Here is a 58,373-nt window from a genome sequence, read left to right as displayed (position 1 = left end):
CGCCTCACACGACGGAACAGGCAGCGGCACAGCTCCAGGCAGCGCAGCCACTCTGACGACCACACACTAGTCCCCAGAATGCACCCAAAAACTGCACCAAGTGAGGCTGACATGGAGTGTGTGACCACAGAGCTCCCACTGCCACTGGGCAAGACCCAGTGGCATTTTTCCAGGGGCTCCCCCCTTCCCTCAAGGCAGATGAGGGCCAGCTGAGGGGCCACCACCAGTCACGTTTGGTAATCCTTCCCACCACGCTCTTTGCCAAGCAGCTCTCATCCTCGCAGCCATCCCCGCCATCCACAGGATACATACAACCCACCGCTACGGGGCCGGTGGTAGGGCTGAGCTGCCGGAGGGCAGTGCCTGGGGATCCCTCCAGGATGGACAACACTGGCAACAGTTTTCGCTGGAACGTTTATTTTCCGAGTGGCCCAGGTCTGAGTCTACAGCACATGCTGTTCCACGCAGAGAGCGGGTAAGACACAGGTCCACTCCGTGCCTGTCTTGGCTGGTGGCACTCTATTTAAAAATGGGAAGAAAACAGTGCAGTAGGGTGAAGGAGCTCAATGCACAAGCAGTCCTCATTGTGGCTTAATCCCAGCCAGCAAGCGAGTACCATACAGGTGCTCAGTCACTTCCCTCCTCCTTATCAAACCAATTTCTGTACTCCCAGGTTTTCTGCAGGGATATTAACAGTCAAGTGGCCTCTACGGAAAAGCTTATGAGCCCCTTCCAACCCCAAAGTGAAGGGTAGCATCCACAGCAGGAGGGCTCCACTCCTCCCTGCTCGCTCCTCCAAGCCACAGAGCTTTGGGAGGCTGGGCAGCAGGGAGCAAAGCCCGTCTCCCAGGCACCACGGCCACCCACAGCCCACTGTCCTGCGTGCGACGCAGCAAGCAAACCACACGGACAGGTCAGGGCGATCGTTGCATAAGCTGCCGGTGACGCTGGGAGCATTAAAACGTTGCTGTGACTGTTAACACAGGAGTAACACGTTAGTAGCAGAATTCAAACAACCACTAAATGTTTGTGAAAAGTCCCTATTTCATCAAACCACGAAGGGAAGGGGAAGCCATTTTTTACCAACAGCACTCCAGAGGAAGCCTTTAAAGCCATGTTCTGCAAAAAAATAATTTGTAACCAGTTGGCAAAATAAATGCCAAGTTTAAACGTAAGTTTAAAACAATTGACTTGTAAGTTCTGAACCATAGTATATACTGAATGATACAAAGAATCCACCTCTGAATACACCTCTAACGCACTCTGCAGTATAAAACTCTTATTTTATTCTTTAGTCCTAATCCTTGAGATCTTCACATAGCAAACAACTTCTGTTTATAACCCTTTTACAAAGGTACAGATCAAATATTTATTTGGCTTTACATGTTTACTCAAGACAAAGTGACCTTCACCCAGCTAACGCAGAAGTGTTTATTTTTAATTTTGGAATGGTCTGTAATAGCATAATTTAGGCTATATTAAATGATGAATAACACCACCAGTACTGAGACATTGTAGTTCATAAAACAGTATCCCCTGCCAATATTGCACTGCAGCACTAATGCAATGAAGGACAGAGATTACAGGGAGCAAAACCAATTCATAGCAGTGAAAAATTATTAAAATACCATGAAGTTAAAATTAATCCCTTCTTCCCATTTCACTTGGTTGAAACAGGTATGAAATTCTGTAAAAAAAAAAAAACAACCAAAACCAACCAAACAAACTACAAAGACATCTCCAGTTCTTACACAATTTGTTACTTGCTAAATTTTAAAGATAAGCAAACATAAACTACAACATTTGAAATGGCACAACTAACCAGTAAACCCAAACGTTAATTGGATTCTGCACCTTCCCTGCTGTTACAGTAGTTATGCCTCTCTGAATCAGTGCGGGTATGAGTACGGACAGCAACACTGCCTTCACTGCACTGCTCCATCTCCACCTAGGAAAACATGGATCCCAGCTGCGCTTTAATTTGACCTACAAGCTGCAGAACAGAACCTTTTTTTTTTTTTTTCCAAAACTGGAGTTATATATGTATTCTGCACAGGTGGGCTCAAGCACCCATGCAGAACCCAACTGAAATCAATCAGGTTCAGTACAGCTGCAATATTTGATCCTCCCCAAACACTTTGCGAACCTGGTAGTCATCACTTCAAGCAACTCTGTATCAGTGAGTAAGTTAATATGGAAAAGATTTCTGCAGCCAACTTTCAGTCCATACCAACTTTGGCATGTTTTGTTTGTGTTTTTTTTTTTTTTTAATCATGTACACACCTGATGCAAAGTATTACAAACAAAGACAGCAAAAATCCCGACTGCATCAACTCACGCTGCAGCCCTGTTGATGAAGCTGAGGCACACCCTTTCGGCCCACGGTCATTGTATACAAAGAACTTAAACCCCTCCTTAAGGGGATTCTGAGTTTTTTCTTTTTCTTCTACGCTCTGGGATTTAAAGTATTTGCTGATCCTCGAGAGTAAGAGTGCAGGCAGGCACATGAGCAGCAGCAACGATGCATTCTTGGCTGTGCTGCAGGCTGGGAGACAACGACCGGTGGGTAAGGCATGGCCGTCTGCGCAGCCAGAGCAATGGGCTGTAACAGCAATTTTGATTCCCAAGAAGTAGCTCAGAAGCTGACACACCCCCAAGTTTAAAAGACATTTGTAAAAATGTACAGAGATTGTACCAGTGAATCCATCGTCTGCTTCCAAAAATCATCATCAGGCAGATGCATTTAAGAACTTGTTCACTTCATCACAAAAACCAAGAGAAAGCACATGTAGACCACCATCGATAAAAAAAAATAGAAAAGAAAGGGATAAGGCAGGGTTCTGTACCAAGCCCAGGGACAACATCCTCACCGAAGAGGACTCAGACAACTTATCCCGCTTGCAGAGGTACCTCTATGATTTTTACAGCTGCCTCATATATAAAAAACAATTACCATGAAAGAGACTCCGAGGTCGGCGAAATACTTAAGTGTCTACTTGATTTTAATCATGGGCTTAAACATTATTGCAGCCAACTGAAAACAAAATCAGCACCTGTAGTGGAAGGGCTGCTTTCATCTTTCTAAGTAGTTTCTAGGGTAAGGCACTCTACTTAGTGCCTTGAACCTAGCTTGGGGAGCGGGTAGAGGGCATCTCAGCAGGCGGCTCAGGCCCCGCCTGATCTTACTGCTTTCCCCATGCGCCAAACTGACAGAATAACAACTTGAGCGGTAAGAGCCACAGTGTGAAAGAGGAACATTCACAGCTGAACAGATACACCCCTTCACAGATTTGCTCAGATCCTTCAGTGTACATTTTCCACCCTCTATTTTACTTCACGCCAGTCTAATTTAGGCTCATTAGTTTCAGTATACTAGTTCACTTATGTGAAACAATAAAACTTCTCTTTCCTTGGCAAGTAAAATTCACTATTAAAAAATGAAATTTAAAAAAACCCAACACTTGCTTCTAGGCCAGCTTCACTTTTTGAACATTAAACCTTTTTTGCTTTGATAGTGCAGAAAAGAATGCAGCTTTTCCCTATGCAGGTAGTTACACACTACAACCCACTTGTCCCTCAGGTATAAATAAGGCGGCTGTATTCACCTCAAACTGCAGCGACCAATGGAGAGAGTGAGGGGTCACTGACTGTGATTAGAATTCCCCAGTTTAAACTATGAGGAAAAAACCACTAATTCTTTTGCATTTAATGCTCAAATATTTTATGTTACCATTCCACATTTTATATTTAGCAATTATATTTATGGGGTTTACATGTAATATTTAGACAACCCAAACCCTGACTAGTTGAATGATTACCTACCCCACCCCCAAAGCAATACGGCCCCAGCCAGGATTCGCCAAGACTCCCTTTTAAGCGATGGGCTGCAAAGGTTTGATCCTTACCGGAATGCTTCCTGGCTAGGTACATATGCTTTAGGACTTGTCTGTGTCACATTCACAAGGACAGAGTGGGCACAAGGTGAAGAAGTTCAAGGTTCAGCAAGACTCTGTCTTTTAGAACAAGCTGTGTTTGGATGAGATGGAGGTTTATGCTGTTATACACCTGTTATACACCAGGAAGTTCTGGGTGGTGATTAAAAGCTCCTGTTTCTAGCCTAACTTATTCAGGATAAATACAGATGCCAAACTCCTCAAACACTACTCAAAAGTGAGATTTGGAAAACCTATGTGCAAGTTACAGACAACAAAATGGAAACAGGATTTACGTAAAATAGAGTAGCTGCCCAAACTTGGACATCTATGAATTTGTTTTAGACTATATTTTGGCTTCACCACTCTTAGAAATGGATGAGAAAAAAAAAAAAAACCCTGCACAATAGCCTCTTAAATTAGAGATGCTTACATTTTGCACCCTTCCTTTTAGTACCACGCACGACTTCCAACAGCTTATTCAAAGTCTTGTGCAGTAGTAGCAGCTGATTTCCCCCTAAACACACTGATTCCCAATAATGCTGAAGTCTTCAGCAGCCAGGCGATGAGGCAAAGTGTGCAGCAATCTGCCTTCTGAAGTGCTCGTTCGCTCTCGGATGCTCCTTCTGAACTGCAGAAGCAGCTGGCGTGGACCGAAATTAAACCAGCTAGTCATAAACCAGAAATAGATAGCAAAGTGGACCATCCCTCTGTAGCAAGCTGTTCCCCTACTTGCCCCCCCGCCCTGGTTCTCCTCTATATTCACCGCCAGTTGCACAGGTGACATTTTCAATAAAGTTAATTTCAATAAATATTTATAAATCCGTGTTTGTGCAGCTGAAGAAATTCCAGAACTTTATGAATGTCCTGAGGACGTTGCTATGTAGTTAAGCCTCTATTTGACTTTTAGTAAAATTAGCAATCTTTTCTCAGCTGTTGTGTACTGTTTTCTTTCCTTTCTACAGGAAATTAAGAGATTCTGCTTTTATAACTACGTACCATAAAACAACAGGCAATGTACTGTCTCCAAGGACTTCCAGAACCTTTAGCAGGTCACAGGTAAGAGCTACCCCAGCCACACACATCAGGGTATCTCTAAACTCCATGGATTAACCTAGGTTAATGATGACTTCTCACCCTCACCCCCATGGTTTGCAGTGCCCAGGAACCCCTAAATCTCTTTAGCTGGGCAGACCACCTCTCCCCCTGGTTAGCATCCCTGTCCCTGGGGATTGCCCAGGCACTGGTGCCACACAGGGTGTCACCCCACACTTGCTTCGCTGCAGGGTGCTGGGGGCCTCACTTGCCTCTTGCCTCCCCGAGGACCGCAGGCAGCAGAAGCCACGCAACAACGTTCCCTTGGATCCAAGCATTCAGATGATGGAGTGAAATAGCTGGTCCCCATTTCACTACAGACTGGACAAATTTAAATCCCAAGGAAGAGAGTCCCCAGTCCTTGTTTAAAAATTCAGATGCAGAGCACAGGACAAAACAGAGTGAGAATTCAGTGCTTCTCACATAACTAACATGCAAAATGCTATAAATGGCTGTCTAGGATATATTTTGTAATTAATCCATTGCATCTCCTGAAAACTCAGTGGGTAACAAATCATCCACTACTGACTCTTGAAAATCTTCAGGAACTGAGAAAAAGGGATTCTGTCTGTAACATCAAATCTCTACTCTGTATCACAGTGCAGACTTCCTGCAGGTTGGCATGAAAGGTTAAGTACTTCTGATGGAACTTCACTGCCTAGAAATTATAAGGGTTTTTTTCATTATCTATTATAGTTACACTCTGTAGAAACAGAGGACAAGAATCCACAGCTACTCAATTCACACAATGACCAGAATTTAATCCCTATCTTGTCTCTTAGCTTTTATAGCCAAGGTTCTTTTCCAGAGTTTGCCCCAAGGCAGAGCTCTTTTCCCACAGTGCAGGAAAGAAACTAAACTGTCAGGAAAAAACGAGTCACCAGCAACCCAACAGATGCAGATTTTATGATGAAAATGACCAGTATCAGCTGTAATAACCTCTACGCCGTAAGAAGTTCAGAAGGTTCATCTCCAGCCTCTGAGCTTCCCTGTGCAAGAGTGTAGCGGTGGCTCTCACAGTACCTCGCAGCTGAAGACATCTGGCTAAATCATCCCTGAAACATCCAAGATATATCTTTTTAGAACAGCTAAAAATGGGAAAACTCTTTTCTACCTCCAGTGATGACTTTGGTGATAATTTTGATTGCTGGTAATGATCTTAGGAGTTGAATCCTGACCACAGGCTAATTCCCTGATCCATCTTCCACAAATCCAAATTGCATGCTTGAATTTCACCCTCTCCTTCCCATGCCAGCTTTTATATCCAGAACAGGCCGTAATGCAGAATTCGCCTATTCTGCTAGGTTAAGTCCTGCCATGAAAGATTTCTGAGGCCTATTACACAGACCTTACACTTACCCCTTCTCCACGCTCACCCTTCTACAGGCACATTTGTCATACACAAGTTCTAATGACAGGAGCCTCACACGTAGGTCCAGCCTCGGAAGCCCAAGAAGCGGAATCAGGAAACAGATTCCACGCTTGCTTGCAGGCAGTCTCTTAACAAGGTCTTGAAGAGTAAAACTGATGGTCTGTATTTAAGGCAGGCAGCTGCAGCAAGTTTTTGAGTTCACACAAGAGTAAAAATGAAAATAGAGCAAATAGGTCCAGGGATATCACAGCTGCCATGTTTCTTGACTGTGAGCTCTGAGTGAAGACTGTTAGCAACTGGGACTTGTAATCTCTCCCAAATGAATGCTCTGGGCACTAACAACACCAAGAGTTCATATTCCAGCCTTTCCCATCTTCCTGGGGCATCCGAGGTCTCTTTCCTCTGTTTGACCTTCCACAGATCTTGTAGAAACTAAATTATCTTGGGGGCGTTTGCGCCTCTCAGATTTGACTAGTGTGTTCGGGTGTCATTGGAGAAAAGGGGAGACAGAGAGAGGCGCAGCCAGCGATCACTGCTAAGAGATGGTCCTGGTTCTGCATTTCCTTCCTCCCATGCAGCTCAGCATATAAACCTGCCTACCCTATGCTCATCCTACCTTTCCACAAGGAAAGCGGTTAAACAAGCGCTGGAGCTGGTGGTAGAAAGTGAGTGGAGTATGTGAGCAGAGTGGAAGCAAGCGGATGCAAAGTGCAGCATCAATTCTGCTCATCTCATCAGAACAGGCCCCAAATGCAAACAGTTACCAAAACCAGGAACATCCTGCTCACAGTGTGCCTCTGCTGCCTGCACCGAGCCCATTCAACTCCCCAAGCCAGCAGTAAGTCAACCAAGTGAAAACACGCACGCACAAAAAGCGTTTTCCCTTAATGAACTGCACTGGCTACTCACAGGGCACAAAAGGCAACAGGAAGGACAGGGAAAGCAAGGGGACAGGAACAAGCTGCAACGTTGGCCCAGCCATAACACAACCTTGCACCAGGGAGTTTCCTTTGCCTGATCTTCCTGCAACCCTTTTAGGTACTGAAAGGCTGCTCATCATCTTAACATCTAAACAGCAGTTCCAAGTGGGCGGTTTTCTTTGTTCAACAAAGGATTATACAAGCAACTACACAGTGAGCAGCCCATGCCTCGTTAATGAGTCTCTGAGAAGCAGAGGTCACTGCTGACAGTGGAACAGCAGCAGCAATTACAGGTCGACAGCACAGGCAGAATTAGTGTCAACCAGCAGAAGAGCTGGTGAGGCCCAGAAACTGCCCTTAGGTAACGCACACGACCATCACACTTTTCCAGGTTAAAAATAAAACGATTCTGTATATCGGCAAGCTGACAATTTTATTGTCGGTACGTCATTTGGAAAATTTCCTGCATAAAATACAAACCCAAAAGCAAGTAAGACAAAAAAACCCAAATCATGTGAAACTACTATTTCCTCTTTAAATAACCACAAACAGAAAACTTTCCAGCTTATGACACAGTCACACAGTAAAACATCCCTGCACAAGATTAGAGCTCAGAAGTGACAAGTGGAACAGGCTTGCCTGGGAAATCTGTGTGTGCTGATGGGAGCAGGTGGAGGAAAACATTGGATGCAATTGTTTGAGATTTCTGCATCCTACATAGGAAAAATATACATGGACAAAATTAAGCCATCATTTCAGTTACAATTCTTACGAGAGTGGTTTACACACTGAGGAGCAGCAGTTACAGCAGCAGCATGAACCAGCAGTATGCTCAAAGTCTTGGAATAGCTCATGCAGCAATAAGGAAAAAAAAATATTCATATACTGCTATGAATGTGGGTTTGTGAACTCAACAGCCCTAATCAGAAAAGTAAGCTCTAAGATAGTTTTCAGGGTTAGACTGCTAATATCGGGTTTGTAATTTACTGAACCTCATGATACTGAACAGTTGACTTTAAAAGAACTGTGAAATTCTCATCTAGATTATTCCACTGCTGCTGTCTTCAGCTGTAGAGAATTCAATTCTCTTCCTGGACCTCCGTAACTGCCCCAAAATCTAGATTTTCAAACAAAGAAAATGAATAGAAAGTATACCAATCTTTACTAAAAAGGCAGCAATTTAAACATCCTTCAAAAGTACCTGTACCTTAATGCAGCCAGATATACGTGTCCTCATGCAAGTATTCAGTGTAGAGCCACAGCAGCTGAGAAACGTCCTGCTCTGATTTCCTCAAGCAGCTGTATGAACGTACAGCAAGCCAGCAATCCAAAACAGGACTCCAAGTTCAGACCTTAATACATCTGCAGAAGTGCAACGCTCCTCAGTTTTATTTGTTAAAAGCACCAATTCCACCAAAGGACTGTAAATGCCTGTGGAGGAAAAACCCACAAGCAAGCTGCCTAAAGTGATCAAAGGTGCTCAGAACAGATTTGTCATTTTTGGCCAGTCTTGCTTTTCTCATCACAAGATTCTGGTTTTTAAGTCACGCTCCATGAACCCCAAGATATCTTCCTCTTGCAGGCCCTGTTCGGAGACAGCACTATTTTCTTTTTAACACTCCAAGAATGCACCTCAAACACCAGTTGATCCCAAAGAACCCCCTTAAGGATAAAACCCAACTTCCCATTTCAGTGCCCTGTAACCTAGAGGGCTTAGGCAGTACTCATGCCACAGCGGGGGGTCTGATAAAATCCATAGTTTCAGCTGTAAAACCTGCCTCAGAAATTTATTAAATAACCCCAGCATGAATCGGAGAGCTTTCCCAACAGTGGGGATAATGGTCAGTTCAGAACTGTAAAAGCACAGTAGTTTCACATGCAGAGTAACACAAGGATCCAGCCACTTCCAAGGGCTCCCAAGCGCTGGGGCAGAGCTGCTGCGAGCACAGGGGACTTGCCTTGCAGAAAGCAGGAGTACGGTGGGTGTCGCTGGGGCCTACCAACTCACGCCAGCGATAGTTGCGATTCTAAATATACGCTTTGGAAAACAGAATTTGTTACCCTTGTTGGTCAGTGGTTTATTCTTGCACTCCAAAGGGGAGAACACATGCAGAGTGCCTCCTACCCAAATAATAACCTGACATTGACTTTCAGAAACCAACTCTTCCCCAAATAGTACTACAAAAGCAGCTGGTGTGCAGAGAAGCCAAAGGAAGTCACAGAGTTTAAAAGAGACAGCTCAAACATAAACACTTCCATAACACTGGTAAGGAAAGATTTTAATTGTCAGGAGATCATGCCAAGGCGCTTTCCTCTGCGGAGACAGTGCCCACGGCCAGACTCACCCCTGAGCAAGCCTCAGACATGCACAGCACGCGGGGCTGGCTCAGAAAACCCAGATGAACTTGGAGCACCACACCGAGAAGGCCTTCGCACGACGACGAGCGTCCTGTAGAGCACTGGGCAGGCTCCACCGAGGCGTACCAGCACAGCCTCGAGCACGCGCCTGGGAACACACCAGTGTGATCCCACACCAAGATGGGCCTCACCAGCTGCGATTTCAGGCTGCGGGGGCGTGCTCAGCCACACTTGAAACTGGCTGTAGCAAGCTACGCTCAATTTCTCGTCTTTGGATAAACCTCAGCTCTACAGCAGGAACATTTACCTCTGAGGCCATCCAGAAGGCAGGGCAGGAGAACAGAAAAGCCCCTTCGCCACTCAGGCCCCCTCCCAAGGCAAAGGGTCAGACAATCACCAAATCGGGCCTTTGAGGATAACGGGTGTCTCTTCCTATACAATCACAAAATCCATGTGGGAACACCAGACCTCAAGTCAGAGTTTTTTTGCCACAGACTCACCTCAATGCTTGCTCCTGAATGCTGGGATCAGTATTTAATTACCACTATCCTACATCAACCAGGTGATTTTTCACCATTTCAGTCCAAAAAGCTGCAGAAACATAACTTGCATGCCAATGGCACGTTGCAACTCTGCCTTGCCACTGCCACAGGACCCACACCAGAGTGGTTTCACACACTGCCTGGTTTTCAGTCCTCAATATTAATCCGCATCTTTTACAAAAGATTTGTTACCAGATGCTCTCTTACTCCTGCTTTTCTTCGTGGAAAAACCAAGCTATAAGCAAAACTACTTGTAAAAGAAGGGAAGAAAATGAAGAGTAAGCAGAATCAAAAGATGTTGTTTTCAACAGCAGAAAAAACAGGCATGCAGTTAAGGATACAGATTCTCAATTGCTCTCAAAAAACTGTTCGTACAAACCAGCTTTTCTAAGGCCCATGGATCTGGAGCAAAGAACACAAGGTACGAGAATGGTATTTAGAGAATAAAGATATTGAAAAAAGGTATTGCATAGTAAAGCTGTTTCAAAACAAAGCCTAATGGGTGTGCTCCTTCAGCTCTCTAGCTACTTGGCTTGAGCTTTTTGTAATCACTGATGAGAATTTTATAAAAGCTGAAATCAAAATTAATTACTGATAAGTATGGTTAACCTCTAATGCTAAGGGATTTTCCATCCTGAGGTTTTTTTTAGCTATTAAATGACATACACAGTTGATTCTGCAGATAGAATAGTCCAGTGGAAAGCTGTATTACGTCTCACTTTCCCTGGAACACCAACGTTTATCACTCCTCCTTTTATAAACAGCTACAATATAGAAGTAATAGTTTTAAAGAAGTTAATCGGATTGGAAACAATCTTCTTCCTACTATGAAGTTGGGATTCTCCCTGTCCCCAGCTGATTTTAGTACCTACTTTTTGCTCTACAAAACTTCATCTAGTCTGTGCCAGGTATGAATACATATTAAAAAAAAAGAAAAAAAACCAACTTAGTTTCTAATAGTTTAGATACCAAAATCTTTACATCTAAGCCCCTTACATTACAGGAGAAATAAAAATATAAAAGATAAACTCTGCTATTTCTAAACCAGATTCTTTATAATGCAATATAAGAATGTACAAGGTGTATTAATTTGATTATTAATGCATCCATTCAACACTCTAAGAAAGTCTTTACAGTACACATGCATTCTCTGTATTTTCAGCATTTCAGATAATCTCTCATTAGCAAAGACAATTCCCCACTTAATTCTCACATCTCTAATAATTTATAGAGTCTTTTAACAGTCTTCCATCGGAGGAAAAAAACCACTCTGATTTCCACCCCCTCCAATTAAATACACGTTTTTTCAAAAGACGTTTCCGAACCTGCTTCGGAAGTGCTGCCTCTCAGGCTATACAGACGTACGCCATGAGATTGGCCCGACACGCTTACAAAACCTACCAGTGTAAAACCTGCAGACCCACAAGCACGACAGCCGGCCATCAGTCGGCACTCTGCCTGTAGGTAAGTACAGCTTTTGCTTTTAGAAACAGTTCACAGGAGGCCACATCCTTTTTGATTTTATGTTTTTATTACAATCTCCCCACACCTCCAAGTATAAACATTGAACCCTCCTCGTTTCTCAACCCTCCCCACATCCCACCCAAAGAGAGGTCACATAAGAGACCAAGGTGAAGTGATCTAAAGCCACATCAATGCCTAACACACGGAACAGGTTTGGAGAAGGGAAAGCCTAACATAAAATTAATAAAATATGTAATAAAATATTTTTACCCCCATTTTGAGAGAATTTCCACAACAAGGGAACAAATTCAATAAAATAATGTAAAAGCTGTTCTTAAAATCAGTTTCAGAAAACAGTGTACTGTAGGTTGCAATTATTGTACCTATACTTAAGGAGGAAGTCATCCAGCTCAGGCTTGCTGTCCCTTCGCTGTTCCCCGTGCTTGCCACAAATACGGCTTGTTACCCATACATCATGTATGTATGATGCACGTGTCATATGTATGATGCATCTCTGCAGAGGCCCTTTGTTAAAAATGAACAAAAACAGTACTCTGTCACAGATACTCCCTGCAAACAGAATGGAGAGATACAAAGCAAAGATTTACTGGTAAAGCTTATCACAGTAGGTACCACTGTGCAACTGTTCTGACCGTAACTATCATGGCAGGAAAGAAAACCCATCCCCTGGATTCAAAAGGTGCTTTGATCTGGACAGTCAAACTAGCGGTAACAGGAACAGAGCTACCACTACACTGAAAGATTTAAGTACCATAGTATGTCTGAAATACACAGTACTTCCAAACAAACTATGACTTCCTCTAGAGATCTGTATCAGCAGTGGGGCAAGAAAACAACATCTTACTTTTCTGTTCAGATTTTATTTGAAATCTAATTCAATTTGTCAAAGCTACAAAAAGGGGGAACATTTATTTCTGCTATGTCACAACATTCTAAAACAAAATATCACTACTGCCAGCAGATCAGTTACACACATTTCTGATGAAACTTCTAAACACAAAAATGTTGCATTTGGGAAATAGCCAGAATGAAGGTATTTTGTACAATATAAAACAATGACAGGTCTACAGATGCTGATACTCATGAGTATACACATGCATTCACAAAAAAAAAAATCAGGAATGCTTTTTTGTTTTTTAACAGACTGTTCAGGCACAAAAACAAAACTGCATTTCCAGTGACAGCATCATAAAAAATATTAAACATTGTCAGTGTTTGCTTTTCTTTGATTTCTTGTGAGATCTGTGAGGAGAACGGGACTGAGACCGGGATTTTTTCCCTGACTTTTTAGGGGATCTGGATCGTGATCTTCTCGATCTTTTGGGTGTCCTGGAGCCAGATGGTGACCTGTAAAAAAGATAAAGTTCTTATTATAAACTAGTATTCGACATACAACTTCTTAGGTTTTTTACAGTTGTTTGGCACTCATTTACCGAGATAAACAAGGTAGAAAATATTTTTCTCTAGAAAGCAGAAGTAACAACGGTATCTTGCTTTTGAGAAAAAGCAAATTTTTGCATTATGAGGTTTTTAATATTTTGGGCTTAACTTCAGTGCTTAGAATCCACAAGAAAAATAACACGAACTCCTGTCCTCCTTAACCTGACATAAGGAATTCACAGCCTTCTGCATATGCCTCACCCACCTTGGCTCTTGTATTAATAGCAGCCTATACCCATATAGAAGAGAACAGAAATGAAAAGTTATATTGAATTGTGTTATGCCAAAATACTTTTGATTCTCAAACATATTCAGCTTGTGATGTAACCCCACAGAAAAAGGATGTACACTGTATAAACCTACTGTCATCTAACCCATATCTAATACATTAATCTGATATAATCTAAACTCAACAACCATCACATTAACTTTTAAAAAACTCAAATACTTTTCTATCTGAATTCCTAACTGATAGCACAAGAACCTCATTACTGTAAATATGTACTGCAATTCTCTCAACAGTGTCAAATGCATTGTCCTCAGCATGTCTGAGGAATCTTGTAAAATCAAAGACATTCTACACCTCTAAAAGAACTGGAAGCTGAACTTTTGAGTTCTGAGCTAGAAAAGCATCAATACAATAATAAAAATCTCACCCCAAAGTTAATATTAACTAGAGACAAATATTTGTGTCAGATTATGTATTAATTATTTTGGAAACAAAACCCCATAAGCAATATCTATCTATCTATAGTTCTAGAAGCTCTGTGGGCCTCAGAAGATTCGTCCTTTGAAAATAAAAAGCTGGTAAAAGCAGCAAGGTGCTTTGCTTTAAAGCAGTACTTCTCAAAATTATCAGTAAACAGATAAACAAGAACATAGAAGTGAACAGTCTTGAGCTATCAAGGCAGGAGGCTAGAAACACTGCAGACACCAAGCATCCAAAGATACTTACCAGGAACATGGAGGATATCCCATTATGAGAGCAAGTACTTGCGTACCAAAGACGCTCTGCTAAAAACCACACAAACAAAACCAAACTAAACACACCTATGTACTTAACTTTCCTGCAACCTGAAATGGAGGAGATACCAGCTTACCTTTTGCCTTTTTTACTGACATCTCTGGGAGAATCTTTATGTGATGACCGAGAACGTGAACTCTCTTTGTGGGACCGTTCAGAGCGCTCTGAGCGTTCTGATTTTGGTGACGGAGATTTTGCTCGTCTGCTGCCACTGCTGCGAGATGGGCTAGGTGAAGCACTGTGTCGCCTTTTCCTTTGCAAGGAAAGCAAAGAGTTATGTACGTACACACCCAGGGAAGTGAAAATGTGCATTAAGAAAACTGATCATTTTCTGTAGATATTTTCTTTTGCCAATGTAACGCAAGTTCCTTTTAAGTAACTATAAACTAGTAGGCTTTTTATTACTTTAAATAAACGCACCAAACAAGTTTAACATGTGCACCAGACTTCCTCTGTTGAAAAAAACCTAAGGCCTGTGACTCATCTTTGATTCTTGCAGTATAAAAACCTTGTCAGTTTCCTGAAAAGCAAGACATTCTACTGTACCTACACTGAATACCATGGAAGAGTTTGGCTATACTAGTATTAGAAGATCACAGTGTACAATCAACTATCTTAAAACTAGCTGTTTTGAAGAATTTTCACTACAAGATAAATAAAACTTAAACCGCTGAAAATAATTTGTGGTGTGACTTCAGTACAGTTTTTGGACTAATGCACTGCAGTCAATTTACTGCTAAGAGAGTGAAATACACCCTGTTTTCAACTGGTTGTTATTTTACCACGTTTCCTCAGGGCCTACATGAGCCAAAAGGGGAGCCTATTCAACATGGTACATCACTTAGAGCAGAATAAAAATGACAATTCCCTACAAACTTTGAAACATGTCAATATTCAAAGCATGCTTTTTGTTGCTGGATTTTCTTTTGTTTCTTTGGGTGGCTTTGTGTTTTTCTTTTTAAAAAAAGATGAACGATACAGCATAATTTCAAGACTGCCACTATATACAAAGATTCCAACGGTGAGGTTTTTCCTCCCATCCACATTACTCCAAGGATAGCCATACCTCTCTTTTCTTGTTGGTGTACACTCCTCCTTTTCCTTCTTATCTTTGGACCTGGATTCAGATTTTTCCTTGTCCTTTTTGTCTCTGTCCCGTTCTCTTTCCAACTCTTTCTCTTTTTCCTAAATTATTAGAAGCATTCGTTATTTCAGATGAGGTGTGACTAGTTATTAAGAAAAGACAATCAAGCTAAAGCACAAACTGCACTGGGTGCGGAAGGAACACAGCACATAACCTGGGAAGGAACTAATGGCCATACTACAGCCTCCCTCCAAATCTTTCTGCTTCGTACACAGCAGAAACATTTACTGTAACGCAAACACTGACAAAAAATGATGGAGGATGTCACCCTGTGTGACAAAGTGAGTATCTAATTGGAAATGAAGAGTCTTCAATTTTACAAAGTTCATCTGTAACAAATTTTTCTAAACTAGATTAAATGAAAGAACAGGAACCTCTTTCTACTTAAAACATACACGTTCATCTCGTTCATCTTTACTATCGCAGTTTTCAGTCTGGATTCATCTAGTAACTACAAGACATTTAAAGACAAAACAAAAATACAAACAAGATTCTACAATAATCTCTACTCTATCAAAAAACTCAACAAATATGGTCCATTTCTATAAACCAACAGGACCATTTTGAAAGAAAATATATACCCTGGGCACACCCTGTTTATCTGCCAAGTAGTTAGAAAATTAATTATACAAAAATAAACTTGAACCATCAGCACAGCTGAACCCACAGATCAAGCAATGCGCTTCTTTCAGTACTGGCATGAAAAAAACCCTTCCATGGCAAAACTTCAACAGATATTCCCTGCGTACCCCATGAAGACAACAAAGAAGGGGCGATTCAGCTAAATAAAAGAAAGGGAGGGATGGGGGGAGTGGGAGAGAACGGGGAGAGGGAGGAGAAGGAGGGTGGGAGATGGTAACACAAGTGCCAGAAATACCAGAACAGCTATACTAATCCAGTCTCACATGTTCTTTACATGGAAGACTTGCCAGTAAAATCTTTATAAGTGTCCCTTATCATTATACCTACCATTACAAACTACTGTTAGATTCCACTAAAATCAATGGCCTCTTAAGATGTGCCTAGGTTATTTGATAGCATAACTAATTATTTCATCTTGATCAATAGTAATAAGCAGTATTTTAAATAGCTCTGTGTTCCTATTCTCTTCACTATATTCAATACCACTAGAAAATTTACTCTTGGAAAGCTTATGCTGTAGTAAATTAGACAAAAAACGATGACCAACCACCAAGTTTGGGGGAAATGCAAATCAGAACCAGTATTGATTATTATGCAAACTAGCTTTATTATGGCATTAAAGCCATAGTTATTCCCTTAACGATGGGGTATTGTTTTAAAGAACACCTGTAATCATCATGATGAAATATTTAGCTAAATATTACCTTCATCATTGAAAGTGAAAATAGAAAAGATAATTATTAAAAATCTAAAGTACTGCAAACTGGTTGAACTAATTCATGGTTGAACTAATTCAACACAAAGAATCTAACAGAGTTACCAGGATTGTGGTTTCTGGGTTTTTGAGCTACTGTCTCACTAAACATTCGGTGCTTACTGTACAGATCACTTCTGTCTCCAACTGCAGAAGTGGGAAGTTTTAGGACAGAACTACATTTGAAAGGGAAGTTATTTATAAACATCGAAGTCTGAACTGCTAACATCAACCTCCAAACACATAAATCTCCTTCAGGGATCAGCTTTAATTTTTACGAGTCTCTTTCTTCAAGGTACTGTGCAAAATTACTTTAGTGAATTAGTCAGATATTGAACAGCAAATAACACAAAAAGCAAGTGACAGACAAACACCTAGTGAAAACTGATGATCTGATTTTGCTTCCAAGAAACTGCATGGGCACCTAATTTCATTATTGATCTGTCAGGCTGTGAAAACAGATTAGAGAAGCAACTGCCACTTACTCTCTCATACTAAACACACTCTCCAAACAGGTTATGTGCTCTCTTGTTACACTTCAAAGATGCAAGATCACATATATGATGCTAATTTTTAAAGTCACTCTGACTTCACAGTCCAGAGAGGACTACTAAAAATGGCAGTGGTACAGAATTAATCAGTTTTGGGTGACAGTATGCACTGGAATTATCCAGGGAATCTTGGACACTAGAGAATCAGAAGCACATACGCTGCTTAATACCATTCTTTCTCTTCCTTTGGAAGCCTTTAGCACAATGCATCAATTAATAAAAGCAAAATGTAAACACTGATGAACGTCTTCAATTGACAGCTCTGCCTCTCCTTTCTCACACCTAACAGTTTGCTTTATGTAGTAGATCCAGAAGTGACCTGTTTAGGGTTTCAATACATTCTAATGACACCCATCTGCACAGTGATAAATGCTACATTACTTTGATTAAAAAAAAGATTATATCTAGTCTGCAGAAAGCACTTGGATTTAGACATGCAGTTTGACATTACAGTAGAATTTTAACAAGAACCACATGTTGTCATACTTAATGCCACCTTACATTTGATAAACTCAATAAAAGCCTAACACAGAATCTGAGCCAAACATAAAGAACAGTTCTTACCCTCTGGAGCAGCTTGTCTCTATAGTGTTCAACCTGTTCCTGAAAACTCTGGCCTGGTTTCTTGGGTCTTTTCCCAGACTCTAACTCATCCTGAAACTTCATCACCTTAAGCTGTGAAAATAATACTGACCATTAGGTTATTTGGCTTATTATTATCAAGTTAGGCAGGTGGCTGAAAATGAAATTTCCATGATTTATCATCTCTGTTCTTCATCCTTTCTATACACGTTTGTACACAAAAAGATACTAACTTCATTTAAACTGTACCAAAGCAACACAACTGCATACTTATCTGCAGGCACCTGCAGCTGTTTGCACACATGTCAAGAACTAAAAATAAAGATATTTTTTCTGTTGTTCCACTAAATGTTGTTCCCATCATTAGAACACTGCACTCCTCTATTTTTTGGATCATTATCTGTTTTTTTCTTTCAAAATGAGATCATGTACTGCAGGTGTCTTAATACATTGTTTCAGCTTCTCTTATCTACTCCAAGTTTTCCTTCAGAAATTGCCTGTTTTCCATTTAACCCTAAACATTAAGATCAAATGACTGACATAATTAGGACATAAACCAAATGCATCTCCAATTCAGGGCTGTTTTTGCACACGGTGGCTGATTCAAAAGAAGTGTTTTTTACTACCATAATACTCTCTCATGCGCTGTCAACCTTAGCAACAAAACTCAGTTCACTAGTGCTGCTAAATGTGACACTGAATTTACTGCGATAATGGCCACAACGTTAAGCAGATGGCATAATTTTTCCATATGGATTTTTTTTTTTAATCTAGGGAAAACCTTTCTCCAGGTTCATTCACACCCTAAGTCTTCACTCATCTCTTATAATCTGTCAATTCTCTATTCTTACTGGCATAGCCTTTTACAAACAATCCTTTTTTTTTTTTTTTGGAAGAGGGAGTGTCTTTGGGGTGGGGGGGATCTCAGTAGTAAGTCATGTCATATTTGTCAGCCCTCTTCCAAATGTTTATGTTTATGCTTATGCTCTGAACATTCTGTATGTCCTGTTTCAATACAGACCTGCACAGTCGTACACGTAAGAGTACATTTTTCCACTGCTTTAGAGTTTCATTTTTAGCAAACACACAAAAAAAATTTCTATAGAAAAAATTAACTCTTCCACACTGAAAACACACAAAGGAAAAGAGTTTGCTACTATGACCGTTTCAATTATCTGAAAGGATTCTTATTCTCCAGGTCCTCAATTCTGCAACACAAAGCACACATCAAACCCTAAGGATTTTTTCTTCCCTCTCAACAGCAGCAGGCCAGACTGCATATGAAGTTACCATATACTCCTATCAGCCCTTCCAGTTACTGACTGAGCAGAAAGGAAAGGTAGTACAAAAACAAATTAACCACAAGAACAAATATGTCAAGAAACATAAAACTCATTACATCACGTTTATGTGGTGGGTTTTGGTAGCAGGGGGAATGCTACGGGGATGGCTCCTGTGGAAAAAGTGCTAGAAACTCCACAGGATCCAAGTTGGACCCACCTCTGGACACGGCCGAGCCCATCAGTGACAGTGGTAGCACCTCTGGGAGAACATATTTAAGAGGCATAAAAGAAAAAGAACAGCTGCAGAACTGGCAATGGAGAGAGGAGTGGGATGTGAGAGAGGCAACCAGGCAGACCGCCAGGCCAGTGCAGAAGGAGGGGAGGAGATGGCCAGAGCAGAGGTTCCCCTGCAGTCTGTGGTGAGGGGACAGGCTGTGCCCTGCAGCCATGGAGGGTCACGGGAGAGCAGAAAAAAGGAATTGCTAACTTGTACCACAGCAAGTTTCTGATTAGTGTTCTGCTTACCTCCCTCACTTACAGAGTATGCTCTACCTAAGGTCAGGCATTTTTGATTTTTGCTTACAATTCAGCCAATAGAAAGCTGACTTCACAATTTGTCACATACCACTCCACCTTCCATAATGCATTTCTTCTTCCCCCGCTCCCTGCAGATGCAGAAGTTTCAAAAGCAAGAATACCTCTGGGAACCATATATCCAGTGCCATCCCGTAGCACCTGTTCTGGTAAGAAACCAAGACTGCCTTATCTACCACTATGTAAGCTCCAAGGCCATTAGTTGCTTAACACATTCAGTACTGAACAGAAGAGTACAGAAGGAGGCTTAACTGATCCAGAAGGCCTCTTGGGCTGTCATGGTATGAACATGCCCATAAGACTTCTTCTACTTTGTTTTCCTAACTGTATCACCCAGATAACTAAAAAAAAAAAAAAAGAAACCCACCCTAACAAAAAACCAACCAACCCCAAAACAAAACAAACAAACACCAAAAACACCCACATATCCTTATAACATTTGATTTCTTTAAATTTTCAGCCAACAAGGCTGTGACACTATCTCTGTTTAACCATATTCTGAAAGCAAGGAAGTGTAAGTTTATAGCCAAAAGTAACCTGAAATGAAGGAAAACTAGGAAACCAATCAACAGAGTTTATTTAATAAACTAAACTGTATGCAGAGAAACGCTGAACTTCTAGCAGCCTGTCTTACATGCATGTCACACAACCTACCGTGGCATGAAATTAAATGCCAAGAGGAAGTATTTGCATGTAACTTTTCCAGTAAGTGTGGGCAGAGGATGGGGTGAAAGAAAAGGTGGTCATTAGCCAATGCCTAGAGGAAGACAGGAAAAATAGGAAAAGGCTATGCAATAACCACTGACTCAACACCTCCCTAAACTCCAACTATGTTAAGATCATATGGTTTCCAAAGACAGCTGTGGTCTTTTACAGACCCATCATCAATGAATCTCTACCACATACTTGCTGTATCTCCCTCTGAACCCATGTAAGCTGTTTAGAAAAGGGCTGTGGGTAGAAGCAATCAGCTCTAGTACACCCCCTGGAAAAGGAGACCAAGTGTGACAACGTGCTGAGATTATATCAACAGCTCATTACAGAAAGATAGAATCATAGAATGGTTTGGGTTGGAAGGGACCTTAAAAGACCATCCAGTTCCAACCCCCCTGCCATGGGCAGGGACACCTTCCACTAGACCAGGTTGCTCCAAGCCTCATCCAGCCTGGCCTTGGACACTTCCAGGGATGGGGCATCCACAGCTTCTCTGGGCAACCTGTTCCTCTGCCTCACCAACCTCTAGAGGAAGAATTTCTTCCTGATATCTAATCTAAACCTCCCTGTTTTCAATTTGTCCCCGTTACCCCTTGTCCTGTCACTACAGGCCCTTGTAAGAAGTCCCCCCCAGCCCCCTTGTAGCCCCTTCAGGTGCTGGAAAGCTGCAATGAGGTCCCCCCAGAGCCTTCTCTTCTCCAGGCTGAACAAGCCCAACTCTCCCAGCCTGTCCCCATAGCAGAGGTGCTCCAGCCCTCGGAGCATCTTCGTGGCCTCCTCTGGACTCGCTCCAAGTGGTCAATATCCTTCTGATGGTGAGGGCTCCACAGCTGGACGCAGCACTCCAGGTGGGGTCTCGCCAGAGCAGAGTAGAGGGGCAGAATCACCTCCCTCGACCTGCTGGCCACACTTCTGATGCAGCCCAGAATATGGCTGGCCTTCTACATAAACCAGATCAAGTCACTAATCTAGCAGAAGTCCACCCCCACCTTTCCTTCTCTCCCCCTCCATTAGTGAGATGTATCGGCTCAGGGGAAGAATGAGCAAGTACCAGTTCAGGGGTAGGATATTCCCTTTCAGCAGAGGTGAGCAGTTAGATCAGATCACCTCATCCTACACCTTTGTGTAAAGAAGCTTTTGCTTCTTGCTCTAAAATACCACCACTGCAACTAGGTTTTAAATGAAAAGGAATTACTTAGGTCCCAAAGTAGAGAATTCTCCAAAGAATTCTACTGCTCAGAATTCCTATATAAACATACACACTTGGTTACCTCCCCTCCCCATTTCACTGTTAAGAGCATACTGGCTGTGGTGCACATTCCTCTTACTGATCTTTTCTCGCCAAAGTACCTGATGTTTATATTCCTATGAGCATACTGGCTGTGGTGCACATTCTTCTTACTGATCTTTTCTCGCATACAGTTCTAGGTACGCCCCCGGGAGAAAGAGATCCCTAAAACTTAGTCTTAAATCTGCTTGAGCATCCACCTGATGAATTTTGTAAGCGTTACACTTTGTAAACTTGCATTTAGAAAGAACTAATATATTGTCATCAAACTGGTTATTCTTTAACTATTCTCATTCAACAGACAACACCACTTATGCCTGTTCATCCTTAGTCTAGATAAAGTCAGTATGTGGCTACTCCTGTCTCTAGAGTCAGTAATACACATGGTGATATGGAAGGGGAAAATTTTTCAAAACCCTGTTCCAAAACTTTGTAATACTGTTTTCTTAGACACAGCAGCCTCCCACAGCAGAGAGAGTTTAGAGGTTTTCCAGAGACTGCAATGCAGAAGTGTCAGGTATCACTGGAGATCCTGTGTGCAATCCCTACTGCATGCCCCAATGCAGGGATTGTATTTTTCACGAAGCATGCAGAGGTATCTCTCACGAGTTCAAGATAAACGGCTCCATAACATGCCTCTAGCCTATTGGTTCTCATCTTGAAATTTCACCCCCTCCCTGCTTAAACTCATTTGAGGAGAGTTTAAAAGATTCAGCCTTTCCTAGAGGTTGAGGCCTTGATTACAGACTAACCAGTAAGCTAGCAAGTTACAGCAGAGGCTAACATCTTGCTAACACAGTTCAGGGAAACCAGAGTGATGCAAACTGAAACCCTGCCGTAGCTGTTTGCATTTTGACACACGCAGGTGTGCTGTGTGTAGCCTCCCATGCTTAAAATGAACCTGTTTTCAAAAACCGTTCTTGGTTTTCTATTCTTCTACCGATACTGAGTCCATACCCAGTGGTCTCCAGGGGAAAAAAAGGCTTTTTCACAAGGTTATTCCAGTGTTACACACCCTCAGAACTTAATGGCCAGGTTGAAAGACAACTTATTTCAGGTAAATTAGCTGCATACTAGGATTAACTGGGAAGTTAATCACCAGATGCTTCATGACAGATAGGAATTTCCACCTGATACATAACTGCCCTCAAATCTAGACTGAATACAGACAGGACAGATATCCATGCAGACCAAAGCGTTTTGGTTTTCCTTAAAACAGACTCGCCCAAACAACGGCTGCAACAACTCCCAGACTTAGCCAGAAGCAGAGCAAAATATTTCTTTGAAAGCTTGTGTTTTCCAGCGAGCCTATGGGCAGTGGAATTTCTGCAGCCACACTACTGTCGTCAACAAATGACAGCAACACTGATGCACACGCGTGAAATACCCCTGGCATGCTCAGTCACACTCACAGGATGCCATGTGTCTCGGAGCTAAGCAATTCCTCACTTCTGTCTTTGTGTAAAATAGGAGTAAATTCAAAGATTTAAAATAAACCAGAATCTGCTGAATTAAGGTAGTCATCATATTCCAAAGAAGAACTGCTATAAGTTACAAAAGCATTGGTCAAGCAAGAGACCTAATCTGTCTCATCTATTATCACTAAGCTGCAATGACTAAGATATTAATTGGCTATCTTTTTGCCATTTTGCAGTGGCCTCAGATGATCCAGGTACAGAAACCTCCACAGACTGTAAGGACCAAAGGATCATATTGTTCTAGTGATGATTACAAGCCTCAGGTAAGTCCTATGACTTGATGAACAAATACACAGAAGTGAGTATTCTGCATACTAAACACCGTAACACAGAGAAAGAAATAGTGGCAACTGCACGGAACTTCAGTTCCTTGACAAAGGTATAGAGGTCCTTGAAAACCACAACAGACCTCAGATACAATCTGCTCTAGTGGACTAGGCTTAATCTATACGTATCTTGTGCTCTAGTCATTCTCTGTTGGAGATGGAAAACTACAGTAAAGGAACTTTGATCTTGTCTGGTACAGCAACTCGTATCACGAAAGCAAGGTGAGTAACTTCCTTTCCTTTGTGACAAAGTTTTTGGCTCTTGGTAGAAGAACAAATTGCACCTCAAATACCATCACACATTTTCTGGGGGGAAGACACCCCACCAAAAAAACTCCGTTTATGCACTGGGCAGGGGGGTACTGACAGAGCACAGATGCAGGATGGGGTAACAGAATCCAACCCTGCATCTCCTGGAGCTCAGTGGTATGCAGCAGAAAGGTTGAACAAGGATACAGACGACCTTTAGTCTTCTGCCTTGGATTAAGCAATCAAACACTGCTTTGAGGTCTCAGGTGGCTAACACAAAGGTGAGTAAAGGCAGCTACTAAAGAGTACCTATCTCCTGTATGACCCTTCTGGAAGCACTTACACATCAGGATTTGTGAAAAGCCTGCCTCCTGCTGCAGATAAAGCCGGCAGTCTGCTTCTTTAGGGTAGGATTATAAAATCTTGTGCAGCAAGATGGAAACACTTTAGATGGAAGTACTTTAGAAAGAGGTCCAAGGAGGACAACGCTGCTTCGCTGCACCTCTAAGTTTTCATAGACTCTGAGAAAACAAGCTTAATGAACAATTTAAGTGACGTTAGTTCCTGTTTTTCTAACACTACACAGCACTGAGGTCTTTACAAAGAGGAATGCATCTTTCTTTTATGTCTAGAGTGCACACATGCACAGCACCATAAAGACCACCCTGAAATCTGAGTTATCATGTAAAGCAAAGTGCCAATCTCTCCACATTTAAACAGTAAATAAATCACTGTTGTTCGGTGTTACAAAAAAGCCTCTGCTCATGCTAAGCTCTGGAAAGAATTCACACTTCAGCAAGCTTAACAGGGGTATGAGGGAAGACAAACAAGGGGTTAATAACCTGCCTTCTCTGATGGCACTAGTCTGATGGCTGTGGCCAAAGTTTGTTTCTTACTGCACTTTCCACTCCCAGCTGACAAACGTGATTTAGTAACTGTGCCAGGAGAAAGAATCGTTATTTGTATTCATGAATTTCCAAATAAAGCATGAATAAATGTGTTTCAGCTTCCCTGGCAGTCACTGCGTAAACTGCTTGACAAACAGACTTTGCCTTTTTTTCGCTGAAGATTTTACACAACATTTTGATGAGTGTGTATTAGATAGCATAGCTGTTAAAGCTGGTAAGTTATGTGGTTGTTTGGGTTTTTTTCCCCTCAGTTCCTTCCCTCAAATTTAGTAATGGGTATGTTATTTGGCAGGGACTGGGTACACACTAAGAAGAAACTTTGAGCATGAATGCTTTGAAGTAGTACATGGAGTACTTCCCTCTCAATGACACATTTGAGGAGAAATTTTTAAATTTAAGTATTTCTACATAGTGTCTGAAATGTTCTGAAAATGAAAAAAAAATTACAATCCTTTTCTGGCAATTCCAAAAGTCTGAAACTGAGATGGTAATTTACCTACCACAAAGAATAAGGATGGAAACATGCACTGGAAAACCACAAATATTTATCACCTAAAACTGTTACAGATGGGATGCATCAATGAAAGAACTTAGAACACTTGTGCAGTGTAAAATTGACAGTGGTTAAACTAAATTCCTTCCTAGTCTGCCTCCACAACTGCCTGGATAACATCTATAAAACAGACACTCAATCTGAAAGGAGCCCTTTCCATGACCACTACAATCATTATTGCAGCAAAATGAAATCTAGTTTCACTTGTACTTTTGTTAGTCTAATATCATGTATTTTCTACAGCACTACTGCCACCATGAGTCAAGCCAGACATAAATCCTATTTAGCTTTTCTCAGATTCAGAATTCACTCATTTCCAATGGCTATGCATCATGAACTTTCTAACTGATAGGCAAAGCAAGAGGTTTCCAAGCATTTAGTTATAGTCCATTCATTTTAATATTCTGAATTATTAAACAGAAGCTTATTAGAGAGAAACACTAGTTGTGACATTGTAAAATATTGTTCTTAAAAGAATGTTATGGGGCTTTGCTAATGTCTGATCTTAGCAAACTAGTACAGTATAGCACAGATACACAGGCAGCCACAATTCCACCTTCAAAATATTAACCAAAGTATAATCTGTCCTTGGAGATGCTACAACTGCAACAAGAAGTTTAGCAGCTTCTTAATATCGTTTTAATGCACTGAAGAGAAGGTACAAGAATCTCAGTATTCAGTGTATCATGGGTTTTAATACTGAACGCAAGATGGAACGTTGCATGCAATTTTAAACCTGGTTTTGCATGCACTGTATGACAGAAAGGCCTCACTGCTAGACAAAGCTCATTCTAGATTCAAGTTCTAGTTACCTTCTCCATCAACCACAAGCTCAGAAGGCAGCACAAAGACATAACAGTCTGTGCTTATCAACCTTCACAGCTATACTAACACATGTGCTTGGAGAAAGGATAAAAGAACAAGTGAGCCCTATAAACTGCATGTGGGTTTTTGATTAAAATGCCCCATTTCCAGGATCACTTTGTTTAGTTGCATCTACTTCTTTGATGGCTGATGCAGTGAAGACAGTAACTTTTAAATGCAATAAAATACAGACATTGCAAGGCAAGACAGAATAAGAAAGGCATAGGCACATCCAAAAGTCACTCCCATTTGACAAGGAAGTATAGAGGAACCCCAGCAAGCTAAGGCCAAGAGTGGTACTGAAAAGGGACACTAAAGAAGAGTAATTCTCAACATACAACATCCCCTGACTTTTTTTTTCTCCTGCATCACTTTGAAAGCCAAAATAAGGCAAGGCTGTTACCAAATCATACCTTTATAAAAATACACTGGACTAAAACCACACTACATAATAGAACTACAATTATTTCAGTAAAAATAACTCCCTGTTATCTGTAGAGAACTCAGGGGGGCAGGGATTGGAAAGGTACAGAAGGGTGGCACAAAATGCCACATGCCAACCTCTATCTCTCGGAGTTTGGCACGCTTTTCTTCACTCATTTCTGAATATTTGACTGATGACTTGGATTCAGACATTTCTTCTTTAATAGGATTGGAATATATGTGTTGCTCTTCTGACTTAGAACTCTGAGTGTCTTCCTCATCTTCACTTTCTTCTTCTTGACTTTACAGAAAACAAATATGTATCGGTTAATTATGTAAGACAATTACCTGTTACAAAATTTACCATCTTTCCTACTTGGTTTCGATGACTAGTTCCTAGTTTTGAAATCTGTTAAGTAAGATTACATTATGCAAAAGTCTAACTACAAAAGTCTCCATCAAGACAGGTATCTTCATATTTTCGTTTAATTAAATAGTTAGTTTTTCTTACTCAGATAATTTGCACTTTTCATATAAATAGAGTGCAGAAGAATTCTTGAAATTTACAGTCAAAGCCATATCTAACTCAGCTACAAACCTCAACAAAACCTCTAAGTGCTGTAATCATGCTGTACAGATATAAAGTTTTATGAAAGAACTAAATTTACCACACTTGCTTTCTGGAGACAAACCTAAGAGATGGCATATATTCAAAATTACATTCCCTGACAGGCCACTAGAGTGCTGCAGTACTACAAGCAGTGCAGGAAGATCCTTAAAACATTACTAAGAGAGGCTCTCAACTACCTAAAGAACAAAGTCAAAGACTGCTCAAAAGCAACAGATGGCCTGGAGTCTATCAGCATCTCAAGAAACATACACATCAGAACATTACTTACTGTGTCGGTGTCAAAAGCAAAGGCAGAGGTTTAGATACATTCACACACATCTGACATCAAGATTTCCAAATTGTAAAATACTACTACCTTAGTTCTTACTATTTGATATGAAGTTATCAGATCAGAATCAATTTAAAGATTATGGCTAACAACTCCAAAGGGTGTTATTTATCATGTTAGAAAAAAAAAAATATGGAGGCTGAAAGAATGCTGCACTGAAATCCTGATTTTCTCCATTTCATTATTTTCCTACTTTCAACATTTCATTTTTGTTCTGCATATCTCTCTCTTATAGAGAGTTCCAAAGACACTCAGCCTTAGAGGTAGAAAATTAGTAGGTTTTCATGAGAATGAAAAAGTATTTACTTTTGAATTTCTTCCTCCTCAGATTCTTCATGCTGGTCAAAAAGCTCCCACTTAGAAGTAGTAACAGCTAGAAGAGAATTTTATCAGGAAGTCATCACTTAGTCTGAAAATTAGTATTTGTATGTATAATAAAAATTAATGTGATAAAAATTTACCAGCATATAGCACCTAGTACAGACTCTTTCACAGAAATACTAAAAACTGCATATTATCAGAGTATTTACTATTTACAGAGCTATTAATTTATACTGCCTATCATGTTTCAGTAAATCTTTCAAAAGCAGCCAGGTATTTGTTAGTTTGTAAAATCTTATCTTCCAAACAAATATTTAATAAGACTGACAACCACATATGCAGATTTCCATGCAGATTTCCACACACACACACTTTTTTCCCCCCCCCGTATTTATTCTTAATGAATGGAAATTATTTTTAAAGGTTAGTAGGTTATTGAAGTAGAAAAACAAAACCAGAATACACTGTATTCTTCACTGAAGCTATAACAAAAAAAAAAGTTACCATTTAAAATCCTACTGTATTATTACAGAAATCTGTTTAAAAGAACAGATCAGTTGAAAATAATGATGAAATAGGTTAAGTGACATTAAGCTTTCAGTTTACTTAGGGAATTGTTTTAGTTTAATATATTGTTTGAAAACTAACCTTGAGCTTCCAGTTCTGATTCATCCACTGCTTCCCACTTTGAAGGGGCAACTTTAAATATAGGCTCATTTTTTTTTGAGTCTTCAGCTGTATCCACTGTTGGAGAAAGAGACACAGAAAAATAATTTTGAAAGCTCTTCAAAAGTTCCAATGGAAAAATCCTACTATAACAATCAGATTTAAACACTGAAGTATGTTATACCCTTTTATTATTTGCCAAGAAAATAAATTAGGATTTGGAACCTTATGTGCATAACATCAGAAGACACCTACTATGTCTCTGAAGCAAATAAAATTTGAAAGCAGATTTTAAACTAATTCTTCCTAGAACAAATTGAAATTAATCAATTCAACATTTTACAAAGCTACATGCCATGTTACTTCTTGGCTGTACTTGTAAAAAGTACTCATGGGGGAAAAATAAACCCAACGTAAAATATTGAAGATTCAAATTGAATGTAAAAGTTGAAACATTTCGTACAAGGAACTCCGTCCAGGTCATCATCCAACGATTTAATTGGGACTCCATCCAGATCATCAATAGGACCAGCATCAATAGGAATTCCATCCACATCTTCTAGAGGAGCACCATCGAGCTCTTCCTCAATGGGAGCACCATCAAGATCATCTGGTACTTCCTGAAGTCAAATAATAATTATTTCAAGAACAAATCTACCTTGCTTTTCTTTACTTCTCCAATTATGGATTCCCTCCTTTTTTAAAGGAGTAGCTTTAAAAATACCTAAACAAAAAAAACTCAGCTTCAACAATTTTTGCTACAAAGTACAGTTGCTTATCGCAGGGCAAAAAAACCCCACAATATCCTCCTAAGAAAAATTATAAGCAAGAACTTGATTTTGTCCACAATGTACTGGAAGAGATCTAAGCTGAGATGTAGCTTGAAATGAGCCAATTAGAGTCAGATAAATTATACTTACTACCTAGAAAGATTCTCTGAGAATCAGTAATCCAAATAACTGACAGAAATCAATTCTTCAGCAAGAACACAAATTTAAGAAACACACACACATGATAAATACACCTGCATATTCTAACTTGTTAGGTACAGGCCTTCCCGCATGAACTTTCACCCTGCTCTACTGCTAACCTTCCAACTGTACTGTAGGTCTTCCTCCCACTGATCCAAAAAGGCAGGTTTCCACAACTGCAAAATTAACTTAGCCTAAACACACATAGGTTTATTAGTATCCACTACTGTCTTGACTCTTTTTAATATTTATATGTAACTGTAAAGAGCAGTAGACATTTACTCAGTGTTAATGGTATTCTAGAAAATCTTAAACACAGAGCTTCAAAGTATTGACAAATCATTTATAGATGCCACTGTACAGTAACTAAAACTCGCTACACATCCTTTTTACAATAATCTCTTAAAAAAAAAAAAGGGGGGAGGGAGATGACTCAGGTAGCCAGATACCAAGCTATTTAAAATTTCAGAAATCAAAACTAATGCCTAAAATCCTAACTCAAAACTCACAGACGGATACTACAGAGTATTTCCAGTACAAAGGAAATACCTGTCATCCTGCACTAGTCTTTGCTCTGAATTGGTTGCACAACGCAACTCCACCACAGCATTAATCTACAAACAACAAATGCAAAAACAGATTAAACAGTATTTGCATCTGAAAATATGTTACACCTGTATTTAAAGAGCAAGGACGCAGAGGAAAAAAGGAGTTTTATTCACCCTAACACAGACAGCAAAATGATCTTTGTGAGCCCAATTTTATGTTTACAGGTTTTTTCTCACCATCTGCAAGCACCACTAAGGTCGCTTACCTCCGTTTCTTTATCTTCCATGATATTTACAAGCCCCAAGAAAATATTTTGTAGTTTGATCAGAAATGGTTCTGGATAGATAGCCCAGTCTTCCCATGCTCGGAAGCATGTCATTACCCGTTGCTAGAAGCAATAGCAAAAACACACTAATAAATGTGTATTCAGAAAATTTACGTGATCGGAAATACACCCTAGAGAACTACTGCAGACAGCTACTCCTAGGTAGTTCCACACTGGAGTGTATTACAGTGATACCATGCCAGGCAAGACTAGTAATTTTACAAAAATACATATATGGAAATTACTTTTTTAAAAAAAATCTCACTTGTGTTTCACTTTCCCTTTAAATTCCTGCTACATTATCAATTTCAGCTGTTCACAGTTCCTATTCCAACAGTAAATTTCATTCTGCCCAGATGGTCAAGGAAGTGTCTCTACTAAATATTACCTTTCCCTCTGTAAAATAAAATAACTAAAATTAACACCAGTTTATTCATATTACTGAACTGAAAATATATTCCTACTTTCATTTTTTGTAGAAGCGGAATATATTTGAAATGATGGGGTTCAACTCAAGCTTGACATAGTAAATGTAGCTGGAAGTGTAGATATGATATAAGATCTCTTGCCTGTCTTTACCATATAATTTAATAAACAATTTTAAACTAGCAAATCACTAAAATTGATTCTCAACCTAGAGCAACTGGGGGCACAGAAGATAGGACAATCAGGATAAAGACCTTAACACAGAAAAACTAACAGTACTGTAAGCCTTAAATACAAAGCCACTTATTTAAAAAGGAAAAAAAAAAATTTAGAGATATCTTTTAAAAAGGAGAAGGAAAAGTTAGACTGAGTACAAGAAACAGGGCACTTTATCTCAAAAATCACTCTCAACTACCCATGCTCAGACTGCTTATCAGACCTCAAAGAATAAAGCCTAACTATCACACAAACAATAAAACCTAACTTTATGCTGTTATGTCCAGCCGTTTCTGTCCACACTGTGCAGCCCAAATTTATTTTTGGAACTGAAATATAGGTGGTCCAAAAATAATCAAAAGCAAGAAGGCCTTGTTTGCAATTCAAGTACCAGATAGATATTCCACTCAGCTCCACAACTACGCATCTACTGATACACTTCAGCTGTTATATGCTAATTTTCTTCCTGAATTCATGGCTCTCTTTTCAAGACAGAAAACGTAATTTAAAAAAAAAAAAAGCTTAATTAGGAAGCTTGAGGTTTAGTAGTGTGCAAACTCTTGTCCCAGATCATCTATTTGACTTCTATGTCATGTAAATAACAATTAAATACATACCTTGAAATTTTCAGACTGTAAATGGCCTTGTATTGTACGGTAAGTAGCATTGAGATCAGAGAATATCTGACATAATTTTGTTTCAAAACTAGAATTAAACATATACATTTCTTTAGTTAAACTTTGTAATATGTGTTTTCTGGACATACATAATTCATGAAAATACCTGGGACATAACTCAAAAGCACAAGGTTTGAACCCCTATAGTAGCCATGAACTGAACTATAAAGCAAATACGATTACTATATATTAAATCACCTTGGACAACAACAGAACTGTGAAGGGAGATCTTCACATCTACTGCAGTCTCTTTATACAGCCTGGAAAGACTGGAGGAGGATAAAGGGAGTTGTACAGCTTTACATACAATGAACGAACTGTCTCAAAATTCAATCTATATTTTAAAAAAATTCTTAGTTATGTCTCTATTCTAATTTATCCAATAAGGCCCACAATGAAAGCCCAGCAAGTACTGCCTAGCTTCCCTTGTGCTTCTCTTAATGTGCAAAACAAACTGGCACTGCAAAGACACACTGCAACAAGCAGCATCATTTGCAATTGCTAGAGTTTTGGAACAGGGTGAATAGTCCCCATCATGCTACCATAACATTAGAGATACTCCAGGAAGTAGACACAATCAAATATCTAAATGCGACAAAGTTGTTCCCCCTTGGACATTTTTCTTAAAGTCTGCTCTGCACCATAGAAACAAAGCACATAATCTCTTTAGGAGTTCTCCAAACTTGACGGAGAATTAAAACACAGCTTTTAATTAAAAAATTATATTTCAAAAATTGACCTCTTTGCACGGATTATTTGCTATACCATATCTTGAGCATTATCTGCAGGCTCTCCTTCTGTAAAGAGGCACATGAGTAATGCTCACCTCTGTGAGGTTCCACACAAGTGGCTCCTTGCACAGAGCACATACACTACTTCTCGCATTACAGAGGAATCCTATGCACCAACATGTTACATCTTACACGTTTTCATGCAGAAAGATATAAATATCAGTGTTGTAACGGTATCCTTGTAGAAAAGGGTGAATTTCTCTATAACACATATCCAGAGAGGTACAAAACTGAATATAAGGATATTTTTTTACAGTCATCAAATCACCTATGTCTGGGTGCTATTATACTTACAATTTTCTATAGTAGGAAGCATTGGCAACTTTAGCTGAAGAGTTGTATAACACATCTGACACTAGATATAATCTTGCAATCTACAATAAAGAATGTTCAAATTAAGGAAACTCTAGGGTTTAAATTAAGCATATAGGCATATTTTCCAGAAAGAATACAACATAGTTTATCTAGAAGCATCATATTAGAGCTAAGTGTAACACAGCCATATTGTTAATAAACATGCTAAGAGGCAATTAGCCCCATTATGCTACAGGATCCTAGCCACTGTAACATAATACATAGTATTACAGAGGAAAAGTCATAGCATTCCAGTTTTTATTTCCTCATTTGAACAGACTATGCTGCTGTTTTCAAGTTCAAAGTAAGGCAGAACATTATTTACAAACGGGTTCAGAAAGAATAGATGTAACAAAATCCCGCAGGAAAAAAAAAATCATCACACTGAAATTCAACACCCTAAAACCTCAACACTTTCTGAAACGTAGGAAATAATGCTTGTAAATGATATGCACATGCCGTTAAGTGAGGTCTTCCCCCAAAATACAAGATCCACACCTTCTTAGGAAGGGGAGTCTTCAGAATGGACAAAGATTCCGTAATGCAGTCTACAATTTCTTCAGCAGCTTCCGCATTATTTAGACAGAAAACCATTGCATCACCAATATCATTCTTCCGAGGTGTTAATCCACGCAGTATTTCCTCTAATTTGTCCCTCTGTCTGAAATAGCAGGAATTTAAATACTTTCAATATAAAATTAACAATACCTTGGGGAATTTCCATTTAATGATGGGTTTGATTTTTCCATCTTTAGGACAAAAGCAATTTTAAGTATTTTTATATTCTGCTGCCTGAGTTTTTTCAATAACCCATGAACAAATACACATTACACAAATAAAGTGCAAAAAAAATCCCACTTAAGTCTTGACTACATTTAGAAATCAAGGAAACATAACTGAGAAATAACTAATGCAGCAGATCGGTATCTCTAATAAAGTAATTATCTTTCTGGATTTAGTTTAAGCCTAAATCAAAATGGATAAATCTAAAGCCTGCAAGTAATTTCTACTGTGGAATAAGAAACATTAGATTCAAAAAGCTAGGAAAAAGCAATTATTTCAGGTTTTCCCTGACCTCCGTAGGTAGAGAACAATCTCAAAAGAATATATTCTTTGAGACTTTCAGAAAGAAGGTAGAAGAAAAATTCTGTATTAAAACCTCTAGAACCATGACTAGTATCATAACTATGATGAGAAAATAAAACAAGAAAAAAATTCCACATGCTAAGAACGCATTTGGAACAATAATAGCAAAATTAAGAAAATAAATTTTAATCTCTGATGAACAGCACCAATCAGTTTAAGTTTATAATAACTGTACAGTTTGTGAGATCATAACAACATTGAGAAAGATGCTATATACGTCCACCAGCAGGAACAGAAAATGGGGGGAAAAAAATCTCATCCTCCCAATCCCTTTCAAATAAAGGGTTAATAACAACCGAACTGCAAGGACTCGTTGAATGATGACAAATCTAAGCAAATCCAGAACGTTATTTAGCAGCAAGTACCATCAGAAAAAAAAACCCTCAGTGCTTTTCAGTTAGGGTGAAGAGACTTAAGTAATATTATGGTAAGTATGGTAACATTTTCAGGGCGACATACTGTATCAAAAACACAACAGGAAAAAACAAAGCAGATTAGTAGTTAAAAAAGCACTGTAAATTAAAGAAAGTTCATACTCTTCCTTAAGTGCACCCTTCTTGTTTGGTTCCTCAACAAATGCTTCCGTTTCTTGCTCTTCTGACATCCCATGCAGGTATGGATTCAATGGTGGCGGCCTCCAGAATGAGCCATTTTTGAACATACGGAAATCTTCTGTCCTCCACTTGGTTGGAGCATCTCCCTAAAAGAAAACCAAAAACCTGTGTTTATTTTGGTGCCTTTTCTCTCATTACGCTTGAAGTTACGAACTGTCCCTAAAATTCTACTTGCCTGAAGAATTGAATAAAGCTTCCATCTATAATATACATGGGCTGGAGTCTGGTTTTCAAATAAAAACCTAAACCAAAGAGCAAAGAGGCAAAACATATTACAAATTTAACAGAAGCAAATTCAAATGAATAAAAAAACCCCCCACAACTAAACCCTGTTCAGAATCCCAGCCTCACCTAACAAATGAGCTCAAGGTAAACAAAACCACGTACACCTACTGCGCAGCTGTGCACAGCTGCTCCACACACGCAGAGCTGCAATCTGAAAAGCAGAGTGCTAAATTCCACGCAGGCACAGCACGGTCAGAAAAAAGGACCACATAGCCCCACAGCGAAGCAGAAGAATCAAGTCATCAGTGTGAAGAGTCACTGCAACCACAGCACAAGCGGTGCAGGAACTTCTACTTCTACAGTTAGGTTGCTCAGGTCAAATACTAAATGACTTGAAGTTTTCCACCAGTAAATTGTCTGTCAGAACACTCAGACATGAGCAGTAAAAAAAAATTTTTTTTAAAACCCCACAAACCCACAACCCCCCAGTGCCCAAAAAACACCACCACCACCATCCAAGCCCACCGTTAATGGCCAGGATATTGAGACCTGCATTATTTTCTTAATCTGTATATAAAAATCAAAATAAAGCTGTTCAATCTTACAAACTGCAAATAAAACATTTTTAAAAGGTCATTAAATATTTCCCTGAAAGTTTTCCAGAGACTGCAATTCACAAGAAATTTGGAAATTGATCCTTTTTATTTCATTAATGACAAAAGCTGGAAATTCAGACCACTTCACTATGTCAGCTGAAGTTTAATCCTATTTGCATTGATATCAGAGAAAAAGATGTCTCCCAGCTCTTGCTAAAGGCCACAAATTAGGCTCCAGGAAGACTGGACTTTGCATTGAGTTAGTCTATTGCGGGGGGGGGGGGGGGTTTTTTGGTTTTTTTTTTTTTTTTGGGGGGAGTTTTTGCTGTTTGTTTTTTTGTTGTTTGTTTGGGTTTTTTTAATGCATGCTACTGATGACTTTGAATCCCTCAGAAAAGTAGGCATTAAATGTAATTTTATTTCTTCACTACATATATTTTATTAATGTTAAAATGTATGTTATAGTGTGTATATAGTATTTTATTCATTTGCATGTAGATATTAGTAACTGGAATAAAGTGCTATCTTCTTCATAAAAAGACAGCATTAGCATTTGTACAATTTAAATCTGCACATCAAGGTAACCACAGTAAGAACAACTCTTATTAGTATTTCAGAAACACAAAGGATTAGCAACAGTGAAAACAGCGCTCTTTCAAACTGAAGCAAAAAATAAGCACCTGAACATCGGATTGTTGATTTCTCGGTTCATGATCATGGCTTCAAACATAGGCCCTTCCCGTACCACAAACTCTATCATTCGATGTATCAAAGCGAGCAAATTCCTACAACAACAACACAGTTAAAGAAAAATTGATTCAGACCTAACACTATATAAAACTATATCCACCTAAAACACTACAACTGTGCAGGAGATTATTTGGCTGCATTGTTTAGAAAACTGTACAGAAGATAAGGTAACATGGAACATATTATAGCCTTGCATCACAGACACAGGCATTCTAAAATAAAAACCTGCCTAGGAGTGGTGGAGGAAGAATTTAAGAGATCTCATTCTTGAATTTCCACAGCTTAGCCTACAACCACCTCTTGCTTAGTAGAAGCTTAACGTTCTTTATGTATAAAAATGGGTAACTGAACACCAAAGTACAACTAACTATCCAAACCTAAGCCCTCATCTTCCATTGTCTAGAACTAGGACCGAAACTAAAGTTCTACAGAGGAATAAGTGGCTGGATAGGATGCTCAAAATTAGACATATACTTCTGAATATTCAACAGAAACTGCATTCAGGTTTCAAACTGTTCAAGTATGAAAGGAAAAGCAAACAGCCTTCTTGATACCAAACCAAGCAATGATTTTATTAGATTTAGGTAATCTCTTTTTGGACAAGACTACCTACTGGCACAGAACAAATCTGTCCATCATTCTGTATCATACCATCCAATATCTCCTCCCTCATACACTCAAGCAAACCAAATCATAATTAAAAAAATAAAAAGTTGTATTCGTTTCATTCAGCACTACATCCTGAGGCAGGCAAGAAGCAGGTGCGATGTGCGCATTTTTCGAGCCACATTTGAAAACGCAGAGCAACTTATAAGTGTGCTAACAGAAGACAGTCACATAAGCTTTGTATAGAACTATGATCTTCAGTTTCCAACCTTTTGGGGTTTTTTTGGAAACAGGATCTTGAATTTTCAAATATACATTACCTACATATATCAAAAGTTTCACAGTATATGTCCTTTGAGTGTCATGAAAACACAAAAAAATCCCAGATTCTTCCATTTTTAAATTTATTTTCTTAAATGTAACAAACATATTGGTTCTTTACATATATCTCATTAGATTTCCTTTTCGCAACTTTTTAATTATTAAAATTAAAAAATTGTTACATTGAAAAGCTGCAAAATTTTCTATTACTTAGTAATGAGTTAATTATTTTCTGCCATGAGTATTCAGCATTCTGCCAGATAGAATGCACTAGCTTAAAAAAAATTCAACTTAATTAAATATAATAAAAATCTGCCCATCATCTGCAACTTAGCAAAAAGTCTGTTTTATACCAGCTAGCATTAAATCTATATTTGCCTTGAATTTTACACAAAAAACAGATAGCTATCTACAGCTAAACTTTCCTGTTTGCCTCTTACAACCCCAGAAACACTATGAAGAGGACACAGCCTCAAAAATTCTGTAGCCATTTTATTTAAAGCAGTGTTCTGAAAGTCTTAATAGCAAGACTGTTGTTGTATGAACTGTATTTGAAAAACATCACTAAAAAAATTACAATTAGCTTTCAAGCCTCTGAGCCATTGCAACTTTCATTTATTTTAAGGCATGTTCAATGTCATCATTTCTGGCTTCCTGCAGAACCATGCCAATGGTTTCCATGTAGTTTTCTTTCATCGAGTACAATAAATCTGCATAAGAGCAGCTTATGCTTGAACAAGAACATCTGCACCTCAGATGCATGAAACAAGATTCAGTACACCCTGTCTCTGAAAGAGAGTGTTACATGCCATTTGGTACACAAGACATGACTACTTCAAAGTGAGTTGCTCAGGAAAAAAAAACTTGATGGTGTGTACTCAAGGTTTTCTGCTTAGTAAATGCTAAGGGAAGGTGTTAAAAACCAATACTGAAAATTCTCAAATAAAGGAGAATAATTGAATCATTATCCCACTGAAGTCAGCTGAAATTTTGTACAGTGTGATGGACTGTGTAATAGTCTGAGCAGCTGTCATTAGCACCTTTGAAAGTCATCAGGAAAAATAAAAGTATTTTCAAATACAATCCAATTAACATGAGCTTTTCTTATCATGTGAGCATTCAAAATGCTACAATAAATAAAATGGAAACACATTTTTCTCTGAAAGCTGATTGCTCTGTAAGCACCTTATAGGTTTACAAGTACTTGTTCTATTACTCAATATGTTTCTCAGATCAAGACTCCTGGTTGTCCTAATTATTAATGTCTCTACCCCATAAAAATTGTACTGTCCTAAACTTCAGTTAAAAAATACTAGTGCATTTGAGCATCTATTGACAAATATGTTAATATGCTACCATAACTAGCTTCTCAAATCTTTCTTCTGCCACACACACGCAAAAAAAAAAAAGGGACTTTGTGACAATTAAAACAGTGTAGTAAAAAATATGATAGTTTTAAGTGCATTATTTTAAAATGTCATTTAGCTTAAGTTAGCCAACAAAAAAAAATTTCAGTTATAATAAAACCACATTTATTGGAGCCGATCGTACCAATGTCTGGTCAAAAACTGTATACTTTCCCAATCCATCCCATGATGTTTTCCTGGTCCCCCGCTGCCGCAGACAGTTCAGCTGGTGTTGCTCACCAAGGCCAATGTCAAAGAGAATTTGGTAATGTTTTGTGCTTATTTACTTTTAAAAACAGTGTCGTGTTCCTATGTTTGGGAAAAGGTTTCAGCTTAACTGAGCAAGAGTACACCTAGAAGAGTGTGAAGGCAAGAGCAGTGATTGGGACCAAAATGTAAAAAATACCCTTGCTATACAGAACTACCTTTTTCAGCAACCAAAATTATTAACTGTCGAACACTGGGGAAAAAACAAACCCCAAACAGAAATGAACACCGAGTTTTTACCAAATTGGTTACATACTGTTCAAGTGAATAGACAAAAGAAAAAGGAAAGGAAAAAAAAACCCACAGCACCACACTGGAGACAGCTGCACCCTCACTATGAGGTACCTGGAGGTTTGTATGAGGAGTCACACAGTGTCCCTAAGCTAAGCTATTTCACCCTAGTGTTCAGTGGGTAATTTCACCTCTCTGTAACTATTTCTACTCCTCAAGTTCAATGCAAAAGAGAACCACTCACTAACTTCTTTTACTTAGGATAGGTTTAAGGATATGAAGACTGTAACACACACATTTCTCTCAAGTGTCACGAAAGAACCATTGCTCAGTCAAGCCATTACCTCTTCCTCAACATGACCATTTTTCTTTAAAATTCCGAAGGGGAAATTTTCTATATTTAGATCAGTAATAATAAAGAAAAACATGTACCTTTCTGTTGGGATAACCACTTTGACTATGGCTTGCGACAGAGTCTGTATATGAAGTCACATCAGATAATAAACATAGAATATGTGAGTATTGTTAACAAGTAACAAGCAAAAATATACATATGCAATGAAAATACTACACATCTATCACAAGTTTTGCAGGCAATCACTGCTGTGAAGTTATAATTAAGCAATTACACAAAATGCAAATGGTTGTGTCCGTGAACCATAAAGGTTCACTAATTGCAAAATATCAGAACATTCCTGTCAGAATGTACATTGATGCACTGAATAGGTACTAAGCTGAATATAATTAAGGAGTTCTTAAATTTATGAAGAGATTCTAAACTATTTGACTTGGATCATGCTGGTATTACTTTATGCCCAAGTCTTACAAAAAACAGCCCTAACATTTAAGTGTCATTCAAAGAATCAACAAATTCTTACAAATGTAAATCAAGATGGCTTGTGATTACAAGATACTTACCCTTTTTATCAGCTAACATTCCCAAAAAAAAAGTTTGAAAACTGACTCCATAAATAGCTTAAAATACTTACTCAATGTCCAGATTAATTACCTTCTACACAAAATACATCAAGTCCTCTAGTGTAAAAATAATGCTACCCAAATTAGTAGTATTTTCTCTAAAGGAAACAATTTAGATACTGCAATTTGGCAGCCAACAAAAGGGGGGGACGTAGGAGAAAAAAATCCAGGGAGCCTGGAGGGGGAAAATGATAGCCAGATTTAAAGCAGCACTAAAATAAATCAAGGCCAAATAGACTTTGCCCTAACACAGACATGAAACAGAGCTTGAGGAATTAAATAGGTTCCCTTGGGCTAGAGCAGGGAGCCAGTGAGTTTGTACACTAAGGGCCGCCAAAGTCAGCCTCAACAATGCAACTCTATGAAGCCACTGAAATACTGTCACAGATGTAGTATTTAGCAATGAGATATGGCCCAGGGTACTGTTAAGTTACCTTCTCAAAATCTTCCTTGTTTTTTGGTGGTGGTAACATCGGAGCATTAGGATTCTTCAATCTCTCCCTGGGCTGGGCATTAAAAGGCAGTCCTGATGGAGGAGGCGGGAGGGTATGCTCCATCATAGAAGGCGGAATGTATATTGGATGTGGTGGTATAGGTACAGCTTTGCCCCAGCCGAGCTTCATTTCAAATGACATAATCATCTTGCCTGAAAAAATAAAAACAAAAGACCCTCACCATTCTGTTATAAATTGGTTCTGCATCGCTCAAGATTTCTCCATGCAGGTGCAGCATTGAGGTTTGCCTGCCATGGTTTACTTTTTGCTTACACTGGTGATTAGTGTATCGCATCTATCAGACTATATCATATGCATGTGAAAGCCTATTGCACGAAATATTTTACTAATCTTCCCCCAATGTACATTTTCAGGAAAGCGCCATACACAATTACTTCAATTGCCAGGGTGGGGCAGGGAGAGCTGAGAACTTAAAACTTTTGATACTCAGCACATCAGAATAGAGTAATTTTTTAATTTATTATTTCTGCACTTCAATTCTTCAAAATGTTTTGCTCATAACAGGAAATGTCAAACTATGTTATTCATGACTGAATGTCAATTCAGTCAATGTCAATGACCAATTAGAACTCCCACACACTGTAAACCTACTTACTAACAGTCCTAACTAAAGGACCATTTTCAGTAAGCTATGCAAGGGCAACCTTTCATTGCTTATTCTTTTTGTTAAGGATGCTGATTTTTGATTTTCAGGCTCTTCCTGAACAGTAAGGACATAGCTTTCTTCATCACGTAAGATTCCACATCCCCCCTGCCCAGTCCCCAGTCAACAGAAAACAAGAGAGTCCATATGCAAAATTACATGTCTGTTGTAATAGTTACCTCTTCAGTATTAGGAATTTACAGTTATACAAAGAACATATTTATAACCAGTTATTGATCATATTCTGTCTACTAGTTAAATTTATTCACACACAAAAAAGAATATTGTTGTTAAACAACTACAGGTAAGGGATTCCTTCCCAAAATTGTGTGTTTACAGAGGAGAGATTGTCAAACATTACCTCCTGCTCTAAGAATTTCTACATCTACATCTTTACTCACAGCAACAGCCACCAGTATTCCTAGCCCTTGTGTATGCTACAGTTTGGTGACACTCAGCTGCCAGCAGTCAGTGTAAACTAAAATCCCTGCCAGCGTGGTTCTACTGAAGTGACAGTACATCTACCACTAGTCTTATAAAAACAACTTGAATATATGCTTACAGTTACACCTCAACGTTCCTACACAGATAACCACAATTCCAAACAGAGATATCTGTTTACCATTTAAATTCTTTAGTGCTCTTTCCGCATCTCTCCTGTTCATAAAGGCAACAAAGCCACAATTTCTTTCTCTTGCTCTTTCTTCATCAGTTCTTGGCCACATAATTTTAACACTCGCTAATGGTCCAAAGCGTCCAAATTCTTGACATAACATCTCTTCATTCATCTACACAAAAAAAGGTAAAAATTAGCATCTTGCATTTGTATTTCTAAGACACTCACTCGTATTATTGTCCAAATGTCAAAGCTTTTGGTTTTTGATTTTTTTAAAAAACACTTCATTGATACCTTCCCAATGCAGTCTACTGCAAAACCAGCAATTTTCAAAATTGCATTTTAAACTGAGCACACTCAGATTTCTGAGATATGATCCACATTGCACAGATCCTGCAGTTAAAAGTAATTTTAATGGAGCATTTTTGCATCTAGTGACTGATAGTCTGAGGCCGAACTTTTGCAGCATCACTTACTGAGCGTTTGTTCAAATGAACACTGCCTCTACAGTCACCAACTGCCCTAGTATATGGGTTTAAACACATGTATGGTTTAAAATAAAAAGGGGAGGAAACTGCCACTGAAAAAAATTCAGCTAGACCCAAACATATCAACGATGCACTGCACTCCTTGGCTCCAAACTTACTTGAGGATTAATATTTCCAAGGTACAAATTTGTTGTGCTTGGATCTCCAACATCATGTGACCCTGGTGCATAATCATCCAGTACTACAATGATTGAGGAAAAAGGAAAAAAGTCATAATCCTTGTTATGCATTTAAGTGACATTATATTGAATGAGAAAAGAATCTATATTACCACCAGATGATCTGTTTCTTCTTGAAGGAGCATCCACTAAATAAACAGAAAAAAAAATAACTTAGTCTACAAATTCTGTAGCCGAAACAAACATAAAAAATAAAATCTACTTACTTGAACGACGTTGGCCATCTGAATCTGACTGGGGTGGTTCAAAACGACTCAATCTACCTTTTGTTTTATGTCTTTCATCACGCTCCTCTTGTATTCTACAAAACATGTTAGCAACAACTTAATACTATTTTGGGGTTTTTATTCTAAAAATTTTCAATTAACTTGAAAATTAAAAATGTTCATATTTCTAAATTAACAACTGGCTTATTAAGAACTTCAAATTGTCAATATGTTTGAATTTCTGTTTAATCAACTGAAATATATCCATCAGCTGCATGCTTCCTCATTCATACTGCCAAGGTCCTTTTATCTCAAACAGAATTGACTTAGGCTAAGAATCAATTTACAAAACCAGAAATAAGAACTGTGCTCTGAAAAAGTGATCCAAATTCCACATCCAGCTGCCAGAGCTCTACTGGCTGTTCAGATGACTCTTCAAGATGCACACAAGTCCTTAGGGTCTGTTTCTCCTCCTACCTTTTCTAAGCCTTATTCGTGTGGGCTGTCACCTTGTGGGGTGACCAGACACTCCCACATGACCACTTCCAGAACATACAAGACTTCAACTCAGTTTATACCTCCAGTGATAGTACCCATACAAGTAACCTTGGTTCTTTGCAGTTTGGCCTTAAATCCTGGTACAAAGACACTGTGTACCAGGAATCTAAGGCTGTCAATTCAATTCATTTACATCAACTAATGAACAGACAGCAGTGGAGTTCAGACACTACTCAAGAGGCATTTATGGATTTATAATAGAGTACGTATTGTTTTCCAATGCACACAGATCATTTTGGTTTCCATCTCTGACATCAGACCAAATATATGACACTCAGTTACACTCAATACACATGCTGCTCTTTCTCTCATATCACACATTAAAAAGTGAAAGAATCTGCTTTTTGAAGCATTATTCAGCTAGTTTTGAAAGTTATGCACGCTGAAGTACATCTCTAAACTGTAATTACTAGTCTTACTTCTGCATTAACACAAAAGCTCAACCTCATACTACAATTCCTCTGGATATAGTTTTAGAGACGCTGACAAAATTTCTTATTCTTCCCCAGTCTGATACACATTTCATTTTGCTACCAATCTCTTTACTACATCCCCGTAAAGAGAAAAGTCAACCAGCACCAAAAACTTGAACATTCTCATCTATTACAGTATCTACTTGTCTTGCTATGTCTTCACTAACTGTAACAACACATGAAACTATGTTAAAACGCGTTCTCATTTACAGTCTTACACTTGATAACTTATAATGGAATTGCATCCCAAGTTCCATGTGTCAGTAACATACTGACAGCAGCTGTCAAAGAAACAAGCCTAGGTTTCCATTCTTTATCCTGGTAGAGCTGATTGATTCAATCATCAAAGCTTCTACTCACACCTAACTGATCCAAAAATCATCTTGGGGAGCTTTGGAAACGTAGCCAGTCATTCACTTACTGGGATCTCTGAAATACTTTATGCATTTATATGTAATATTTTTGTTGTTGTTGTTAACTGCTCTGGACATTTGTCTATTTAGGAAGGAAGTTCTGAACTGTTTCAAAGGTCACAACCAAACATCTCTGACATGCAAAGAAATCCATTCATTTCAACAGGCAAAGATTTAAGCCAGCATACCAGGCTTTTTTTGGATTTTTTCATATAATTTTAAAGCCTTTTGTCGATGCTAGATTTCAAAATAGAAAGTTTTCAGCAATAGTGGCAAGGACTCCCTATCACCAATCAGCATAAGAAAGAGCAGAAGCACCAAGGAACACTAGAGAACTAATTAGATGGCAACTGATTATCCAGACAAATTACAGACACCTATCACAATCATCTACCAACACAGGTTCATACTATGTTTAATTATCATTGCTATTGTTAATTAAGTCAACTGGAGGGGGGAGACACAGACACAACCAAAAACCTACTTTGGCAAACAGCTCAGCAAGAATGATCCTACATATTGCCTATAAAACCAAGGTGTAAACTTCCATCTTCTTTAATTACAGTAAAAACTAGTCAAACTTACTGCTTTAATTCTTCTTTAAAAAGTTCCAAATTACTCTTCTTCTTTTCCTTCTCTCCTTTCTTCAAAGGCTAAAATTAAAGATATATCAGTCAACATTTCAGCAGATAAAATGAAACAAAACTAAAAGTTATATGCATATAACAAAATCTTAGATAATTTCCATGCATATTTTACCCACAGCTTTCAAACCAACTAAACTACAGGAGGTAAAAAGAAAATACAAACAGACCTGAAAACCTTAAGACTGAGTGCTATCAAACACAAAGCTAGAAAATATAAAACTAAGGCTAGATTAAACTAAATTTTGTTATTTCTCATTATTACAATGCAACGTGTGTTACAACATACAAGTTTACAATATCTGTGATGTATTTTGTTAGTCTGTTCCACTTAAGAACTGAGAAGCTGACTACAACCCTAGCAAACACTCATGCTCTAATTAAATTGACATGTCTGTACATATGTATGTAAATTATTTTACATATATATTCAATTATTTTATCCACAGACAAACATTCTATGTGAAGAGAATTTCTCTCTCACTTCCTTCCATACATAAATACAGGTCTGAAGAAACAGTTACTCTGAATAGTTCAAGATCCTCAGAAAAAAAAAAAAACACTTAAATGACAAAGAACATGGATATTGTAACACGTTTTTTTTTACTGTAATATATGCACCCTAACTCACTCATGTGAATTCTTATCTTCAAGAACATTGCTTTTATACAACCAAACTCAAATGAAAACATTTCCAATAGGCAGACATACAGAATATTTATTGTGTTACACACTACAGCTTTGGAAAAACTGGACTTCCTACTCACCCCAGGCATAGTTGTTTGTTTGTTTTTGGTTTTAGGGAGAGTCTGCCAAATAAATAAAATCATTTTTACCTCATTATCTTCAATCACCATTGGACAGTGCAAGTGAGTAAACTGATTGCATTACTTGATAAGTATTTATGACAAATTTGAAAAGCAGTAATATTCTTACAGTACAAATACTTGCATATGACAGAACAGAGCTTGGCATAATAAAAAAATGCTACAATTCATTTCTGTAACTGTAGAGCTTTACATACAATGAAAATCAAAACCGCCATCCAGTATTACCCCACTGGTCTAAATCTGAGTTTTGTTTCAAACTGAAGGGAAGCTAGGATGGGATTACCCCCAATTATCACATTACATCTCATTTCCCACCCTAACAGGCAGTATGATGTACTACATTACTACACTTAAGCTTGAAAAGTGCAGTACACTCTATTAAAACACTTCTAAAAAATGTCCAAGACATTAATTACACATTACACACAAACACTAATAACAGTAATCATACGTCACTATCACTTGAACACTGTTCATACTAATTCCATTACTTTTTATGAAGAAATCTCAGTTCAAGAATTAAAAAAAAAGTATTAAACCATACAGAAGTCAAAATTAATTAAATAAAAAGGTGTTCAGCTTCAAAAATGTGCAAGTTCTAAAACTTATTTAGTGTAACTCAAAGAGCTGCATTAAAGGGTCTTCTCAAACATCAAAAAAAACTCACCATGAAAAACCTGGATGGATTAACACAAGGTCTTGGTTTGTTTTCTTAAGTTATAAAAAGCTAAAACCAGATGGCAGCAAGAAGTATCGCTTCTGAAATGTCACAAACTCTCAGGACTGGAGATCCTGTTACTTTGCAACAGTCACTAAATCCGTATTCATGACAAGTCTTGTCTAAATTACCAGAAACACAGTACTGCACTTTGATCTGGCTGCTGTTTTTACTTGATATATCGTGCTGGACACAGGGCTACTGAAGCTCTGCATTGTATCATCTTGTTACTTACTACAGAATTAAGCAAGTAAAAATTTCCATCTTCTTTTAGTATGTGATAAAACGACCCTGCGAGTAGGGTAGGCTTTTTCTAAGCACTTCAAAATACTTCCTAAATACAGGGTTAATATTCAAGAAAGAAACTTACAGGCTTTTTGGTTTCTATCATTAAGAGGGATGGAGGCTTCTCATTAGATGGCTGGCTTGGTTGATTTTTTTGATCTGAAAATCGTGATGAAGGCTTATAGATTTTACCCCGTTTTTCATCTGTTTCGTGCTCCTCTGAAATCAAGGGCAAATTAAAACCAAATTATATTAACTAACGCCACACAATACTGTTCATTAGAGAATGCTGTTCTTTACTCTTGTTCAATCAACTCAATGTATTACTTCATTCTTAAGAACTGCTAATACAAATGTTACGTAATTAAACATCTTTTGATATGAAGCTAAAAACCAAATCATAGAATTATAGAATCATAAAATGGTTTGGGTTGGAAGGGACCTTAAAGATCATCTAGTTCCAAGCCCCCTGCCATGGGCAGGGACACCTTCCACTAGACCAGGTTGCTCCAAGCCTCATCCAGCCTGGCCTTGGACCCTCCCAGGGATGGGGCATCCACAGCTTCTCTGGGCAACCTGTTCGAGTGCCTCCCCACCCTCTCCAGGACGAGCTTCTTCCTGATATCCAATCTAAATCTCCCTGTTTTCAATTTAGACCTGTTACCCCTTGTCCTGTCACTACAGGCCCTTTTAAAAAGTCCCCCTCCAAAGATCAGGTATTTTAAAACAAAAGGGTTTTTTTTTGTCTGAAATTTAAAAGACAAACCACACCAACTACCTAGTGAGTCAAAGCACAGACTTTAAACATCAAGTTTCCTTCACCGCGTCTAATGCAACATATTAAGTTCTAAACGTAATTGAAAAACAATCTTAATCTTTACCAAAAAGCCAAATGATTGCCCTCATCCCCCCACCCCCTGCCAAAAAAAGGTTTGTTATACCTTTAGATGCATTAACGATTCCTCCTCTTACAAATGTTTTCACTTTATTACCATCACTTCCTTCAAAGGCAGCAAGGAATTCTTCATAAATTTCTGCAGCAGCCTTCTCATCCTCCTACACAGCAAATGTTGATCTATTTACTATCATCACAGAACAACCTTCACTAGGCAGCTATTCTTAAATTAGCTATGACTTTCCTTTTTATTTTCTAGAGTTCATGCTATGAACTGCACCAAGTCAGTTTCAATTTTAGACAGAAGAATTCACATTTCTGAGAACTGTGGTAAGAAGACAGCACGTAATACATAAAGCAAACTGAGGCCTGTATGCTCAAATATGACAGTTTATTTACTAGAGTTTACATGGCAATTTAACATTCAGGAGATGCCAAATAGAAAAGATCATATGAAAGACCAGCACTATGAGACTAGAGCTTTGTTGACCTGAGCATCAGGGAACAGTACATATCCCATCTTACCCATCACAATCAACCCATGTGACTGAAGGAGACTAACAGGCTCACCTTCATGCTTTTCCCAGAGTTGTTAATTCAGTGACTTAAAGTTGGGTGAGAAACTAAATTTAGCACTACCATGTTTCTTTAAGCTAGTACTCCCTAGAGCCTAGGAGATAACCCACTGAAATATATTAAGAGTTGTGAGTGTAAAATTCAAAGGCCACAATTTTCAAAACTTCCACCTTACCAACTATAAGCTACATATTTCCTAAAATTTGGATGCTCCTGAATATCCTAAAATTCAGTACCAAATTTTGATGTTTCTATTAATTCCAAAAGAAGTCATCAGACAAAAATGTGTTTTACAGAATAACAAGGATGCGTACTGAAACAATTTCAGAGATAGGTACTCTAATTACTCTACCCAATGATACAGAGCAAATGAAGAACAGACAATAACCTAAGGTGATGGCTGTCTTCATTTTGAGCAACACAACAATCAATGCATTGTCATAATTCAGTATTTCAGGAAGCCAGAGAACTTGATTTCTCACACAGGAGAGAGAAGCAAGCTAAAATGCCAAGAACAAGTTGCACATGTAAAATACAATTCACTTTCATTCTTAGAAAGTTACAATTATCAAAATGAAGGAATTTGGCGATAAAGCTGGTTGCAATCTGAAAGCTAACTTATTTCAGCTCTGCATACAAAATAAAACTGTTATTTTATACCATTACCTTCTTTTTTAATTCTTCCTGCTCCTTCTTGCTCAGAGTCCGTTTGGCAGCACTCATTTTACCAATACTGAAAGCTTTAAGTTTGCTTTCCGTTACAGGCTACAAGAAGAGTTAAGAAAACAAACATTAAACTGTTTACAAGGAAAAAAAAAAAACCACAGCTATTCTTGACCTTGTTCTAGATCAGAAACTTTCTACCTCAAGTGACTTAACCTAAACAAAACAGCTTCCTGTACTACTTTCTGAACTTGGCATTATCTAATACAACCAGAAAATTTAAATCTATCTTTTTTAAAAAACAAATCGTCCTTCATTAATAGACCATGCAAACACAGCTGAAATCTGAAGGGTACTTGCTGTAAGACCCTAGAGATCTTACCACTAAGCAACACAGTTTCTAAGCCTTTGGAAATACATGCTTTGCATTACCGTTCCTTTTTCATCACTAGGCACATTTAGCTCCTAGATTCTTTCTATTTTAGGTAATTTAACCTCCATTCCTCCCTTCTTGAAACCATGATAAAGGAAGGACTTCATGTAACAGTCATTTTTTGAGTATGGAATTAGAACTCTTAAGTTTCTATTTAGGTAGTTCACAGACAGTGAAGCATTGAGAGAGGAAAGACAACAGGATGAAGACGATGTTCAAAAGACATGGGCAATAGGAAGGAAAGGAGAGAAAAAGGTAAGAAAATTCTCCAGAAACTCCTAGCTTAACACAGTAAATCATAAAGAATCAGCACAAGAACAAGGAAAGAAGCCCCAGAAGTCCAAAACATTAGCTATTAGCCTTTATCATAAAAATATTTTGGATGTTCTTATACAGTGATGCTTAAAACTACCACTGTTGCAATGACAGGTTTTTTTTTTTAATCATCTCAATTTAATAAAACATCAAGACAAACAAGGTGAAAACTGCTGTATTATTAAAAAATTTCAGATGCCAACTGCAAAAAGAGATTCCTCTAGGAATAATTTCCTTTGTAAAGGGTTTTATTTCTACTATCAAGTTCCTATTCAGAATTTTTTACATATGTAAAAGCACTGTGAAAAACAACTCCTTGAAAAATTTATGATTCTTGTTTAGTACCACAAATACGTCTTAGATCTGTGCCAAGCATATGACCAAAATAGCTCACATTTCTTTAAAAGATGTCCCCTGCTTCATCATTAGAAGGAAAACTACCAGTTACAAATTAACACAGCATTGTCTGTGGAGCTATCTGGTTTATGACACTATGTTTGTCAACATGAGCTGCTGCGACAGGTTTATCAAGAGCTTTTCATGCATCTGTGTGTTTTTAAAGTTAATGAAATCCAGTTTTCCTGTGGTCTGAAAGACAGCTTGTATCTCAGTAGGACAAACAATATACAAGCTTGGCAAAACGTGCGCATATTGCTATGGCACAGCAATGCAGACGAAAGGAACACCACATTCCTACCCAAGGCTTATCCTGTCATCAGGAAATACTCTCTCACAGTAACATTACAGAATATATGCATGTGGCTGACCTGCAGGTATGTTCTAGTGACATAAGGGAAGCAGCTGTAAGACATCAAGAGTTCCGGCACTAAGATTTCCTCAGTTTAGAAAGGGTCTCAGGGGGCAAAAAAAAAAACCCAACAAACACACCAACAAAAAAAACCTACACCAACTCCACACCACACCTTCAAAGTGTTTGGAGCAATATAAAGTTAACAGGATTGAACTAATTTATGCCTGCTATTTACATTCCAGTAGGCAATCATCATTGCTAACTGTATGTAGCTTCACAGAATTCCTGACAACAAAACTAAAAAAACCTTGAAGGCCTTCCTCCTTCAAAACTGGAAAATTATACAGTGAAAAAGGTAAAGCAATTGATGGGAGCAAAGCGAAAACCTCTAGCCGAGTGATCAAATCACTGTATGAAAGCAAAATCCCATGAAACATAACACTGCATTAACTGTAAGAGGGCACAAAGTACTGACGTCCCAGTTCCGTTGAGAACACAAAATATTCAAGAGATTTAAGAGTATTTTCCAAACTGTAGCAAGTAAAAGACCTACTTCTTTATGAAAAATTTCTGCTATCACAACTTGAATACTGCTATCTTACAAGCAACTTAACAGCTGGTAACTGACTTTTTCATATACAAAATCGAATTGGAATCTTGAAGAGAAATCTAAACCACAGGATGAATTGTCCTGTATTAACGCTCTGTTTGGCTCTTGCTGCCCGTTTTCATTTCAGCTCAGAAACAGGTAGGCCTTCAAGGAGCATACCAACCACATGACCAGGCAAAGGTCTCTTCTGTTGGGGGGGGGATGGGAGACAGACACAACTAGGTAATTATTCTTACCTTTTGATTTAAGTATATTTTATTAGAAAGAAAAATAAAGGATGAAGTTAGGGCCACGCTATCTCACTTTTGAGAAGACAACTGTATACAAAATGTCACTTAAATAGTGTAATATATGGTGACTCATGACTGATCACCTCGTGTTTTGAGCTATTCCTTGGTATAAAAGATAAACATATAGAGAGCCCTTGCAGCTTCTTGCCGTTGAACTATCTATTATGAATGCAATACCGTGCAGTAGAGCTTCCCACACTAGTTTTAAGGCGCATTTCTAAACATGAAAACCAACAGTTCATTTACAAACACCTACAGATTAGATACCCAACACACTGGTCTGCCTGCAACTAGTAGATCTCTTTAGAGAACAGGCCTATCTTGAGCTTGTGGGTTTGGCTGGATTTTTTTGTTTAGGTTTTTATTGTTGTTGTTTTTAAATATTTTGGACTTACATGTGTATCAGCAGATACAGTGGTGTGTACTGCATCTGGCGCTCTGACCTGAAGAGAAAATGAAGAGGAGGTGAGGCACAGAAAAAGAAACAAAACAAGCTCTGGTTTTTTTATACAGTTCTTCAAATGTGATTTTCATTTCATCTTCAGCAACTAAATACATAAGAACAAAGCTACATGTAATGTATTTTAATGATATAACTGAACAGAGTCACAGTATGAAAAGTGTCAATACAAGGCAATCAAGGGATTAAAGATAGACTGTGCTTGCTACCACTAAAAGCATCTACATTCCCACAGCTGGATTATATAAACATGTCACTAACACCACTGCCAGGGAAAAAAAAATTTAAGTTGGTTACACAGAATCCGCAGAAGTTGATTAAAGGTTGTTAAAGACTACATAAAGTGCTTGATTATACTTGCCTTACTACAAAATAATTTCCAAAACTTCTCCTAGTATGTTGTGCATGGATGAAAGCTGGCCACCTTAAGAACACTGTCCAATTTGTATGTACTTATTATTATTACTTTAAACCGTAACTCAACTTTAACACATAAACCAGCACATATACAAAGTCTGCATGGACATTTTTAATAAATTAGTTTTTTTAATGAGTTTAAGTAATGGAGTACACTCCAACATAGAGGATTCAACATTTTTTAAAGCTTATGTAATGCCCAGATTCCAGAAAACTTGACTGACATAACATCTACTAATAAGTCATAACTGCCTGATGCATAATTCATAACTAAATTGGAATTTAAGTAAAAATAAAACATTTCCATTAACTGAAATCTGTTCATTAGCTACAGAACATTAGCACTTCTCCTTATTACCAAGATCTTATCATTTCTACCAGAACAGCAGTATACAGTACTCCTCTCCAGTCTTCCAAAATGGACAAGCACCAAATGCTACTGTAGAAGATAATATACTAGAACTTGTTTTCATTTTGCATCGTGCTTTTTCATCAACTAAAGTAGAGACATTTATCTTCAGACAAGTATATTCCTATGTTTTACAGTCAAATTAATTCAGAAAAAAAGGTAGACAGGACTTCAAGAACCAGAACTTAGTCCACAAAGATACAATCCTAATAAGGGCAAAGTAACAGGCTGCTAGGAATATATGTCTGGGTTGTTTGGGTTTTTTGTTTGTTTAAGAAAGAAACACAAACAAAAAAAATTACATCTTACTCTCAAGGAACTCCCAAGCCCACTTACCTGCAACACTATACACTACTCACAAGGCGCACCATTGCAGAGAAGGTAATAAAAAGTTTAGCTCACATGTACCAGCAGCAGTTCATTAAAATACACATGGAAGCAAGTATCACAAGCACTTTTACTAATACCACTTCCTGCTAACGCTTCCTTTCTATTTGGTATTGGGATTTTTTTTGTGATTCACAACTGCCTATGGCACTCAAATCAGTAATCTGCTATCTACAGTTCCACGTACCACAAAAATGTAGCTGAAGTAAACCTATCCTCCCCCAGAGAGCTTATGAATGTATAGCACATCACACAGATAAAAGAAAGACACTGTGCTGTTTTCAGAGCTTGAAAACAGCATTCTTCCTGCTGCCAGCTGCCGCCCTGCAGCAACCAACACATCAGTTACAATTTCACTCTTCAAAAAAAATGTACACCTGCAGTTAAAAAGATAAGTCTCAAAGGTAGACTGATACACTGCAGTCTCCCTTGGTGTATGAGTCCAGACATAACACTTCTTGGGGGAAGACTGTTTGGCAACACCAGAATGAAATGACCATTTCCACATCTGTTTCATTTACAGTACTTTGGGACAGCAACATCTTTCAATAGGAATGGGTGCTGAAGCTGCTTTCAGAGAGGACAACAAACAGGACATCACACACCAATGCTCAGTACAATGACAGTATCCTGTACAGAACAGTATCCTGAGGAAGAACATAAAAAAAAAGCAACAGACACTAAATCTGTTTCTCCAGCAACAGAGCAGATTATGCTGCTCGGAGAGGCTTTCAGTGCAATGCAGCGCGGGAAAGCAGGCCAATGACCGAGAGCCTGGAAGTACGCTGAGCTAGAAGCACAGCGGCACTCCCCAACCCACCAGCAGTGACCCCAGCACTGTGGAGCAGGCCACCCTGAACATTAGCCGAGCAACAGAATTTCCGCTAAGGTGCATTCTGAAAACTTCTTAAAGCAGTTTTAGCTTTATACCACATCAACTAGCAGCTTTGTAGAGCCACATTATTCCCTTCCTCCTTACACAGTTCTTATTTTTAAGGTCTTCTCTTACCATCTATAAATTTAGTTCATATCTCTAGTACTGCTTCTGACCATCCAAGCAACTGTACCCACAAAGTACCAGATGAAATTACTCTTGACGAAAGTACGCATTACTATCTGCCAGTTTCTAAACAGCAGCAATTAAAAAAACTCAATTCTCATAGCATTGCACCATCCATCTGCACCGCCTTAAAAAAGGGGCAATTTTGTTTCCTGAAGAGTTACGCCAGCTGAGCTGACTCAGAGGAATCACTTCGTTTCCAACATTCACACAGAGCAGCATTTCAGAAGATTCTGCCCACCAGTGCTGAAATCTGGAACAGGATTATTTTTGCCTCTTCTCATCATGTTAAGTAGCTCAACTGAACTAGCCATTGAAAGAAACACACCCAAAGCTCTGTCCTGCACCTGATGACACCCGAGATGTGAGGACAGGTCCACGTTCAAAACAGAAAAAAAAATGTAGTCAGCCCATCTTTTAGTCACTGCCAGCATAAACAATCTACAAATGTCCTCTTACTCCCAATTCACTGCCCCTACCTCTCTGCACAAAGCTATTCTCTCCCCCCCAACTATCTTCCATCTAGATTACTTTCTCAACCACTTGCACTGCACAGCTCCTTCAAAGAATTGTGCCAGCATAACTGAAGTAGCAATGCACACTGCTGAAATGGCATTCCAGTAAAATACAGCCCTGTCAAATCAGTCTTGGAGGTCAGGTCGCTCAAAGTTCCATTACTGAGTCGAGCCAAGTTTTCTCAAGCTTCAAAAGAAAACAAACAAACAAAAATCTTAAAAGACCATAAAAATGAAGTTTATGATAAATTCCTGTCAGAAAGCCAAGGCAGGGGGCCCTGCTTTTTATCACATTCTGATACTTAAATTTTCTTCCAGCTTCATGACAACTTTCAAAGAAAACAGAGAAGAGACAACTGCTCTCCCAAATCCTTCTTCCTGTCAGCAGTGCAAATGCTCACAAATCCAGCTCTTCAGTTTCTCCAAATTTAATGATCTCTGGGCAAAACTAGCACAATCATGTTATTTCACAAATATTTAAAACGTTGTATAACATAAGCAAACTTTTTTTAATTAATACTGATGCCATTTAGTAAAAGAACAAAGAGCTACAAAAGCACAAAGGTGTCTGTAAGAGCCAGAAGACCACATGTGGCCTAACAAATGCTAAATGTTATTTTTACAACTGTAACAGCTACAACTTAAGCATAACAAAAGCCCTGCCCTCGCAAAAACTAATAGCCTCAGGATACAGTGTTTACGAGACACTCTGGTGTAAGGCACTTCGTGTTTCAACACCTTCCACTGATTTTTCCCCCCATACTGGGCAGCTGCTCACGCTGAACTAGGTCACTTCTCCTAGTCAAACTGATCATCCCGGAAGGAGGAAGCTGGAGAGCAAACGGAATCACAGCTTAAATTAAGATGTTAAAATCCAACAAAGGCAGGGATGTTTCCAGCCCAACTTGCCTTTTTTATTCTTCTTTTCTCTATCAAACTGTCTAGAAAAACAAATGCTTGCAAGCACCTGCAAATTATTTTGCAGCTCATCTATTTACTCTTTACATTTACTGGAACAGTGCATATTAATGTTATTCATTATTTAAACAGACATCACTTGCAGACACAAAAGTAAATGGAAAAAAGTCTTCTCCAAAGTACCTGCAGGGAATGGTATTACATTATAACCTTACACTCAGATGAATAAAACCTGCCAACACTTAACTTTCTACTGATAAAGAAGAAACAAGGAGGACACCTCCTTTTATGTTTCCACCAACAGAGGAACACATGCCTCCCCGGCTTCTGGTCACAGGTTGAACAACAATACAGGGCGAGTTAAAGATCACGAGTTTCGCCATCCTGCAGAATGTTACATCTAACTGGAATTCACCACATGTAGAGGTTTGACATTGCTGCTCTTCAGGCACTGGAATTCACCAAGGAAAGCTGTCCATTCACAAGCAAGCAGTCATTGTTCTTCAACATTTAATTAACACGTAACTTATTCAAAAGCCTGAGAAATGCATTTAAGATTAAGGAATGTTGTTAAAACATTTTTAAAACGAAAAAGGGAAACCTACAGCTTAGACCAAGTGGATAATCTCTTCTGCCACATGGTACCAAATTTGTACAGTATTATATATAAGAGCAGTGGACACACAATATAGCCACTATTCTAAGGAGATAAAACCAGAAAATGGCAGAGTTGCTGACCAGCTCATGTTTCATCACATCAAGATAGTGACTGAATCAGTATCTGCCATTTCAGAATCGTATCCTAATACTGACCACCTGTGCAGTCTTGGGCAACCTCCATTCATCTTCCTTAATTGTGTCCTTCTTTCCTATTTAGATTTCTAGAAGTCTCAAGCAAATATCTTACTATCCTAATCTCAGAGTGAGAAAGGAATAGATGACTCTTTTGCAACACAATTCTCATCCCAGACTCTGAACTGACTTGGAAGCCAACAGTATCATAAAAGCAGCTGCCACCACAGCAACACAGGTAATGGGTGCTTCCAGACTGGTACCTTCTCCAGTGACAGTTTTCAAATACTGAGTCACACAGATAATTTCTGGCTGAAATAAGCTCGATTTTACACTCTGAAACAAAATAACTGGCTAGACATTCAAAATCAGTACCTGGACGCTGAGGAACAAACCACACGTTCTGAAGGGGAGAAACTGTATCTGAGTGCAAGTGTTAAAGCCTTCAACCACTAGGCCACAGCTCTTCACAGAGCAGAGAAAGTAAGAGTGTCACTGTCTTCCCAGGAGGCAGGCTAGACGCCTATAAAAGGCACATCTTGGTCTCCATAGGATATGTTTCAGGGGCAATTCTGAGGCATATATGTTCTGCAAGTTCAGTTATTCATATAACTTGCAAATATAACACACCAAAAGAAACAGGACTTAAACTTCAATTTCAATATATAAGTAAGTTAATCTTAAATTACTTAAAAATCAAAATGCTTGATAAATAATTACTTTAAGAAATTCAGCAAAATGGTATTTGCTTAGATTGTTAAACCATAAACATTTTCATACAGGCTGAACAAAAAATACACATTTTTAACCTTGCATGATGAAATTAATTAAAAAAAAAAAACCAACATATTACTACTTTCAGTACCACTATGTCATACTTCTTTCTGCAGACATCTGAGAAATACCTCTATGGGTATATGTATTGCAAGCATTCATGAAATAACAACAACAAAAAAAACAACCCACAAACAAACAACAACAAACCACACCACATACATCCTGCCCCTCCAAAGAAAGTTGTGGTTGAAGGAAACATTCTCATGTATTCAGGTACATGCTATCACTATTTTCTTTGACATGCGAAATATTGACAGTACAAAACAAGTAAAATGTAAGTAAGATTTAGAATGTAAAGCATGGGAAAAGGACTACTGGAAACACAGCATATGTCTAGAGTAATGGGAAACTGAGGGATGAGGAGGAACTGCACAAAGATGACAAGGTACACATCTTCATCACACCTCAACACATTAATGCACGTTTGACTCTACATTCCCTAGCAGTCCCACTGACTTCAACAGGATGGATTATTTAGTATGAAGAGTTAAGTGTCTACACATACCTTTGCAGAGCTGAGATCTAGGACAGAAAACAGTTCTTATAAATTAATTATTATTGTGTTTTAAAAAAATAGTATCATCAGTACAGGAACTGTAAGTGACAAAACAAAAAAAAAGTCAACGATATAACTGTGAAAAGAAAGTGATCACATCTGGGTTGGGTTTGTGTACCACATTATTGACTGCAGTAATCAATAATCAAGTTATTACTGTATGTCTAATTATACTTGAAATCCCAAAATGTGTTATTCCCTGGAAGCCATTCTCCATAAATTAAGACCTACTTTACTACTAAGTTTTCTGTCCAGCTCTTGCAGTTCCAAAAAAATTTTTCTTGGCAATATTTGGAATAGATCGTAAAAGGTAAATAAAAATATAACTTTCCTACTCTAATAACACCAACTGGGTAAACATGCAAAGGTACTTGGAAAACACAGTCCAGCTAATTCCGGGGGTGGAGGTGGGTGGGGTATGTGTGGGGGGGGATCCTGTATTAGCTGAATACAAAAATAAGTAAAAATTACTAATCTGTGTAGCACTCGAAATTCCTGAGCCAAAATATGGCTTCTCCTTTAACAGACTTACGCACTCACACCCAAAAAATAATCCCATACCCCCCAAACCTGGAAGATTTATGTACTTCTGGCCTAAAACCTGCAACAAGGCTAAGAGAAAGGGAGTGCCACTAATTGTTCATCATACCCCTAAAACACATTTTACCGTCTACTCTCTCCTGGCGGGAGGGGGATGCTTGGAGAGCAGGCTGTGCTGTTATTACCCCGCTGCCAGCCAGGCGCTGGTCTCAGCACACAGCTCTGGGCAAGTTTGCAAATCCAACAAACAATAATCACAGGAAGTGAGGAGCGAGTACAGCCAAAGGAGCGGGGAACGCGACCGTGATTTTACATAAGTTGTAATTTCACTGCAAATCAAAAGAAGAGATTCGATCTCAAATTATCGCTTCACTTCGCAGTCGCAAATTGGAAACTAACCCCAGG

At 38.7% G+C, this 58,373-nt stretch overlaps 1 protein-coding gene across 1 annotated transcript; it reads right to left on the bottom strand.

Moving 5' to 3' along the window:
- Positions 1-12,548: 12,548 nt before the first annotated feature.
- On the bottom strand, positions 12,549-51,520 carry U2SURP (U2 snRNP-associated SURP domain containing; the record flags this gene model as incomplete). The annotated part of the gene is made up of 26 exons (XM_010159326.1): positions 12,549-13,051; positions 14,245-14,421; positions 15,235-15,353; positions 17,824-17,934; positions 26,660-26,822; positions 27,787-27,853; positions 28,450-28,545; positions 28,931-29,087; positions 30,253-30,375; positions 31,572-31,659; positions 32,717-32,796; positions 33,275-33,437; positions 34,459-34,622; positions 34,712-34,778; positions 36,038-36,142; positions 39,371-39,414; positions 40,351-40,562; positions 41,697-41,862; positions 42,337-42,419; positions 42,510-42,545; positions 42,624-42,718; positions 44,653-44,720; positions 46,630-46,763; positions 47,486-47,600; positions 48,682-48,780; positions 51,473-51,520. Coding segments are annotated over 26 exons (2,919 nt in total), but the record flags the coding sequence as incomplete, so codon positions are not given.
- Between the last annotated feature and the right edge of the window lie 6,853 nt (positions 51,521-58,373).

This window comes from Eurypyga helias, unplaced genomic scaffold (genome assembly GCF_000690775.1).
Source record: "Eurypyga helias isolate BGI_N326 unplaced genomic scaffold, ASM69077v1 scaffold18249, whole genome shotgun sequence".
NCBI classification, from domain to species: domain Eukaryota; kingdom Metazoa; phylum Chordata; class Aves; order Eurypygiformes; family Eurypygidae; genus Eurypyga; species Eurypyga helias.
Note: the sequence above shows the minus strand (reverse complement) of the source record. Positions and strands in the feature narration are given on the sequence as shown.